The sequence below is a fragment of the Aricia agestis genome, chromosome 17 (assembly GCF_905147365.1).
Source record: "Aricia agestis chromosome 17, ilAriAges1.1, whole genome shotgun sequence".
Lineage (NCBI taxonomy): Eukaryota > Metazoa > Arthropoda > Insecta > Lepidoptera > Lycaenidae > Aricia > Aricia agestis.
Window position 1 is genome coordinate 9,830,342 of NC_056422.1, and position 72,089 is coordinate 9,902,430.

At 36.6% G+C, this 72,089-nt stretch overlaps 3 protein-coding genes across 3 annotated transcripts; 2 read left to right on the forward strand and 1 right to left on the reverse strand.

The window, feature by feature from the left end:
- The first annotated feature begins 7,731 nt into the window (after positions 1-7,731).
- On the forward strand, positions 7,732-41,946 carry LOC121735332 (runt-related transcription factor 2-like). Its single transcript, XM_042126122.1, has 6 exons — positions 7,732-7,767; positions 18,180-18,504; positions 19,025-19,241; positions 31,341-31,538; positions 41,013-41,153; positions 41,425-41,946. Exons 2-6 carry the CDS (start codon positions 18,325-18,327, stop codon positions 41,904-41,906), a joined length of 1,218 nt encoding a protein of 405 aa, XP_041982056.1. The 5' UTR covers positions 7,732-7,767; positions 18,180-18,324; the 3' UTR covers positions 41,907-41,946.
- A 4,839-nt stretch (positions 41,947-46,785) lies between these two features.
- On the reverse strand, positions 46,786-71,767 carry LOC121735680. The gene is made up of 16 exons (XM_042126581.1): positions 71,636-71,767; positions 71,408-71,497; positions 70,827-70,960; positions 70,151-70,311; positions 69,711-69,836; positions 68,741-68,846; positions 67,876-68,022; positions 67,103-67,350; positions 55,873-56,018; positions 54,916-55,098; positions 52,901-53,034; positions 52,335-52,495; positions 51,647-51,769; positions 51,129-51,234; positions 49,584-49,730; positions 46,786-47,083 (listed from the first exon to the last, which is right to left on the reverse strand). The coding sequence occupies exons 1-16, from the start codon at positions 71,727-71,729 to the stop codon at positions 46,814-46,816; spliced, it is 2,376 nt and encodes a 791-aa protein (XP_041982515.1). The 5' UTR covers positions 71,730-71,767; the 3' UTR covers positions 46,786-46,813.
- On the forward strand, positions 59,444-66,851 carry LOC121735476 (carboxypeptidase B-like). Its single transcript, XM_042126309.1, has 8 exons — positions 59,444-59,625; positions 59,924-60,103; positions 61,916-62,049; positions 62,683-62,843; positions 63,846-63,971; positions 64,307-64,409; positions 65,726-65,872; positions 66,517-66,851. The coding sequence occupies exons 2-8, from the start codon at positions 59,956-59,958 to the stop codon at positions 66,787-66,789; spliced, it is 1,092 nt and encodes a 363-aa protein (XP_041982243.1). The 5' UTR covers positions 59,444-59,625; positions 59,924-59,955; the 3' UTR covers positions 66,790-66,851.
- Positions 71,768-72,089: the final 322 nt, after the last annotated feature.

The window sequence follows — 72,089 nt, forward strand, 5'->3', positions numbered from 1 at the left end:
TCGCCCTTGCCCTATTCTTGACATTTTAAATTGTTTATTTACGAACAAGTGTCAAGTGATTTATTCAGCGCGATTTTGTTAAGGTTTAAATGATTTTTGTTCGGAAGGTTTTGTGTGAGAAAAACAATTATTTCAATAGAAGTTTTTCTTATTTCATTCTGAAATTCTTAAAGCAATGTAGAATCCATATTAAGTTGCTTATTATATTATTTATAAAGCGATTATAGATTACCAACTAAAGTATTTGAGATTATATTCAGATATAAGATTTTAAAAGTTGCTTGTGCAGCTAAGCTAGCTGAAAATGTTCATAACATTCAATAAGTAGAATACATAACTTTAATTTGTATTCAAAAACATAAACAACAAAGTTAAAAATGAAAAGTTTATGGGATTTAACATAAGACGTATCTCCAAGTATCACGCTTGCGTATCATGTCAAAGCTCATTCATTTTTAATTTCTGTCTTCGATGTAGAGATTATTGAATTTAAGTTGTCTAAGTTTTCTCAGGCCCATGTGTAATATACCTTATAGAATGTTTTTTAGATGAATTTTTATTAAGCAGAAAAAACATTCTGCCAGTACTGTATGCTTAACAAGTTAATATTCTTCGTTTAGAATTTAAATACAAAAACATTGCATTATCATTGGCTCTAAATATTATACGCATCGAATTCGAATTACTTAGACTACTGGAAATAGGTCAAAATCGTGCTCAAGGATTCCGTTACATACATACAGCCCAAGCTTATAAATGCGTGTTAAAATACAATCGATGTTTAAAATTAATTCCAAAGATTTATAAGAAGATTTTTTATGAGAGATGTTAAAAACATAGTTATTTAATACAGACACTAACAACACTTTATAATATCAACTGTCTCACGTTGAACCAATTCACAAAATCCACAATAGCAAATAAACTTGAGGCGACCTCAAGCCGAACTTATGTGGCCACAGGGTCAGCTATCGCTATAGTGACAACTTGGTTACAGGGTTGCCACTGTTAGAGGCAACTGTGCTTTAATGGCTTCTGTGGATCAGTGGTTGAGACAGGGCTGTAGCTAGAGTCAAATTTGAGGTAGGGCAGCGTCGGTTACAGGTAGGGCGGAAGCAAAAAAAATCGGTCAAGTGCGAGTTGGATTCGTGCACGAAGGGTTTCGTACCGTTATAAATAAAAAATAGGCCAAAATTGTGTTTTTTGTAATTGAGCCCCCTTTAAATATAAATGTTATTTTAATTGTACTTATTATTAATTAATTTAATTATTTATTATTAATTAATTAAGTGATTTCGCAAAAATGTCCAGTGCCTACTGTTGCCATTAATATCAATATGCAGTAAAAAAGGCCAAAAAACACGAATCCTTAAATATTGTTTTTTTTTTTTGTACTTATTTGTTGTTTTGATTTATCTCTAGGTCAATGATGTATTCAATTCATTCAATAGTTATTCTTAGATATTTAAAAAAAAATCTGTTACAAAGCATGATCACTATATCTAAGAACTACATATTATTAAATCCTCAATTACGAAGAACAAGCGAACAATATGGTTAAACTTCTGGATGTAGCGATCCACGTGTGAGTGAGAGTGAGGAAATAATAATTAATTGTTGGGTTGGGTGATACGAGTCAATAGATACGACTAAAATATATTTAGATTATTATTGTTTCTGCAAACTTATTAAAATAATAATTAATAATAAAATTACATAAAATATTTAAAACAGCTGAATTCTACGATTCGCCATATTATTAAAAATGCGAAGAACTTCGTTCAGATCAACTTTTTTTGTTCTTTTTTTTGCAAAGGCCAGAAATACCATACCAGCCATTCTTTCGTGACCCATTGACAGTCTTTGAGGCCTATTAATTGCAGTTAAAGTTGAAAACGTGGACTCGCACACTGCAGTACTACATCTTTTTTTTCATTAAGATTATAATTAAATGGACGCATCGCTTCATGTAATCGTGATTCAAATGCCATCTATACACAGAACAAAGAATTATTATCGACGACTTCTGTGGCCCAATGGTTGGGCGTGTGGCAGCTTAATCCGGGGGACGCGGGTTCGAATCCTGCCAACGGAACAAAAAGTTTTTAAAGGTATAATAAAAATCTCTATATAATGTATAGTTTATATAAGAATAAAGTATATTTCTGTTGTCTAATACCTGTAATGCAAGTCCTTTAGGTCTTCATTTTTAGGGTTCCGTACCCAAAGGGTAAAAACGGGACCCTATTACTGAGACTTCGATGTATGTCCGTCTGTCCGTCTGTTTCCAGGCTGTAACTCAAGAACGGTTATTACCGTAGTTAGTAGCTATTGCTAGAGAAATGAAATTTTCACAGATTATGTATTTCTGTTGCCGCTATAACAACAAATACTAAAAACAAAATAAATTAAATATTTAAGAAGGGCTCCCATACAACAAACGTGATTTTTCTAACATTTTTTGCTTAACTATCAATGATGACAACAGGTTGGCACTTGAAATTTTCACAAAGGCCTTAATAATATATGTAATTTAATAAATAATAATAAAAGTTAAAAAAAAAATTAAGGGTTAGGTAGGTAGGTAGGTCCCATACTATTTTTGCTCTATAACGGTACGTGCGCGGTATAACCCTTCGTGCGCGGGTCCGACTCGCACTTGGCCGATTATTGGTATTTTTAAGGTAGGGCATTGTGATTTTAAGGTAGGGCATTGCCCCACTATGCCCCCCCCCTAGCTACGGCCCTGGGTTGAGAGCGCAGTATTCATGCCATAGGTTACGTGTTTCAATCGCGCCGTCGGTAAAAAATTATAGGTTCTTAGTTGCCCCCACTCTGCAACTCTGACCTGGATAGTTATATTTAGCTATGGACGCTTAAAGTATTAAAAACACTATACACTAACCCCCTTACTAATAAACGCTGTATAAGCTTTCAATAATTATACAGTGTTTTGTCTTCTTCAATCCAATTAAAAATGTCACTTGTGTGACAGGAACAAAACACTGTATAACTATTCAAAGCTTATACAACGTTTATTAGTAAGGGGGTTATAATATGTCTAAGATTTTTAAAGTACTAGATAACGCCCGTAACTCCGTTGCACCAAAATTCGTTTGTCTGTAAAATTTTCCGGGATAAAAAGTATGTTTTGTGCTCTCCCGGGACTCAAAGTATATCAATACAAAATTTCAGAAAAATCGGTTCAGCGCTTTAGGCGTGAAGAGGTAACAGACGGACACTTTCGAATTTACAATATTAGTATAGATACACACATTTAACACACATTCCAATATCGAAAACATTTTATCCCGTCGGAGGTCTTCGAACCCGCGACCTCCTAGCGTCGACGTGCTACCGAGCCACAGCGGCCTCGGCCACAGAGTTGGGGCAACTTATGTGGCCACAGGGTCGGCGCGGGCAACTCGGCCGCAGGTTGGCAACTTATGTGGCCACAGGGTCTGCGGGCTAATCGGTGGTCGCACCCGCTGACAATTTGCAGGTTAGCCGCGACCGACACCGCCGCTGCGGTCCGTCAGGCCTATCTTTGGCCTATCACCCGTCGAAAGTTTATGTAGAGGTACTTCCCTTATTTTGTGTTAACAGTATTTAACGCAAAAATAAAATTGGGAAAAAACATGATGTCTGTAATCAGCTAAGATATAATTATATCAAAAAAATCGTAGCGTAGCGGCTCTTTGTTTCATTTAAATTTCATTGTACTATCGAGGAAGTTGATTCCTAGGCAGACCTACCCAGCCGATAGATCACAATTAATATTAAATTGATAGACCAAAGTTAGGCCTGTCAACTGCCTAGGAATCATTTTCCTCGATAGTACAATTCTCGAATCAAACTCTTGAATCAAAATCACAACATTATGATCTTAAATTTCAAGTATAATATTAAAACATAAAATTATTGGACAACACAGTTTTAATTTCAATAATAATAATCGATAAAGTTATGAAAATATTACATCGACGGGCTACGTTCATTCCGTACTCCGTAGCGTCTCGTAGCAACGCGTCTACGAGGGCGTAGAGGCTACGAAAAATTTCGTAGCTTGAGTTTTTAAGAGAGAGTCTGCTACGCATCTTGTTTTTATCTTTGTTGATATCTTATATTTTACTAAGCCCTCGAAATTCTCTTCTTAAAAGGTATTTGACCGACTTCCAAAAAGGGGGTAATACGTTCGGCTGTATGTATCTTTTTGCAGTCTTATAATAATTAAATTAAAACCTATTTACAGTTTAAACCACACATAAACTGTAAATGTAGGTTTTAATTACTACTAATAAGTAATATTTGTAGAATGAAAAACATTCAAAGGGACAGGTTTTGGGATGGATGCATCCCCTGATCTCAGACGTCTTCCCCGCTCCAGACCTTAGATAGACTGTTAGATTTCGCGCGCTTTTCGCACGCATGCGCGGTGCTACACCTATTTCCATCTCGCTCTGCCAGCTCCGTCTCTCTCTGTCTGCGGGCCGCGGCTAACCTTCGGCGCGAGGTTTGCGGCGGCAAAAATGTGTGTTTCGGTGTGCCGTAGCGGAGCGCCACAGGCCACGCCCAGTAACGCGTCTTGAGCCACTTAGTCGATAAGACGGAGAACATATTGGCAGCGAATTTTCATACTTTCAGAGGTTCTTTCTGATGAATGTCTTTATGATAAGATGTACGAGTACCGTACTGTGGAGGAGTAGAGTATGTTTAATGTGTTATGAATGTTTAATTGTAGGTTCGTAAGGTATAGTTAATGTGTATTGTTATGAATGATGATTATGGGTATAAGCGAGATGTTGAACATTTTTGTCGAGCTATTGTTTTAGTATTGTTAATTCTTTATTGTAATTTTAAATGTAATACGATGAAAGAATAATTTTATAGGTGAGTACAAAAATTATGTTTGTAAGCAATAACTAAAAATGTTTTCTTTGGGATTAAGCTTCGTTTCGTTTAATTCCTGTTTATAGACTTTTCGTCTATAAACAGAAATAGATTGGACAGTCTAAGCACGTAGAAAATTAATTGAAATCGTAAACTTGTTTTATGTGAACGCTTAAAAACTTTAAAAAACTCGACTATAAAGACTTATATAAAAGTAATAAAGGCTGTGAACACCGTCTTAGTTTCCGGCCAGATATGGAGCCACGAGCTGTCAAAATGGAGTGGGAAAAAAGGCGGGAATGTGGCGTCGTTTATGTGGAGCTCGTCATTGGGAGCGAGCGAGAGGGAGCTATTTCCCAACTATGATAGAGCGGGATGGCGAACGCAACGTGGTTTATAAGAAAACCCAAGACGCTGGGCGTGTTTGGTGGGCGTGTGGTTACGATGGTGTGCGCTGCACCTGTGTGCGTAATGTGTACCTGTGTGCATCACGTCTTTTGTCCACTATACGGCGCTATGTTGGCTGTTTATTTATTAATGCGCCTCGAAATTCTAAGATTCCTTTCATCTCTATTTTTAATTTAAGACTATAAGTATTTGGATAAACTACTTTGAGTTCCATCACACGAGTTATTTAAATTATTATTTAATGAAGGCTTTTCAGTATGTAAGTTAATTACATTCGAATAAGACCTTTGGAACCGATATTAAAAATGTATTTTGTTCATTTAAAATCTTCTAAAAAAGTATTTTAAAGTTATAAAAGATTGTAACGACTATGCATAGTATATTCGCAAAAGTTTACTAAAATATATCTTCTGACCTCCATAGTCCACACACGTTCACACAGATTGATTTAACTTTTAAATTTGGCTGATATTAAAAATAGCATTAGTAAGTTATATAATATTTTTCAAGTCCTTAAATCTTATCCACAGATACCCGGTGTAAGACTGGGAATTACGGAATCCAGAACGCTGTAGACAATTTTGGGAACAAAAAATAGAACAAAAAATCGAAACTCACGTTTTGAATAGTTAGTTTTTATAATTGCATATATCTAAAACACAAATATGTTTTTAGTTTAAACAAAAATCACATTTCTTTCTTTATAAAACAGTTAATAATACATTTTATTCGCGTCTTCAGTGGCAATATTTAATTGATCAACAAATGGTCGTAAGTACTTATATCACAAACTTCGACTCATACTTAAAACAATGCGAAACAAACTCTAAAACATTATAATAGAGCACATTTTCCAGTGTCGCGTGAGTTTCTCAAAGAAGGCTGCGGTTACAATGCTGGCGAACCGTGATGATGTGGTGGGAATTAACGCTTACTTCTTTGGTCTATATATTTTGTACTTTGGTTCTCATATTTTGTACTTCGTACGTGTTCTTTTATTAGCAAAGTATTTTTTATTTGCTCATATTAAGGATTATTAGCTTAGCAAGCAAGCAAGCTACGTTGATTTGAGTAGGCATTAAACTACTGGTTTAGTATAAATCTATATCGATTAGCAAAGTTATAGATGGAGAAAAACAAGGCGGTAAAATGTGCGGTAGCTACACGATCTCTTTCAGACACACGAAGTCGAAAGTGGGCAATTTTCTAGAAAATTAAACCTTTTAGGGTATTTTTTATTCAACTACACTGTTAGTCGTAAGAAAGTAATACAATTTCAGTTTTTTTATTGTAAACAGTGCCAAGTTAAAAAGTTGCGACCTTAATTCTAAATATTGTAAAGCAAGACAAGATTCAGAAATAAATTAATAAAATCGATAAATTATGTATTTCCATGCTCGATGTAATCGAGAAATTTTAGTGGCACTCCGCCAAACACAGATTAGTAACTTTTTGGGAGACTTTACCGACATTGGCTAGCCAAATGGATATTAGTAACTACGATAATATTGTATCCAAACGAATTATGTAGTATTTTAAGGCCCGATTCGACCAAACTTGAAGTTACACGAGTATAACTATCATGAGAATAATTTTACTCCTTTAATTTACTCTAGGGTATTATCGTTTGCATTTTACCAAGTTACTCAAAGAGTATGAAATAAATTGTCAATTATAGTTCACAACGACACCGACCGTGACAGTTGAACCCTGTTGTGCAACTATTCTCAGTTTAATATTTACTCCACCAAAATAGCCCGTGTAAATATTTACTCCCGAGGTAATTAACCTCATTCTTGGATTAGAAGTTGGAAAAACGCAAAACCAGCTTACTCTTAGATTATAAGACAGTTATACTCGAGTAAAATTTTACTCCAGTTTGGTCGAATCCACCCTAAGTTACATTTTAATACAGTCATTTTGGTTTGATTGACAAATTCTTAAAGTAACCAAAGCTATGTAAGTTCTACTGCTAACTGTAGATAAGTAATTCCAATATCAATTGTGTTTTAAAAGTTTATTACCTCTATATACCAAATTATTTTAGTTAATTCAATGATTTGGCGAGTTTAGAACACTTTTATATAATTATAATATGTGTATTTTAAGATACGGCTCTTATTTTTTGTATGTATTTTATTGTTATTTATAAACCTGGTCCTACATCTCACGGTATCCAGTATAACCACTTAGCTAAACGTTAAAAGCGTTTAAGGAATTGTAATGTGTCGTCTTCGTCTTCACTATCTACGCACACCGCGGCGTCTCCCCTACACTGCGTCTGTGTGAGTGACTTCTTTCGCCTCGTCGCTGTGTGCGATTTCTTTCGAGACGTAATAAGGGGACCGTTTCTTTCCCGCTAAGGTTTTAATGCCGACCACGTTTCGGTCGCGAGCGCGCGCCTCTAGCGGTTTCTTGGAAACTTTGTGCGGACTTCAGTGTGTGATTGTGAACTTTTTTTATGTGCAAGTAAGTTTTTTTTTTAATTTTCAAAAAATAATATTTATTTTTTTTAATTGAAAGTTTGCGAGCGCTCGGGTTGTAACCGCAGGCTCATTAGGCTGCGCGCACACTATGTTTAAACTTGGGAGATAACGGCACATATTGTGATACGGGAGGCGGCTTTAACTTGTATCTGATTAATTAAAGTTGTGATTACGTTGAGGGCGTGCCTTTTGTTTACAAAGTGTCTACACTTGTTAGTTTGAACATGTTTCAGATCTTATCTTTGTCTTACGTAAAGTGACGGGTGGAGTGAAGATGATCAATGATATTTTGTTGAATGTAAATATATCTTCGTTCAAATTAATAATATTAAAATTTAAATCCCGCATCGATCGACTTATTAAAGAGCGTTTAAATATAATGAAAGCAATGAACAGTAAAAATAATTTTGGTTTTGTACTGTATGTTTACCTGTGAATAATAACGGAATTAAAAATATTTTAATTTGAATATTGATATAAGATAAAAAAAAGTTTACAATAATTCCTTTGTTAATATGGGCTGTTCTACCGACAGACAAAATTTCCCGCCAAATCTTAAGGTTTTTCACAAAATGAAAAAAGATTACAGCGTCCTATATGATTAATTAGTTGTTATATAAAATCTTACCCACCTTAAAAAGCTGTTTTTCATTAGGTTACATCTTCTGTCAAAATAAAAAACAGCTTGTGTTTTATTTATAGTTTATACGCTTTATCGATTATAACCTCTACCTCGTTATACTAAGAAGGAAAGTGTGAATCTATTAAGGAAACAAATTCGTCAAGTACCTGTAATTATTTCCTCCCGAGCGGTAAGGGGCTGTTAAAAAGTAAGTGCGAACTCCCATTAGAAGGGGAGACTCACTGACAATGTGTATTGTTTAAATATACTTCAAGGCGATAATTTAAATGTAGAAATAATGATGATTTAAAATAGATTTTGTTAAAAATGTTTTTATTTGTTTGATCAACATAATATTATAAAGAAATATAAATTTGCGAGCTCAAATCAATGTTTAAATGTCTGCGTTCAGATTTTCTTATTGATTTTATATGACAGCTGTTGACTGTATGTATATTATGTCTAATGGCTATGTTTAAAAAAATAATAAATATGCTGTTATTTATAATAAATAAAAGTAGGACAACTTGGTTGTTGCAATATTTTAAAATAGGTTTTTTGATATGTTAAAAGTAAAGTAACTTTACAACCCTATTAATTTAGTTAAGGGCTGATTTTAATCAAATAAGTGGTGACCAAAACTTTTATCCTAAGATGATTTTGACATGCAAACTACTCAGAGCTTTAAGATAAGGAAAAATTGCTTAGATATAGCAAAAATAAAATCGTGAAATGTTGTTTGTACTTTTGATGTATTCATTTTCTTTTCTTAATTAAAATTTTAGTAACAGATTTTAAATAACGAACCGATGTAAAAAAATTCAGTAATTCTTGGTCCCTTTGCATAGGTTCCGAAACAAAACCCAGTATACTGGCAAGTGCTCAAGACGTCATGTCTCTGAGAAAAGTGTGACGTATTATAATGACATCCCAACAAAGACATATACGTCAATGCACTGGCGTATTTTTTGAAACGAATCAACAGTATGGCGTCGATTCTAGACGTCATATTATGCAGAGTAGACAGAACTAGCTACTCTAACTAGAGTACCTCGACTTCAAACAAACGGACGAATATACGCGAGTTGGGCGCGAGTACCACTTTCGACATGTTTCACAATGCTGAGTAAGGGCCGGGACACAAAAACACGACACGACGTCGTGTCGTACCACGACGCGACGTCCTTTCACGATGCGACGTCGTGTCGTGGGAATCTACGACGCGCGTCGTAAAAAACTACGATACGACATCGTACGACGACGTCGCGTCGTAGAAACTCATCATTGAATTTCTACGTGAGTTTCTACGACGCGACGTCGTACGATGTCGTGTCGTAGTTTTTTACGACACGCCTCGTAGATTCCACGACACGACGTCGTATCGTGTTTTTGTGTCCCGGCTCTAACCCATTAGTACGGCGCGCGCCGGCCGATCTGACATACTACGTCAAACATATAAATTTCGAGATCTCTTCTGAGTCTGCCTACTCGTTAGTTCTATATACTCTGTCTTATGCATTGGCTAGAATACTGGATCACATTTTGGAACATACCCTTCGTGTGGTATTTTAATAAATGACATCACTTGTCGCTGCATTCCAGTTTGATGGTTGATCACTCGTTGTTTACGTCTCAGAGGGTCGGGGCTCGAGGCCAATTTAAATATATTAGACATTTGGATTTTCTATCTAAATATAATCGGTTTTATTAAAAAAAGGTTTTTTAAGTATTTGGGGAAACAATTGTCAGTAGAAATATTATTGTAAAACATAATTTTTTGTCGTGGACGTCGAATGTAGTGGAGTAAATCGAGTTTTCGCATTAAAATAACTTAAAAAAATATTTTAAGTTAGATTAGGACAATGCAGGCTAATCAGATGATTGTTCTACAAGACATGCTTTGGATATGTAAAAAGTTAGTTCTGTTTCTGCTTTCTCGTCGGACGAACTCACCGGATGTATAAGAAGAAGGGAAAAGAGGTTGTTGTGTTGCGTACACATAAAGTTATGTAAATGATTTCGGTATTGGAGCGATCCATCTTAATAGACACTCTCAGATATGCTCATGTATTGCGCACACATTTGGACACTTTAAATGAAACTCACAACATGTCCCATTTCAATATTAGACGCATCTACAATGTGCAGTGCCGAATTCATATTTTTATAAGAGTAGGCCACTATATTTACGCCGCCCCATGTACGTATTCGGGCCTTTATAGACGCTGCCGCCCCTATAGGTCGTAGCCTACAACGGCCTATAAATCCGGAACTGATAATGCCAACACGGCAACATACCGCTTCAGCAACACGTATGTCTGAACCTGCCCAAGATTCGTCCATTAGAATATCCAGGGGTCTGGCGGATATTGCATTAACTAACCCTTGTGTCTCTTCACGCCCAAACCGCTGAACCGATTTTGTTGAAATTTGGTATGAATATACTTTGAGTCCCACAAAAATGTACGGTACCCACACGATACACGAATTTAGGCGCAACAGAGTTGCGGGCGTCATCTAGTAGTAGATAACATTCCACTTCAGTAACACGTACGTCTTAACCTGCCCAAGATTCGTCCATTAGAATATCCAGGGGTCCGGCGGATATTGCATTAGCTAACCTATTTGTAACCGTCGTCGACACGATCATTATCCCCGACCCTTCGACCCTTCTGGGGACAAAGAATACCCAATTGGTAAGTGTAAGTTCGAACCGTCTTATGGGAGAAAGTAAGTTATAGTTTCTATGGTTACAAACATCCAATATTATCAAGGACAAAAAAAAGAAAAAGTTTTTTTTATGAAATAAGGGGGCAAACAAGCTAACGGGTCACCTGATGGAAAACAACTTCCGTCGCCCATGGACACTAGCAGCATTAGAAGAGCTGCAGGTGCGTTGCCGGCCTTTTAAGAGGGAATAGGGTAATATGGGAGGGTAGGGAAGGAAAGGGTATAGGGGAGGGAAGGGAAGGGGAGGGAATAGGGAAGGAAACTCACTCACTCGGCGAAATACAGCGCAAGCGCCGTTTCACGCCGGTTTTCTGTGAGAACGTGGTATTTCTCCGGTCGAGCCAGCCCATTCATGCCGAAGCATGGCTCTCCCACGTAGAGATTGTAAAAGCACCTTAAAAATTACGTAATATACCGTTTTTTGCGGATAAGTGGAAATTGTTTTTCTCAATAAATTATTTTTGAAGGGTTATAAATATCATTTACTTTTAAGTTACGAATTGTAATAATAAAATATATTTTTATAGCAAAATACCAACATACCATTTTAATTATATTAAAAGTGTTGAATTTTGTCATGGAATAGTATTGTGGTTTCATAGCATGCTTCGTAGACCTGCTACGCCGTGCTACGCGGATTACCTAATACGATATTTTTGACTCTTGCGCTTATCATATCAAAATGAAAATATCTTTAACAATATAAAATGTAGATGTTTAAAATGTCAATGTATGTATTTAACATATTTAAGACGTAAAAAACGTAAAAACTTAATTAATAAATGAATCAAGTGATCGAATTTTACCTCTAAATATATTGATTAAATTTTCCACTCTAAAGATAGCACCACACTAGTTTATAGTCAGAAGTGGTAGTAATTGGTAAGTGATTAGGGCTGAGGTGTGCTAACTAAATAACCCGGTGTAATTGTGAGCTGGAATTGGACGCGACTGTCCGGAGATTGATCGGAGATGATTGATGATTGTGACTGTACCAGAGTCATGTACAGTCATCAGGAAAATCAATGACTGGCAGATTTATAATCAAGTACTCACTACTCATGTTATGTTCATGTTTACTGAGCTAAATTTTGTTAAGAGGGCGACTAACCCAAAAAATCAAACATCATCCTTCTCTCTTCACACTCACGCCCGTCTTTCATATGCCAGGTGAAAAAGGATGACGCGGAATCATCGCCAACTTAGTTTTTTCTTAATAACTCGATAAATATAGAACATTTTAAAATCCGCCAGGTCAGTGTCTCAATTATAGAATTTTATACAATATGTAATATTAACTTAGTTCACTTCCTTTCACATATATTCACATATATGAAAAATTCGTGAAAATTAGATGCATCTTTGTGATTTTTTTCTATCGAGAACTTAAGATATCGTGTTTTTGCTCAGATCAACTCCTTGGAAATATAATGTAGTATCTAGGTTTAGCAAAAGAAACAATTCAAGGCTTATTTTCAAGTATAAAAATGAATCATAAAATCGGCAATTTTGGGTGAGTTCCCCCTCCCCCGCGCGGTATATTTTTCCGGGATGAAAACTATACTGCGTATTTTCACGGAGGACTAAGTAACTCTATACCAAATTGCATTAAAATCGGTGTAGAGGCTTTACGCGTGAAGCCCGTACGGAAAGATAGAAACACATAGGTTACAATGGTTTTAACTTGCTGAGTCAAAATATATCGTAAAAAATTTAAAATCATTACAAAGTTATGCCATTCTTAATAAAGGTACTATCAGAGAAGTTGATTCTTAGGCGGATGGCGTAAAACCCATCCGACCGATCACAGCTAACATTGTGACATAAGCCGACCACATGACGTAGTTCCGTCAACTGCCTCGGAATCAATTTTCGATTTTCGATGGTACAACTTGTTATTTTTGTTCAATAGTAAGTTCTTATTTTAGTTATTACTATAAAGACTCGGGTTTCATGTTTTTGTTTTCACAAAGAGGCGGTGCGAATTATAGCCTGTATCTTGTCGTAAAGTAACTGTGGTACAATAATTATAATCACTATCTCGCAATCATTGCTTAAAAAGAAAGGGCATTTCATCATTACTGGATACAAAACCATAGCGGTATCTCTACAACTACAAAGCACAAAGATACAGTGGCCCTTACCCTGTAGGGCGCAGTAACAAGCGCGCCCTTGCGTTTTATTATTTACCGCCTCTGTGTTGGACCTAAGATTTTATTGTTCTGCTATTCATGAGCTAAATCCACTGGAAATGTGAATGCGTGTTTTTAAATGTACTGTGTGACGTTGATATAGCTTTCGGGCCTCAGTGGTAAATATGTATAGTTATGGTTTATACTTGACTAAATTAAAAGAAAGGATATGATTTTCAAGTGTTATTTATTACTAGATGACGCCCGCAACTCCGTTGCGCCAAAATTCGTTTATCGCGCGGGAACCGTACATTTTTTCGGAATAAGAAGTATCCTATGTCCTTCCTCGGGACTCAAAGTATCTCCATACCTTTCAGCTTAATCGGTTCAGCGGTTTGGGCGTGAAGAGGTAACAGATAGACTGACAGACGGACAGACAGACAGACACACTTTCGCATTTATAATATTAGTATAGATAGATGCAATAATACTGAGTAGCTTTGTTTATTTCTGGTAGCATTTAGGGCCCAATCAGAGGACAGCATAAGAATGTCTTCGTTATTGTGACCAATGGAAAATATGGATTCATTTTAATACAGGCTGTAACGAAACAAAGTGATATTACTTTATGGCGTATATGTGTGTTATGCTAAGTACTCACATGCTGTTTTGCTCGATAGTTTTAGATATGATATTGAATGTACTGTCACTTCTTGGTGGAAATTCATCTTCAATTAAATAATTATACACTTTCCTTGCACTTATTCCACTTTATTTTAATATATTTATTACAAAATTGTTAAATACACGACCGGTTTCGAAAAAATCATCATCAGGTGTACTGCAGGTAATTTAAAATTTTTAAAAAATTTGTAAACAGATAATGGGTTGTCAGCATCACAAATTTTTTCTACCATTCAGTAAAATTTTTATACCATAAACAATATTTTCTACCAAAAATCACAAATTAAATTTTGAATGTATACCTATAACATTGATAAACTAAAAACAATAATTACATTAAAAATATCAGAAAATCAATTAAATGTCATATAACGATATATCGATAGTTTTACTCCAAATCGAGTAATAATAATTACTGTGTGGACCGCAAAACTCACAGCTCGAAGGCTCGCATCGAGCCGGCTCGATGGAATTAAATATATCGATTTACAGTAAAACTATCGAGCAATGCTGTATGTGCGGACGAAAGCCCGAGCCGCGGGTTTTGCTCGACGTTATTACTCGATCGAGCAAAACCGTTTGTGAGCATACTTAGCATTATATAGAGTTCATTGTGAAGTAGCAGCACATGAGATACTTTTGACTTCTATGTTTTAAAAATATATTTTCCTATAAGCCTTAACGTATTCATCCCATACAAAAAATTAAAAAAGTTATAATGATATTTTCTTAAGTTTACGCGAGTATCACCCATGATATTATAAGGTTTGAACACTTACGGATTTTGTGCGCGATTGCGATTGTTCCGCGACAAAATCCGTAAGTGTTTGAACCTTATAATATCATGAATTAAAAAAGTTACTATATATTAAATGCAGGCTCTACTTTCATAATGAAATATGTACTATCAGGGAAGTTCATTCCTAGGCAGATGAGGGACGTACGTAGTTTGGTCGCGTTACGCCAAACCTAGTCAACAGATCACAGTTAACATTAAATTGATATAATCCAACCAAGTGATGTTGGTCTGTCAACTACCTAGGAATCAATTTCCTCGATAGTACAAATAATAATAATAATAATACTCCCCACACCGGTTTCGGTGACGGTGACCGCTTTCATTGAAACCAGGCCAGGTACGCAGGAGTAATTTTATAGTGCCCAAGTGTGTGCGCAGTACACAAGAGCACTCTCTATTCCTTTTACTCTCATAACCCAGTGGGACGGAAGACCGACACGACTGGCGAGAGATCAGGCGCAGGACCGACTTTTTACATGCCCATCCGACGCATGGATCATCTTACTTGTCAGACAATCAGGTGATCAGCCTGCATTGTCCTAACCAAACTTGGAAATAACATGTTTCCAACGCGGGATAGTACAAATAACACATACTCGAAGTGTTATTACTTTGTTTTGTTACATGCTTAAATAGAGATTTTCATAGTATCAATATCAGAAAGTACCAACGAGGAAGTTGATTTCTATGCAATTGACAGACCAACGTTATTTGGTCGAATATGTCAATTCAATGTTAATTGTGATCTGTCAGCTGGGTTTGACGTAACGCAACCAAACTACTTAGGTCCCCGATTTGCATAGGAATCAACTTCTCTGATAGTACATTCTCTGTTCCAAAATAAAATCTCTCACAATATGATTTAAAAATTAGATCCCACAACAACCCTATCTTATACCGTATTTCCAAACAGAAATAAACAACCCTACCGTATCTCGGTACAGAATTACACAAAAATTAATATATATATCAGGCTTCTATCAGGAATCAAAGCAAACAACACGAAGGCAGTAAAAGGGGGAGAATTAAGTGTAACATCCCGACATATCGCGTATCGCAAACACCGGCTTACGTCCTGTCAATATTTGATGCGACTGTAATTCGTGTGTTATGCCACCATTGTGAATATGTATAGAGTATATTAACAATAAATTAGTTATTATATACCACAATTATTATTGTGAATAGGTACACTAATATATTTTGTAGAATAAAAAAACAAGGCCTTGCATCCATTGTGGATGAATTATCCAGTATTTTCAGAGCAAAGTAACCACTCTTCAAAGTGTACCACTGTAGTGCCTGGGACAAGATTTTAAATGTCCGTTTGTTTGCCTGAGCACATACGGCATTCTCGCGATATGGTCGGCCTAGTCCAACGGAATGAGCAGGTCAATACGTTTGGGACCGTTTCATCACGATGTTTTCCTTCACCGTACGAATTAACAAATATATATATAGAATAAACGAATAGAAAAATAAACTAAATATAATATAATATAATATAATAATGGTAATGACTAATGAGCGAACTCAATAAACTAACGACAAACCAAATTTATCAAGAAGTTAAAAAATATTTCCACAATTTTTCAAATGTTATTGTTAACTCGTATTGGTGGCTTCTAACTTTTTTTTTTTTATTCCAAGAAACTCCAAATAATAAGTCAAAAGTCAATGTGGAATATTTTTTCGTCCGCCCGACTACACTCCCTTCTCGCTGATTGTGTGACATCCTTTGATGTACCCATTCTACCCATCCGTTTGACAAATCTCTATATTTCGTTATATTTTTTGAGTAAAAAGCCCAATAAACTATTAAAGTCGTCTTTTTCGTTGTTAAATTATCTTCTTTTAATATCAACAAGTATGGCTGTGTTGTTAAAGAACATTTTTGAGAATTATGAAACTTTTAATCGGGACTTAACGCGACTTATTTAAGTAGTAATGCTACTACGAGTACATACTTTTTCTCTTTTTCTAATAATATCCGGCCCGTATCGGTTATTAAGATATGCTTATTATATTACGATTATATTGCGATTGCTCTGTATGTTATCTTAATAACCGATACGGGCCGGATATTATTAGAAAAAGAGAAAAAGTATGTACTCGTAGTAGCATTACTACTTAAATAAGTCGCGTTAAGTCCCGATTAAAAAGTTTCATTATAATGCAACGCGAAAGTTTAAAATGTTATTTTTTAAAATTACCTTCAAGTTCTTTTGTCGTAACTATAGTTGCTCTACTTCCTAAGAATCTTTGCTTTTATAAAGCTTTAAAAGTGTTCATGTACCATAGAAGATATATATATATATACACGTGGGAGAGCCATGCTTCGGCACGAATGGGCCGGCTCGACCGGATAAATACCACGTTCTCACAGAAAACCGGCGTGAAACAGCGCTTGCGCTGTGTTTCGCCGAGTGAGTGAGTTTACCGGAGGCCCAATCCCCTAACCCCTACCCTATTCCCTTCCCTATCCTCAACTATTCCCTTCCCTTCCCTTCCCTACCCTCCCCTATTACCCTATTCCCTCTTAAAAGGCCGGCAACGCACTTGCAGCTCTTCTGATGCTGCGAGTGTCCATGGGCGACGGAAGTTGCTTTCCATCAGGTGACCCGTTTCCTCGTTTGTCCCCTTATTTCATAAAAAAAAGAAGAAATTGATTCATAAATCATAAGCAATGATGATGGCCTTATGTTATTTGGTCGAGCTATGTCAAGTTAATTTTAGTTGTGATTGTCGGCTGGACTTGTCATGACCTAACCTATAGGCCCGTAATTTCTCTAATATTCCATTAATTTTTAAAAGCTTTTATTTAACTTGCTCTGTATGTAAGAATGTTAGATCAGGTGGAATATTTGAACTCAATTTTGTAGTAGATATCTTCAACCGATTGCGCTGAAATTTTGTATACACGCTTGTCTATCTGTCTGGTTGTCTGTTACCTCTTCACGCCCAAACCGTTGAACCGATTTTGCTGAAATTTGGAATGGTAATACTTAGAGTCCCCGAAAAGTACATAGGATACTTTTTATCCTGGAAAAAAGTACGCCTTTGTCGATAAACGAATTTTAACGCAACAGAGTTGCGGGCGTCGTGAATATTTTTAGGGTTCCGTACCCAAAGGGTAAAAACGGGACCCTATTACTAAGACTTCGTTGTCTGTCCGTCTGTCTGTCTATCTGTCTGTCTCCAGGTTGTAACTCAAGAACGGCTATTAAGCTAGAGAGTTGAAATTTTCACAGATTATGTATATCTGTTGCCGCTATAACAGCAAATACTAAAATCAAAATAAAATTAAAATTTAAGGGGGGCTCCCATACAACAAACGTGATTTTTTTGGTCTTGGTCGATTTTTTTTCGTATTATCATAGAGTAATAAATATGTATTATATAGTTTTCAAGACCATCCTCTGTTTCAGGTAACTAAAACGATGGCGCCATATTTCAAGATCACGTTTCTGGGTGAATACGGATTGATGTCGATAATATCGGCGCCGGATCGAGAAGGCATGTGACGGACTGAGTGATGTTCAAGTGTTAAGTTTCGGACTAAAATATCGGACGATGCATCTATCGAGTGAAGTGAGCTCAACTACGAATGGTTTGGGGCACGAGGCCCCGTCGTCCAGCTACGGGAGTCTGCCGAGCCAGCCACTCACGGCGGAGCTGTTGGCCGAGAGGACTCTGGAGGGGTTGCTGGCTGACCACCCCGGGGAGCTGGTTAAGACGGGCAGCCCGCATGTTGTGAGTATTTTCTCTCTCTTTTCTTTATTAATATGAGTCCTGTTTTACATTACAACATAATATTATTACGTCCACAATATTACTATTATTACCAGCGTAAATAAACCTTATTATGCCTATTCTACAAATTATTTACCGACATATACCGATATGTGCTCGTTAGTAATTAGAGCTTTTGTGCTGGACTACTGAATTTAAGCAAAGCATAGGTACTAAATAATTAGTTAAAGTTAGTAAATCATTAGTTTTAACTTTTAACGTTAATTTAAATAACTAATTGGTAAGGTATCAATCTTATTTACTTTTGTAAAGGTTCATTCGAAGCAATGCTTTAAAAATTTTTTTAAACGTAATACATAATCTCCTGTCACAAAGAGTTGTGCACTATAATTTGTGTGACATAAAATTAACACAGGTTGCCACTGCTTCGATCATAATTGCTCTTAAATTATTGTAGTAAACTTCTTCGGCAAGTCGTAACAAAATTTCACATAATAATAAATCTGTTCTCTTGTATCAGGTATGCACAGTCCTACCTCCGCACTGGCGGTCGAACAAGACCCTGCCAGTGGCCTTCAAGGTGGTGGCCCTGGGGGAAGTCGGAGATGGCACCCTGGTGACAGTACGAGCCGGCAACGACGAGAACTGCTCCGCCGAGTTGAGGAACTGTACCGCGGTGATGAAGAACCAGGTCGCCAAGTTCAACGACCTGCGGTTCGTGGGGAGAAGTGGGAGAGGTAAGTTAACTTTCATTAACCATAGAAGATATTGATTCATTGGCAGATGGTGGACCTACGTGATTTGGTTGCGTTACGTTAAGGGGGCGACTAACCCTAAAGTGTCGATTTTATAATTCATTTTTATACTTCAAAATAAGCCCCGAATTGTTTCATTTTCTAAAATTAGATACTACATTATATTTCCGAGAATTCGATCTGAGCAAAAACACGATATCTTAAAATTTTCTGGATAGAAAAAAATCACAAAGATGCATGTAATTTTAACGAATTTTTCATTTATTGCCATAACCGTGCATTGAACTAAGTTAATATTTTAACACATTGTATAAAATTCTATCATTGAGAGATCGACAATCCGCGTCGTCCTTTTTCACCTGGCATATGATAGACGGGCATGAGTGTGAAGAGAGAAGGACCATGTTTGATTTTTTGGGTTAGTCGCCCTCTTAAAGCCCAGCCGACAGGTCACAATTACTAATATTGAATAGACATAATTCGACGAAATGCCGTAGGTTCGTCAATTGGATGTGAATCAATTTCTGCGATGCTACATCGATGACAATTAAGTATTAGTAATTCGTGTTTTAATTTTTAAATATGACACCTGTTTTACGCCTCAATTGACACGAAAGACTCTACGGCTACATAACTCCACATGATGGCAAGTGGTAGGTAGAGAAGTGTCGGAAAATTCTTATAAACAGAAACTATTCTGAGGAATTAACACACGTACAACAAAATTCACCCTTCCTTTAATAAGGTGGATGTGGACGAAGGACCTTTACGGTCTTACCACAAAAGATTAAGATAAAGACTATTCAACAGGTGTTTAAATCTTTCGTAATAAAGACCGTAGTAATACTAAAAAGTTTGTAAACGTCCTTAGATATCACTATTACGTAAATGATGCTCCTTCAAATTGTTTATTGTAGTGCTTTCTCAAAAAAATTATAACCCAACGCTATAAAAATCTAAGCACACCCTCGCAAAAACCATAAAATATTTCATGTTTTTCCCAGACGTAGGGTGACTTTATTGCGAATTGCCCATTTTAAATCAAAGATTTTGAAACGTCGAAACATATTTAATATTTGATGCGTCTATACTGCTGTATATCTGTGTGTTTACGATAATGTACACTCATAAAAACCCCGCCCCGGGGCTCACAAAACAAAGCTCGCCCTACTGCTGAATATTTGAACAGGCTCTCTTGTATTAAGTCAATGGAGGTAATTGATCTGTTAAGATCGGGAATTAGAATATACAGGATACGAAAATGCTACGATGCTAAAGCAATAATAAATATTTACGATGGGTTTCAAAGAGGAAACTCAATAAAATATACTAAGTGATTTAGCAAAGCACTTTTATTTTGAAGTTGTTTTACCTCATTATCCATTTACACCACAAGAAACACACGTTTTCGTAGTTAAGAAAATGTTTTATATTCTTTTCCCGACTCAAACTACTTCCGTACTATAATTTCGTCAAACAAGCTTACACGTAAAGAAGTAACAGACATTCAGACAGACAATTATATCTCTCATAATATGAAGTATCAACTAACAGCTTTTAGTTCGTATATTGTGTAGTATTTAGGTAAAAAAGGTGAAGCAATAGAAACAACATTCTATAAAAAACACCGAAGCTTTAACGTAAATTTAATTCCAGCCATAAAGGATCAATAACATAAAACCGTATCAAGGAATAGTGTTTCTCGCAATTAGAAAGTAATCGTTCGTTTGACTTAATCCTCGGTTAGAGCGGGTTAAACCCTTAAACCGTGTTTAAACCAGTCTAGTGCTTGCGACGCACTTATAGCACTTCGCAATTACGGATCCACTTACCAGCCTGGACACGATATGTCTTCCGATATCTATACAGTATGCCTATAGTATACTTATTTTAGCTCGGTACACATTTTGTTCCATTCCATTCCATGGTGTCGAATTTTAAGAAAAATAGTTGAATAAGTTATAGTGCGTCAAGAAAGTGAAGAAATTAAAAAGTGACAATATCGTAGTGTCATCCCTTTCAAATCAATCTAAGAAAAAAGGGATGACACTACGATGTTGCCACTATTTAATTTCTTCACTTCTTTGACGCACTATAAGTGAGTTTTTGATCTAGTATTTAGCATTTTGTTAAAGATAATGAAATTTTAAACATCTTATAGAAATAGGCAGATACTAGAATCTAGATCATAAAAATATATAATATCAGCTAAGTTTGGTACCAAAAGGAATCTCGTCTCTTGTATATTACCTTCAGTCCAAAAAACAGACACAAAAATTTAAATTATTACAAACTAGACGATTCTTGCACAAAGTTCAAGATGCAGGGAACATCTAGTAATATTTTACAGTGAACAATATAGCATGTAGTTGTATGATTAGAATACAAATCACTAATTTACTGCCACGAGACTCATATCATATCTTATTTACAACATACTATAACAATCCAATTATGAAAAACTTGGCAGCGGACATAACTATAGTGATTTGTTTACATGCGGGGGAAGGGGCTCCCAACTACGAGTATTTCCAGTCGGCATCAAACAAGAACATGTAAAACTTAAATGTTTAGGGTGAAGCAGCGAAGTGTAAAGTCGCCGTGTATTCAAATAGTGGGGGAACTAACGAAGGGGGGAGACAAAATATTAGCGGATTTATAGTGTAGAAATATTAGCGAATTTACAGTTCGCCATTCCGAAAGTTTGCAGAGGATTTAGGAATAAATTCTCGAATGCCAATTTTAATACGACTTTTTCCGGACGTTGTGTACAATCAAACGGGTCTTATGGAGGCTATAAATGCTGCAATTAACACTACATCATGAGATACACTTTTTTGTAGAACAGCTACTTACATCTAGGAAGGATTGTATATTACACATAATGTTAAGGTACCTATCAGAGAAAAATTAACTCACATACAGATGGCAAGCTACATTATTTGGTTAGTTTATAGCAAGTCAACGTGAGTTGTGATTTGTGACCGAAATTTTCATAACTTGACCAAAATATTAAGCAGCTCCGCCATCTGCCTTATAAATCAATTTCACTGATAGTACTATCAGAGAAGTTGATTCCTAGGCAGATATAAATAATAATTTGGTCGCATTAAGTCAAACCCATCCAACCAATCACAATTCACATCTAACATTGAATTATTGACATATGCCAACCTAATGTCGTAGGCCCGTCAACTGCCTAGGAATCAATTTCCTCGATGATACATTAAGTTCTTTTAAACACAACAATCTTCTCACTGAATATATTTAAAAAAACGAAGCCAGAATCGGAAACCGAGTCGTCCGTTTCCCTAATTCCAACTGACCGAGGCCATTAACATTTTCTTAAACAAACAAAGCCCCGGCCATACAAAAACCAATATAGCGACGGGAGAGTGGAAAAGAAGTTAAGAGGTGTCTATTTGTCACGTTCCTTCCTGAATAACGCTCTGCTTTCCAATTAAGGGTAAGCGCTCGCTTTGTTTATCTTAAATTGCGAGAGAATCTCACTCAAATTATCGGGCTAAGGACGAGGGGGGACGCGGCAACTTTTGTTTCGTCCGTAAAAAGTTGCCCGATGTTGACGGACAGGGCGGGGAATTTTTAATAAGCGAAAAATTTAATGAGGGTCCAATTCTCGCCGTTTGTGTGTCAGCTTTAGTTGAAATCACTGACGCACCGATTGCGAACGTAATTGATTTGTTTGGTGGAAGAATTACAATTCATGTTGAAAAACTTGGAAGGTTAAATGTTTTAAGATTACTTAGATAATATAGATTGCTAAGAAAAAATTATATGAAATGATAACACATACAACACAATAGTTATATTTATAATACACATACTTAAATATTTTGTACCAACTTTATAACTTTTAAATTATGTGTATTACACATAATTTAAAAGTTGTAGTCCAAACTTAACAACCTTCATATTATCTATTTGCTGTAATCATTATAATTCCAATCAAATGACACAAGTATCTGCTTAAACGTTTTCAATTGATCAAATATATATCTCATTAAAGAACCAATAAGGGGCCAATTTATCGCATCAGTAGTCAAGAAGCGACATCTGCTAATCGATTGATTGACCCCCACTTTAGACTCGGCGATAAAAAATACCCCTGGGTCGTATGTCCCCCATTCTCCTCGCTCAGTCTTTTAAACATTTCGGCTAAATAATTTTTAAGATGAATCTTGAAAGTATTTTTGTGTATTTCTGGCAATATATTTTTTAAATTGTTGGTTTATGTTTTTGCTGATTAATAAATTTTTGATATGAATAATAATTTTTCGTAATTTTTAACGTTGTTATACAAACTACGGTTTTAATTTATACAAGTTTATTGCGATTGTTATTTCTGAATTATTATAGACTTTGATAATAATCTTCGATAATGATAGTTACCTTCTTTTTTATAAAATAAAGTTTTCATACCAACTTAACTGGATATTAAAATTATTTCTAACATTCTGCTTTAAAAATCCCCAAAAATTTTCAACATTCAACACTAAAAAGTCCACACACGCACTTTTCGGCTAATAAGGCTAGGCTTGTTACTCACAGCTGGTAACACGATACAAAAGGGCCCGGTCTCCCCTCGCAGGTGGAAAATTATTTCTATAAGATTCACAGTGAAAAACATCTCCGTCTTTTATTATTAACTCCCTTTGATGCAGTGCCTTGGCATAAAATCTAATGGTTTTAAATTATACTTGTTACTTAGAATTCTTTTCGTGGGTTTAATATATCCAAAGGGTTACAATATTACATATTTTAATATTACTCAGGATGTAATTTTCGTTCTTTTGTGTCTAGAAAGACTACTTAAGGTTTCCCTTTGAAGGTGCATCGAGTGAACATTTTTACCAAGATTAATGTTTTTCTCATTTACATCAGACATATTTTATTCAAAGTATCATAAAACAGTTATAACGCAAATAAGATGCAAAATTTTAAGGCGGTTAAGATATTATGCACTAAAGATCAACGCAAATAATATCAAAATTATTACTGTGGTGGTTTGGTTGTTCAGTGTTGTTCAGATGTATTTCTTTTTAAAACATTTCTTTATGTTTATTCGATATGTCTGCAGCTTTGAAATTACCCTATTTAAAAATTTACCGGCGCTTAAACATAGTATAAGCAACCTTAATAATAACCATTAGTGTCCGTAGATAGCTCTCAGAATAAATTTTAAGTGGCCATCCGACGCCGAATATAATAGGTATAATATCTTTGATAAAAAACCCGGCGAAGTAGCGTTAACATTAATTTTTATTAATTTAAACGAGCCGAGGTGTATTCATTAGAGGGCGTCTTTTGCGAGTCTTTTCCGTTTTTAATTATTGAACCACTCATTCCTAATTATTGTTATTAGGGGAGTGGTGAAAATTGAGGGACTTTGTACGGTATGTTCGGGAATATTTTACCTCGGAGTGTTTTAGATTCAACCTTATATTTTTGACATAAAGGTTAGATTGGACGTAGAATTATTCTGGACACCGTAACATTGACCTGAGGTGCGTCTCTCGGGAGATTTTTAATTGTGCATGCCTTTGACTTTTGTTCTTTTAAGACTTCAATAAACTTGAGTTTCGCGTCTTCGGTTTTATTACTTTGGATATTAAATTTTACGTCATTATATTTTGCGTTATGTTTTGGGTGTTTGCGGGCTTATGTTTTTAGCGGGGTGGGTCAAAATTAGCGTGTCGTGAATGTGCTCAGACTCGATGTATCAGCTCAGCTTGGAAATTATTGTGATATGATATGATGTTCACATCTATAGTCCTGCACACTTTTCCAACATGTCACGTTAATTTAGTCATCTTATGTAGGTACTGAATTTCTAGTACTCCAGCTTATTTTAATAACGTTTATTAGTTGCACGCAACAAAATGACGAACACAATATTATGTAAACGGTAAAAATGCCCTCAGAACAACGAGGCTGCAAGCGATAATAGATACCCAAATACCATACGAATTTCTAAAGCAATACAGTAATTCCACAATATAGTCAATTGGCTAATGTCCCACCGCTAGGTATATCCCAATTGGCGACTAAGCCGAATAAGCCGAAAAGCCGCCGTAAGCCGCACAACCGAGATCAAACGCGCTACTATGCGGCTCATTTTTTATTTAGCCCCGCAACTCTTATCTTAACGCCCCCTTCTTTATGAGGTTATAAAGCTGATTTTTAATCTGAATCCGAATGGGACGCCATTTCTGTCTAACGGCGAAGTGTACGAATAATTTGATTCCGCTGTTTGGGGAAAAACGAGCTCGTAATTATTTTTCTTTGGCGTTTGGGTGATGACAAAAAACGCTTAAGATAGTCAGCATCTTTCGGCGTGATTATGCAGCTAAAAGAGCACGATTTCTTTCTTTTTCTATGGAAATGACATATCTAATATATAAAAATAAGTCGGGTTTTCCTTCCTGACGCTATAACTCCAGAACGCATGAACCGATTTCCACGGTTTCGCATTCGTTGGAAAGGCTCTGTAAGGTCAATAGAAAAAAAAATCAGAAAAAACTTCAAGAGAAAAGCAGGAAAACAGGAAAAATCATTTTATGACGTTTGCCAGGACAGCTAGTCATGCATAAAAATCGACGTTTTCCGTATACTACTATAATGGCTGAGCTGTATATAGACATAGATATCCTATCTAGTACATCATAAATAGCATACAAATGATAATGTAACCGCTTTAAATAGCTTCTAGCGTTAAGGTATGTTTATTGTACAAAAGATTTTATCTGTAACCTTTTGTCCTCGTCAGTTGAAGCTCGCCTAATTGCTCCTTGAAAGCCTAATCGTCTTTAAGGCTTAGAGTAAGGGAGACACAGGAAAGTCTGGGGAAGGTTTTATCCGAGCTATTTACTATTTTGTGACTTTTACAAAAATAAAGCAAATAAACTCCATCGTTAACTACATTACTAGCTATTTGACCGAGCTTTGCTCGATATTCGATAAAACACGAATAAAATGTCATTTTCTAACAATTATTTCTAGCTAGATTGCTTTATTGTTGAGTATATTTTTTCTTAGAACACAATATTTTCTCGAAGACAATATTACCAAGCTTTGACAAAAAGGAACTATAATATTAACATGGTAATATTAGATCACCCTATATCGGGGACGGTGTTATGCGATGCAAACATTTTGCTCCCCTCCCCACCCTACCCCACCGCGCGGGAAAGGGGGGGCCACTTATGAAGTGCGGCACGTGCAGCCTGCAATATGTGAGACGAAAGTCTTTTTATGAATAACTTCAATGATTTATGAAGTTTACGCGATCCGGTATTGGTTTGCGAGATTCAGAATTCTGATGTTCTTGTAGATTTAAGTTGTATTACTATTGTATATGTTTGTTAATAGATTGTTAATATTTTAACAACATAATATCAGTCGTTCAAAATTGTTTAAATCTTTTGTCGTCGCTAAAATATTTAGTTTCGTGTGTGCTCAGGTTGTGCGATATACTTACTAGGACTCGCTTCGCTCACCCTGATTATACAACTACTACTAGCATAGCCTATGAATAATAAAGTTTTTATTATTCGTAGAGTATATTATAATTTATAGCTAAAGCCAAGCTTTGTGAGGGCTCGCATCGTTAGACCTTGACTGACTGATGATAACACATCTACATATTATAAAAATTCTTGACTGACTGACGCTAACACATCTACATATAAATAAAAATTACATATAAAAATATAAAAATTAAAGCACAAATCAATAGGCCTGATAGTTTTTCCGTAAAGTGTACAGTTTACCACAAAATGTACAGGTTGTGGGATATATTAGGGCTCGCTATGCTCGCCCTGACTAAAACATTATACCACAAAATACCAGCAGTTCTATGCATCTACTACACAACATTACCACTACCATAAAACGTCTCAAGCCTATACCTTGAAATAGCCACACTGGGGTATTGTTTCCCTGGCCGTCTTTTGGCGAGACGCCAGTAGGAGCCGTTATGTTGGCCGACCGACGGCGTTGGAAGTAATTGTGAAGATTAGGCTCTTTGCACGTGTGTTAAATTACTTATATGGACCTTCAGGTCGTTTTAACGAGCAAAAAGTGACGACAAATTCAAATGCATGATATTCGGTCTTGAAAAGACGCTCATTAAAATATGTATAGACCGGTCATTGAAAATGCTGAAATTCGGTCATGGACCTGTCGCTACTTCTTTCTTTTATACATACGCAAACCATTGACTGTACTGCGCTTTTTACATTAAAATCTAACGGTCTTACCACAAAAGATTAAACATCTGTTGAACAGTTGTTTTGAGGCCATTTTGTACTGAATTTTTCTCGAATCAATTGTTCAACGGGTGTTTAAATCTTTTTTAGTAAGACCGTATGTGTTTGTGCGCTTTATAAGACATACCTATTAAGCGGTGGCTATTAATTATAAAATTGCTCATTGTTTCGTGGCTACTCTGTAGTGCCTAATCTAATACTACTCTTCTTTAAAATAATCTTATAATGAATGTTGTGTTCCATCCATTTTTCGCATGACTTAAATAATACCAACGACTAAGATATACATATATTTTATAACACCTAATTTTTATGACAATTACTGGTGTAGTTGGTACTAATGTGAAAGTTTCACGTATTCTAAAGCACACCACACACACAGACACACAGATGGTCCTTATGGCAATTTGCCAAAATAGCAGGTCCTCTGTCTTACGACTAAGAACATGTACGGAATACTGGACCGTTGGAAATACATTCTAAATAATTGATAATTGACCATTTACGATGTAGAAACTTAACTAACAGCACTAATAGTCTGACCAAAATAAATAGTATAAAATCTCTACTTAATATGAATGAAAAATTGTGTCTGTTATCATTTCAAGCTATTAACCCCTGACTTATATTTTGTTTCCTGGTAAAAGACATCTAGGATACTTTTTAGCTACACAATTAATACGTGAGCCAAAAACTTTGTAACCCTTTTTACGAAAAATGGGGAAACGCAAGTGCATGAAATTTTGCACAGTTATAGTTTATATGGTGAAGGAGTGCATCGAGCTAATATTATTTTGAAATTATGCTTTTATCATACATTTTTTTAACAAATAAAACATTACACACACTACAACACACACACATGAGAAATGACAGATTTTTGAATGACAAGCCACATACGAATTATACTCTTTTATTTATGGTTGAAGTCTGTTGACAACAAGTTGACAAATTGAAAATGGATTATAGTTTTTTTATTGAACCTAAGATACTATTAGACAATGCTTACACGGCCTGTCTGAGATCAGCTAAGTCTCAGAGACAAGAGTTGAAAAAAAAAAAGATAAAGTCAATATTTTTTACAAAATATAGGTAATAGTCCTAATGTCGTTGAAACTAACTAGAGATCGCCCAATGGTCGAATTTCGACCATTAGGCGATCTCTAGTTATACGAAATACTTCTACTTTATAGAAGTTGCTTAAGTAATTTAGTATGTAAAATACTTTCTCTGTCCTATGTATTCATTTAAATTGTGATTTTAGTCATTCTATATCCATATCCATTAGCCATACTAATATTATAAATGCGAAAGGTGTCTGTCTGTCTGTCTGTTACGTCTTCACGCCCAAATCGCTGGACCGATTTTGCTGAAATTTGGCATGGAGATACTTTGAGTCCCGGGAAAGGACATAGGATACTTTTTATCCCGAAAAAATGTACGGTCCCACGCGATAAACGAGTTTTGGCGCAACGGAGTTGCGGGCGTCATCTAGTTGTTAAATAAAAGAGAAACATAGGTTATAGTTAAGTAACTTGATATGTTTTTACCAACTACGATGATTAACAGGCAGTATCACTTATCTGACTAAATGTAGTATTGGCTCATGTCAATATCTGAGCGATTATTCCAACGTTTAGCGACGTATATGCGGCTGCATTGTGGTTGATATGTTACGAAGGCAATCCCACCGCATCATCGATATTCTACATAATTACCTAAATATCGCGGTCATATTCCGCCTGTGCTATCCATTGGTGATTTTATATGAAGTAGGAATGTTAGGTGTGAGCGTAAATGGCAATGGAAAAGCTGCGTTTGGATTGAATCGCTGTTCTAACGGTAATTGTTCGGTGAAAATACTTGTTAAGTCAGCTTCCGTTATCCATCGGTGGTTTCATTTGAGGTGGCAACGACAGGCGTGAATGTAATAGACAATGGAGATGTTGCTTTTTGATTGAATCGCAGCTCTTACGTTAATTGTTCGGTCTAAACACTTGTTAAGTGATCGTTGATGGTGGTTTTGTGTTTTATGGATGGGTCGCGTGTCGGACATGACTTGAGCAAATAATTTATGGTTTTATATCGTAACCGGTTGCGACCGTAGGTTTGCCAAATTATTAACTCGAGGATTTCGTCATTTGTACGTTTATGCTACGAGAGGTTTTGGTTATTCGTATTCTAAACGAGATACAACAATTGTAACAGTCATTATGATATTGGAAATGAATCATGATGGTCTAGGATAATATTGGCCCATGATCGTCCAATACAAGCAATTACAAACGTGTAGAGGGCATATTCGTCTATGATTGTCCATGATTCATGACTGACGTTGATAGGCCAAATATATGTAAAACACAAAACACACCCCAAGCCCATCTTGCCCTATCTACTCTATATTAAAAAGTGAATCATGATGGTCTAGGATAATATTGGCCCATGATCGTCCAATACAAGCAATTACAAACGTGTAGAGGGCATATTCGTCTATGATTGTCCATGATTCATGACTGACGTTGATAGGCCAAATATATGAAAAACACAAAACACACCCCAAGCCCATCTTGCCCTATCTACTCTATATTAAAAAGTAATTTTTCACTTAATTGGTTACTAGTCTTTTTAAAGATTATATTCATACGAGCTTTTGCCCGTAGCTTCGCTCGCGTTAAGAAGTATTATTATATACAAACTTTCATCCTCTTATTTAACCCCTTGGAGGTAGAATTGATCAAAATCCTTTCTTAGCGGATGCCTACGTCATAACATCTACCTGCATGCCAAATTTCAGCCCGATCGGTCCAGTGGTTTGGGCTGTGCGTTGATAGATCACCATGTCAGTCAGTCACCTTTGAGTTTTATATATATATAGATGTAACGTGTTAGAAAACTATTTAAAGACACAATCTAAGCTTTACCGTAATCCTTTTCGAGGAACAGACCAGAATGTGACGCGACGTGACGGTATGGCGCGCCGCATCGGCATTCCGTCGCGTCTCCCCCCGCCGCGCCGCCTGAGATGTCGAACGCTCCAGAATGTTCGAATTCATTAAATATTAGCTTATTTAGATGACTAATACAGTATTTAATTAAAGGGATTCGGTGTTAATGTAAAGGTGAAGAAATCAGTTAGGGATTCATAAAAAAGTAGAGAAGATTTGAAAATCTTGATCCTCGTATGAAAATAAGTAAATATTTATACATATCGTCATGGGCGTAGCCACACTGGGGCAAGCTGGGGCGCTTGTCCCACCCTGGCTCTAACCTATAAGGTGCCTAACTAAACAAAAAAAAATTTTTCCAACTAACTACAATCATATTAACCGTACAGTTCGACAAGGCTTTAAATGAACGTGGCGAAAAAAGAGGAACTAACGCTGCCATCACACAAAAACGTCATTTTTCACAGTTCTCCTTTATCAGCAGCGCTCCCGCCGCTTTGGTAGGTTGGAGGTTTGGTAGGTGGCCCCACCCTGAGCCCAAGCCTGGCTACGCCCATGCATATCTTAATCATTTGTTTGAATTCAATAGGCCTCAAAACTACTACTGATTAGATTGTCATGAAACTTACAGAATATAATACAGAAGGGTAGAGTCAAAAATATGTAGCATAGACCACTGGACAAGATTTAAGGCTACTTAATATTCATGTAAACTGTGCAGTGCTATAATTCTTTCAATCTCTCAATACAACATAAAGAAAGTGAGCCCTAAAGATATTATGAGGTAGAGTTAAAACTCTACCTTATAATCTTTAGAATTTTAACTAAACTCCTTCACCTTTTCGCAGGCAAATCGTTCAGTCTGACGATAATGCTCGCGACATCACCTCCTCAAGTGGCGACGTACCAGAAGGCGATCAAGGTGACGGTGGACGGACCACGGGAGCCGCGCTCCAAGACCAGGCACCACGGCTTCCATCCCTTCCACTTCGGACCACGATTCGCGCCGGATCCGCTTATGGGATCGCTACCTTTTAAGTTGTCAGGTAAGGAATGTAAGAAGTTTAGTAAAGGTGATCGCACATTTATCTGCACACACGCGCTGAATGCGCCGCATTTTAGAATTCGTTGTATGAAATTATGTGAAACCTTGCACGTTTGTCCGCAACATACGCATCCCGTTTCGTGTACCATGTGGTGCTGAAAAATGTGCGGTCAGCTTAAAGCGTTAATTATTTTTTTGGATCTTGAAATAATTATGTAGAGGTACCAAATATTAGAGAAGCCGTTGCCATGCCGTTGCCGTTACGTTGTGTTCAAGTATTAAGATTTAAGAGAATGAAAAAGTCCTATTATTGGGTTGTTTTAGTAGCTTATCATATTAGCACTCGAAATCTATAGTTATGCTAATACGTACGTACGGTTTTGCTCGATCGAGCAATAACGTCGAGCAAAACTGGCGGCTCGGGCTTTCTTCCACACATTCAGCATTGCTCGATAGTTTAATTCTAAATCGATATATTTAATTCCATCAAGCCGGCGAGCCCTCGAGCTGTCAGTTTTGCGGCCTACACAGTAATTATAACTCGATTCGGATTAAAACTATCGAGCCAAACCGCATGTGAGTACTTAGCATTAGTGAGTGAAAAAACACTGTACAGTACAGTAAAAGCGCTTGATTCATATAATATCATTGCGCTATTTTCATTCATACATCCGGAAAATACCTGACATTTTACCCAAAAAAACAAAGGCAAAATACAAATCGTAGTCAAGCGTCTCAGGCAGAATATTAAATTGTCACCAGCCGCGCCGCCATGATGGGGGATTTAATTTGGTCGAAAAGTTCTCCGCTACAATTAATTACCAATTCCCCTGACCCTCGCTGACACCTGTAAGAAACAGGTCAACTATAGCTATATTTACTGGTTTTGGTTTTATACGCATTGGCATAGCATATTATTATCTGACAAGAGTTTTGCAGTTTAACGGGATAAAAATTACTTTAAGGTTTATACTACTGTCATAGTAAATATTTTTACTAAAATTCATTGAGTATTTCTTGGGTAAAAATATTAGAAACATAGGATTAATGTATCAAACTTAACAAACATGAAGGATTAAGAACTGGTAGATTGGGTAAAAGTAAATTAAACATAACTTGAAGAATTACTGTTTTAACGTGATTATCTTCGCATGTAACTTATTAAAACTTTATCCCCTTCATATTTCTACCTGTAGTCTGCTACTAAGCAATTGTAAAAAATGATCATGATCAATTTTTTAGCTGTGCCAATCAAAACAACATGTGTAACACAATATCCCATGCCTTCATCGAATCCGACAAGTGTGACGTCATCAAACACAATCATCAGCGCAGTAACGCGTCTTGCAAACAATAATTACGTCGGTGTATTGTAGTGTACGGTGTACGACAGGGGAGTACGCAAGTGCCGGCCAAACCTAGTTACGTGGGTGTCAAAGGCCCCTAACTGGATTACACACCTCGCTCAAGACACCCGGTTGCATCTTAATTAGTAATGGGATGAGAAGGGCATGGTATTAGGTTATCAGGGAATAAGATGTTTCAGTAGAATAATAAATAGGAACGGATTTAAAACAGAAAAGTTTTCCGACATATGAGTCAGTAATTATATAGCGGTTGTAGACTTTCCTTAATTTTTTTAGAGGTATAGTAAGAACGATCTTTTATCGAAATCCAATTAGCAAAGATTGTTACAGACAAAACAAAAGTTAGGGTTAGCAAAATTTTAAAGCATTCTAGTTCTTTTCCAGAATCGCCATTGGTTATGCTTCGAATTAGGTTATAACGGCATAATCCAAAATCTAAAAGCCCACCCTTATCAAGTACTGGCATCAAAATTTTAGGTAAAGACTAGCTGTCCCGGCAAACGTTTCTTTGCCATATAAAGTATTTCGCCCGTATTATTTTATTGAAGTCACTAAATAAGTATGTCACCATGGCAACGTCCATCGCTATCCCGTCGCACAAACAATGGTCGCCGTCAGTCTCGAGTTGTAATAATTTACTATTATATTTTATTCAACAAATGCTTTTATCAATATAAAAAGTACCCAGTAGCCGATTCTCAGACCCACTGAATAAGCATATAAAATTTGGTTAAAATCAGTAAAGCCGTTTCGGAGGAGTACGCGGCCTAACATTGTGTCACGAGAATTTTATATATAAGACTAGATGACGCCCGCAACTCCGTTGCGCCAAAACTCGTTTATCGCGCAAGAACCGTACATTTTTCCGGGATCAAAAGTATCATATGGACTTTCCCGGGACTCAAAGTATCTCCATGCCAAATTTCAGCAAAATCGGTTCAGCGGTTTGGGCGTGAAGAGGTAACAGACAGACAGACACACTTTCGCATTTATAATATTAGTATGAATGGATTTAAATAAAAAATTTCGATTAGTAAATTTATTAAATACCTGAAAGTGATCGTTCTTATGTTACTGCTTGAAGGTATAGATTTTTTTTAAACTGAAATAAGGGGGCAAACGAGCAAACGGGTCACCTGATGGAAAGCAACATCCGTCGCCCATGGACACTCGCAGCATCAGAAGAGCTGCAGGTGCGTTGCCGGCCTTTTAAGAGCGAATAGGGTAATAGGGGAGGGTAGGGATGGGAAGGGAAGGGAATTGGGGATGATAGGGAAGGGAATTGGGCCTCCGGTAAACTCACTCACTCGGCGAAACACAGCGCAAGCGCTGTTTCACGCCGGTTTTCTGTGAGAACGTGGTATTTCTCCGGTCGAGCCGGCCCCATCGTGCCGAAGCATGGCTCTCCCACGTATAGATGCCGTATACGCGGTGATAAAGTGAAGGTATTACACGCTCATCGAAGCCAAAGGAAACTAATTAGCGAAGTAGCGAAATGTGTCTTTGTTTAAAACGATTTGCCGTCGAATATGCAAACGAGATCCGCCGTCATGCGTCTCTGCCCTAACCCTTCTACAATCATGATAAATTATCAACACTCACGTTCACGCCTCTAACTTTCTTGGTGTGATCGACAAATTTTGGATGTGACACCGAGCCGGGCGGTGAATTTTGAGTTGTTACGATGAGGTATTTAGCCTTTAGGGCGCATTTTCCCGATACATAGCGAGCTAGTTAGGGACTCTATTGAGCCTATACACTTGGGATGTAGAGTCTATTTTATGAATTAAGCTGTTATGTGTAATTCGTATTTGATAGGCGCAAAAGAGTTGTGATCATATTCAAGTATGCGTGTTATTTATTAATTATTATATTGATAACAATGGTATAATAAGGCACAAAATATTATTATATTTTTGGTAACAACTGTGCCATTATTTTGCTCTATAATATTTGTAACATAATTTTTGTGATAGAAACACATCTATATATAAAACTTAAAGGTGACTGACTGACATGGTGATCTATCAACGCACAGCCCAAACCACTGGACCGACCGAGCTGAAATTTGGCATGCACGTAGATATTATGACGTAGGCATCCGCCAAGAAAGGATTTTGATCAATTCCACCTCCAAGGGGTTAAAATAGGGGATGAAAGTTTGTATATAATAATACTTCTTAACGCGAGCGAAGCTGCGGGCACAAGCTCGTTTTTGTAATAAATGCTTAATATCTTACAACTAATCACTTGCAACACCTAAACCCGGCGAATGTATTATTAAACTCACTATATTATTCACTTTCAAAGTTTACGATACATTCTCCTCATCCCTGTGTCTTCGTGTGAGCGCCACTTAAAGTCGCAGCTCTCGCATTATTAATGAGGGAGCCTTAGAGAAAATTAAATATAGCATTAGGCCCGGAAGCCGGGGGGAGGGGGAGAGGGGTGGGCTAAGGAGGGGGAAGTAACCCTTCCGCCGCACGACAATGCGGGTGCATAATTACGCATTTGTAAATTTTAAATGTTCCACCCATACAGCCTTTTGTACGTGATTCGCGCTTTTAACACTTTAAACGCCCAAATGAATTCGCATGACGCGATTAACGCTAAATGTGCAATTTCGACATAAAACGTCATTATACATCATTGTATAATTCGTCAATTTGCGCTGATTTTCTTTTGTCGATGTGATTGATTATTTCGTGGTTCACAAAACAATGTTTACTGTAATTAGTTTTTGATTTGACTGCAGATATACATGAAAATGTTTACCTAGTTTTTTTTTCACTTTTGTATGGGAAAACTCGAGACGTTCAGGCGCTTGCCCATACAAAAGTGAAAAAAAATTTTAGTCTTTCAGCACTGCAACTTTCACAGTGAACTCTCTATAAGGAACACATACACACCCTAAAGTATTATCACTTATTTTTGTTACACCCTGTATATAATCCATCGTTAATTCTCGATTTTTTTTGTTGTTTATAATATAAAGTTGTCTAGACAAAATTAAATGAATAGAAGAAAATGTCGCATACTCTGTGTATACGACAAAAACTGAAACTACGTGCATATCAAAATAGATTCAACCATACTTAAGTTTTTTGTGACTTATTATTTTAAGTCACATAAAACTCCTTGAGCCACTAACCATGAGCCATTTTGACAGTAAACTACTCGTAATCTATTGGCTTTCAATTCGGAAGGATAATGTGATTTCCCTCAGCATTATCGCAGCGCCACCGACGCGGAATTCTGAAATTAGTTTTGTCCTGGGGCCCTAACGACCCGCGCCCTTTAATGAGAGTGTGTTATTTTGACGTTTATACGTTACTTTAAATGCACGTTAAATTGTCGCTGTTTTCCCATAAAGTGTTGGATTGAAATGTGAGGCATGTTTTCGGTTTTAATGGATGGGATGTGAAAATTTTGGTTTTTATAGAAGACTGATTGTAACAAAAAAGTTATAGTCTTATGCCTCCTCTTATGTCTTCTAAGTCTTAACGTCCAAGGAGAACGTTAAAGTCTATTATTATAATTTGTAAGATAAAACATAGTAACTTCCAAATTGCTTAGAAACTTTATGCGGTAAACGTATTATTTTGTAGTCGCGTAAAATGCTACGACGGCCTTTTAGCGCTAACGACATTAACGAACTTCCAATCTCTTATTTGTCTAAGGTACCAAAGGTTAATTAAGCTAAACAAAAAGGGGTTAAACAAAATCAATAGACGCGAAATCATTAAGTGTTAAGCAGATTGAAAACCAAGATGGCGTCCAACATGGCGCCTGTTAAGCGTTGACAAAGAGCCATCGTTAGTTCGGGAGCCCTGTTATTAACCTTATGATGTACGGGCGGCATCCATCTTTTGTTAGAGGGGGTGTCAATTGATATTTATAATATCAATTAATATTTGGCAAATTGATCCAATATTTCAGAGAAACGGGTTGAAATGGTTTAAAGTTTAAACTATCCGTTATAGACTATATTATAGTGCTTGTTTGAAGAAATACTCTAATGCACAATGGAAAAATAATTATTATATTTGAAAAATTTAATATTTAAGCGTATACTATATTAATTGCTGGTTATTTTAAGAATTTGATAGTGAGAGTTATTGAAATAAATAAAATTAAAAAAGTTCTAGTTTTATGGTCCGCATTTTAACATCTGAGCTAGCTTAAATAAAAAAAGACTATACCGAAAACTGAGGATTAGTATAATATTATCTTCATAACCTTTATTTAAATAAATAGTCTCAAGATCAAAAGTAATGCCAAGTTAAGCCAGGCCTCCAATTCGGTCCGCAAGGAATTGAATACAACTTTTTATTTGTACAAGTTTGACCCAGATTGTGTCATTTTGATACAGAGATGTTGAAACATAATGTCTATTTACCCGACTACTAAAAATTTGTTCTGTTAACACCATTAGAATCATATATAGCAGCTCTATAATAGCAAGTTAGCGTGATATAAGAAACAGTAGGAAACTTATTAAAAAAAGTAAATGGTAATATTTTCCCGCAGTAAAAAGTATTCTATGCGTTATTCCAGTGCATCGACTAACTTCATATTAAATTTTATTAAAATCGCTCTAGCCGTTTAGACGTGAAGAAGTAACAAACATACAAACTGACAAACTTCCGCCTTTACACTTTAGAGCAGCGATCGGCAACACGCGGCCCGCGAACGTCTTATTTGCGGCCCGTGAATGTGTTATGAATAAGTTATGACGTATCAAAAACAGTGTTCTCTAATATTGATAGTAGTAATTGCCTCTTAAGAACGTAGCTATTTGTGTCATTTTATAACAAACACTAAACTTATTTCCCTTCATTATGTGTAGGTACACTTAGCTTCTAGGTTTAATTACAGTATGCTGTATGAGGCCTGCGCATTTGGTTTGTTTTGCCACCTTGTGGCCCTTGCCTGCCAAAAGGTTGCCGACCGCTGCTTTAGAGCATGGATTATAATAACTCTTTAGTCATACCACGCCTGAAAAGAAAAACAAGCTTTTAAACAAATCAATCCATTGTAACAGATTACTTCTTTAGGTGATTAACGCTAATGTTTTCGGAGACATTTCCCCATTCCATGACGACTTCTCAGAAAGGGTTAAAAGAATCCCCAACACAGAAGTGAATACTTTCATCCAATAATCCCCGGTTCCTCGCGGATTAGCGGGATGAAGGCAGGAAAAATGCAAGACGCAATCTAGCAAATGGCATTAAAATGTTTCGGTTCAACCCTCTCGCGGCGAAGCTATTTTTCAAACGCAAAAAAATCTCCCGGAACTTGGAAGCAATGTAGCGGACGGCACGTCTTGTGCTCGTGTTTACTGCGCCCGAACTGTTTAGATACTTTACCTAATTGCGAATATTTTCTTTGATTCTTTTTCTATTGAATTATATTTTACGCGAACTGGTTTTGAAATTTTTTGTGAGTCGACAAGTCTGTTTTATAATAACTAGATCCGATTAAGAAAAATGTTTACCTGATTTAAAGAAATGTGTCAATAGATTTGCGAACTTAATTTTTGATAAACGCCATTTTACATTATGAGCATTCATTTAACAATCAATATCAACATAATATTCAAATGTCTAGCCAATGATCCCAATTATAACCTCAAAAAAAATATCTTGTAAAAAATGAAAGTAACAGTATTTTTCAAGCAAACTAGTTCAGGGCTGAAAGTGCGTCGCCGTACACAACTACACAACACAAAGAATCCCAGCATTTTTAACGAATGCAAATGGTCTGAACCCCTTTCTTCTGAACAAGGAAACGAAACAAAGCGTTTTGTTTTCACATCACTGATTGTATGTGATAATTGCAAATAGTTCGCAAGCGGATTTTTTGCGTAAGTAGATGTTCTTGTGAGGGTTAAATTGTTGGAATAGTTTAAAAGATTATGCCGTAGTTTAAATTTAAAAAATGGCGTATTTCATGAATGAGATTAAAATATCTTGCAGTTTAAATTCAGTGTTATTCAGAAGAATAAGAATCCCATTATTTAATAACGGTAAATGTATGATTTATTGTTGTAATTTCCTGTGAGGGGAAAGGTTCAAATAATGTTAGTAACTGAAAAGGACGAAACAGGACATTACGATTTTCGGCTTTTTTATAAAGATTTTCAACTTTTTAACTAAGAAACTATCGTAATTTTGATGTAAAAAAAATAGGCAACATCACTAACAAAATAAATTCATTAATGTGAATCCGATAACACTTTTACAAATCATAAAATAATAATCTTAATCTGAGCTATAAGCGAGTTTATGACTGATATTATGAGCAGTAAAGCAGATGGCGCTTAATCCTAAAAAGCGGCTTTCGTCTAATTGCCGCACTACACCTATAAAGGCTAAGCGACGGGATTCGGTATAATGTGTTTTACATTTTCGCAGTGACGGTATCAGCGGCATAAAACGCCCTGTAATTTATTCTATTGCTGAAAGGGTCGGGTGGGGTGGGAATTACCCAAGGTGGGTGCTAAAGGGTTAAGCCAAATATACGGGGTCGCGGCCGACAAACTTTGTTAATTTATGCGCTTAAAAATGTCAACTGGAAATTATGACACCATAACACGTTTCCTATCATTAATAGCTTATGGGATTGTGATGAGGAGCGGGGGAAAATGAGCTGTATTGAAATGAGATAGGTGTTATAATTCTGAGTCTAGCCCTAGGCAATACTTTTTAAACAATTATAGTTTGCCCAAGCATTTAAAATAAAGTGCGTTGTCTGCGTGGTAATCTAGCGCTTATTTCAACACACATTTTATTGTTTAATATCAATTTATTTAACACAAGCTTAAATTTTAACACATTTCTGTTGTTTCTAAGAAAATACACATTATTTTTACTCAAAACTGAAACATTCAACTGTGGCTATATTTAGACAATGATACCATACAATTAAAGTGATTACGGGCTAAAATTTTCCACTGGCAACCCTGGCTGAACGAGGAGTGCCGCGGACGAGATAAGGCGCGAATTGAAACAACCTTTGTGGGGGAGAGACTCATTATTTAAATATTGTGATCTGTCGTAAGTGGAGCGTGTCTTCAGATAATTCTTAGCGTTATTGTTCTGTTGATTGCGATAGGCCAGATACTCTTAAACTTTGAGAGCTTACTCAGAGGTTATGTTTTGTTTTCTAAAAATTTGTCATATAATTTCATTTAATCTCGTAATTAACTGCAGAAGGGGATGAAATACATTCAAAACTTATCAGCATGATAATTGATAAGAAGTTTAGGCAATTTTTTTCTAATGTCCAAAGAAAAGAAGGTTGGTCCAAACCAAAATAAGAAAAACACACACAGCATTACTGCATTACTGCATACACTAATTTAAAACAAAGTACACATTATAATGTTAATGCTTACTTTATAATAAACGCAATATACTTAACAAGTATTATTTCGTAGTACACGCCTCTACGCCGTAGAGGCATCACAGTTTGAGAAACCCATCGCTAAGCTAACGAGTTCGTTAAAATCATTTAAGGCTTTATTTAAGCTTTTGATGTGATTGTGACAGTCTATTTTCCCTTAAGTTCAATTCTATTCGGCTTATATTCTGATGCGATTGGTGTTCAAAATAGCCAATAGGCCTAAACTTACTGATATTATAAGGAACTAGGTGCAAGAACTGCTTCTAGGCCTATTCTAGCCTCAATGTTTTACCAGAAGTTATATTATAATATACAATTTTTCATGAGAGTGTTTAATTCACATACGTCTAGTCGCACGTACACAAGCACCGTGCCGAACTGAAACAATGATAGACGATGCCCGGCAACGCCCGCACCGCTGTGCCGGTCGGCGTGGTTTATTTTCATCACGGAATTTCTTGATTCGGTCGCCGCGCTCAATACGCGATAAAAGCTATGCAATAGCCTAAAACTAACAACAATTTCCTAGACTTTGGGGGGAGAGGTCATGTATTTGGTTACGACATAGTGCATTGGACATCCTATTGTCTATTACACGTTAGGGCGTGTTTGGACAAAAAGTTTTACAACTTTCTGTTTTACAACTGGATAGTTTTCTTCAACTACCTCTAAATTATTACAATATGTTCTCTTTGCTCCAGGTATAGCGCACCAGCTGGCCGGCTTACCTGGGGGGGAGTGGGGTGCGCTGCGCTACCCACCACCGCTATTGCCGTCTCACTCGCACTTCACGCCACACGTGCTGCCCCCCGCGCCGCCCCCGCCGCCGCAGCCCGACACAGGTATTGCCTTGGAAATATCTAGAACGAAAGATTCAGGAAGTTCTCGGGTCTAATAAAAAAATTTAACAGCCTAATATTATAATTACACTTAGAATTATTATGCTCGTCCGTCAGTTCATGACGCAAAGCTTTCCGACGAGGATACTCATTGCTCATACAAGCTGTGACACGACGGACGGTCCGTGATCACATTTGCATTGCACTGAAATCGAACATATGACAGAAAAACAACGATACCCAGCAAAAACAATAATCAACTTTTTGTCGACAGAAGTGACGTCAGAGAACACGACGACGATGCGCGCGCACAGCACGACGAGCCCGGCGACGTCGCGGCCGTCCTCCCCCCAGGACGACGACATATCCGTCACCGCCTCCGACTCCCCTCCGCCCGACGACCGCCCTGGGGCATTCACATCCGTCAGACGAAAGTCCTTAAATCCCCTACCTCCCCCCTCCTCGTTATTCCACAGCGCGCTAGCAGCGCAACTCTTCCTAAACTCCCCTCTACTCCCTACTCCCCCCGCATGGCTCTACTCTCAACTCTACGGCGGCTACGACTGGTGGCTCAGACCCCCTCCCATCAAAGAGGACTCCAACTCCAGTCCAGATAGAGAGGAGGAGACCGGCTCGACCAGCTCGGCCAAGAAGAGACCAGCCTCGCCGGAATGGACCAATCAGGGTGTGAGGACCAGAAGCAAGTCTTTGATCACGTCCGAACGAAGACCAGTTGACGTCTGGCGTCCTTATTGAATTTATTTAACGAAAAAATTGTTGTGAATAATGTCGTAAGAGAAAAATTCTATGTGGTGAAAAAAGTAAAATAAGAATTCAATCAAATGTCCAATAAAAATCATTGGACACTTGGTAGCAACTTGGACAACCAATTTTAAACCTCGAAGTTCGTCGCAAAGTTTGATTTGAATGCTTCTATATTCAAATAATTTGGTGTGGTTGCAAAATATGGAGAATTCTTAAAGATTTTTCTCCACATATATAAAAACAAACCAACAATTACTATTATTTACATTCTTTTCTGAAAAAAATTATGTACCTTTGTCTCTTTAAAGTGAAATTCGCAATTTGAAGTTCTACAGTAATAATTATTGTCTTCTTAGATACTTACTATAATTTTACTATGTATTTTTGATTATATAGGATAAGTATAATTTTTTTTTCAGTTATTTTAGTCTATCCAGACGTATTTCGCAGAAAAACACCAGTTGGTAGCTAATAAAAAGAATTTATTGTATTAAAGTTTAGTTGACTTAATGTAAAAAATATTTATAATATTTGTAAATTATTTCCAGCTACCTAGTTATTTTAATATACTGAAATAATTGAAATATTATTGGAGAAATAAGTACCTATTATTTTGGGTATTTTAAAAATGTATATAAAAGGTTAAAAAATGCTCAAAAACTAAATTTTCTTAACAGATTAAAAAAACCCTTGATCTTTATTTATTTACTTAACGTAATTTATCATTTCATTTCAAATTCTCTTCAGCGTATACTAAATTGTAGTCCGAGAACAAAACAACTTCGTGTAGTTTCAAAATTATTTTAACAGTCCTTAATCAGCTGTCTAATTTTTATCTTGAGCCCACTTGCACCAGTAAGGATCAATTTATACTAGCGCAGAGTCGAAGCGAAGCGAAGCGAATTCCCAAAAACTGAACACAGAAAATTCAACTTTAACTCCAGAGCATAACGCATACATTACTTCTGCGAGGCCAATCATCGTTGGTCGGGCGCATCGACGCGATTTCGCGCGGATGCGCGCGCCTTTTTAATTTGTCAGAAGTAATAAAGTGCGTTAACGCTTTGGAGTTAAGGTTGAATTTGTTATATTCAGTTTTAATAATTCACTTCGATGCGCTTCGACTCTGCGCTAGTATAAATTGACACTAAGAGTTAAAGTTGATCATGGATCAAATACCGATATATCTCTCTTTTTTCGTATTTTTGAAACAGAAGATAATTTGACAAACGACAGCCCAAACTGGCGCAAAAAGGCTTTAGTAGTCAATTTAACAACAAAAAAACAAAACATAGCATTTTCGTAACAAAAAAAAAAACAAAGAAAACGTTGCATTGTCGTGAAAAAACATGACATACTTAGCATCGTTTTAACGAGGAAATTATCGCGAGCTGTAAATTAACGGCATTAAAACGTAGAACAATAAGCATTGATACGAATTCGATTAGTGATGTCGATAGATGTTTATACGTTAGATAAATAAATGTGTATTTGAATTTGTTTTAAAATATTTGTTGATTGTAAAATGGAGTTATGCTAGGATGTAAATAAAGTTATCGGAAATTTTTAGACTGTTTATTTTTTGCCCTTTTAAATTATAATATTATTATTATCTATACACAATATTATAAAACAAAGTCACTTTTTTCCCTCATGTTCCTTTGTTCCCTTTAATATTTAAAACTTCGCAATGGATTTTGATGCGGTTTTCTTTAATAGATTGAAGACGAAGGTTATAGGTATAATAACATTCATTAAATAGTAGAGAAATACTGTTATTGTTGGGGATTCTAATGTGATATCGTAAATAATTAATTTTTTTCCGCTTACACTGCAAACGCAGGCTGAACCCTATAAGATTTATCAAAATAATGTAGAGTGTACATCCTGAGGATGCTCCGGTGTTGGGGCGAAACGCGCGTCTAGGTTTCCAACCTGCATGGTGGTGAGGGGCCTTGCATGGATTTGCCAGCATTATTGCTTGTGTGGTGGTGATGTTTGCAGGTTCTTGCATGCGAGTGTACGCATAGGCAGTGTGGGAGGAGGGAGGTGCTGTACGCATGCCTATGCGTACACTCACTCATTTACTTAAAGGTGGAAGTTTATTTCGCGGAATATTGCTAAAAATAATAACAAACTAAAATTGTAAGCTATGGATTTCCGCAAAGTATATTATGTGATATTATTATTTCAGTTAAACAGATAAGCCTACTAATAATTAAAATGAAACTTGGCAAGTGTGTGTATAAAACAATAAACCAGTGTATTGGCGCCGGTGGTGTGGGCTCACATTTTTGGATTGCATCCATATTACACTCATACATATTACATACATACCATTCACACTTATTTTACCCCTAAAATGATACCGAACTGAATCTTATAGCATCGGTATAGAGGTCATGTTAAAGGCAAAATTACTCCAAACAGTCTGCATGTACTAGCGACCGCAAGCCTTCATTACCAAACTGTTTTTATACTTTACGTGTTTCGACGCTACAAATAGATAAAATATTTTCAATAGATAGCATTATTTGTCGCTAAAAATGATTGTCGGTTCCATTTGATAATTAAAAGTTGATTGAACAAAACATACAATGAATAATTACTTGAAATAAATATTGAGTTTCGAATTAATAGTATTCTATGATTGAATGTTTTTGGTTCATGTCATGAAATATTATGTGCCTATGTGGGATTTTATTCATGGTATAAATAGCCTATTTGTTAATCTGGAACTTAACTCCCATAACAAATAATCTCATCAAATACGTAGAGTAATTACTGCATAAAAAAGAAACGAATAAACACATTTAAATATAAGAAATTAATAAAAGTCTAAAGACCCTAGATTATTAACTATTACATAACTTAAGTTTAATGAAGATTATGACAAAAAACACGTTGAGTTGTAGGTTGAGTTATTATCTCGGAATCGGCTTCAACGATTTTCATGAAATTTAGTATATAGGGGGTTTGGGGGGCGATAAATCGATCTAGCTAGGTATCATTTTTAGAAAATGACATTTTATTCGTGTTTTATCGAATACCGAGCAAAGCTCGGTCAAATAGCTAGTCTTCATTAATTAATGTATTTGAGTGCTGCAGTAAAAGTTAAATTCTAGCTATATAGGATCGTATCCAGGTTCATTGTTAATCAAATATATTTTGACACGCCTAATCCTTGTTTATGCTAAGTATTCTCTGTCCAGGGATAACAATTACTGCTCTGAGCTAGCTATAGATTGATTTAGACTATAGGCTTTAGATTAAAGATTTTAATGGATTTCTTTGTCTTTATTAATTGATCTTTAATCTTCTTAGCGTTTGAGATTATTAAAATGTTAGTTGTACACTTTTAGGTTTAAAGACCGAAGAGAAGAAAAATGTAGAATATTTGTATCTACTAGAGATCGCCCAATGGTCGAAATTCGACCTTCGTTTCAACGACATTAGGACTACTACCTATATTTTGAAAAAAAAAATTGACTTTATTATATTTTTTTCAACTCTTGTCTCTAGGACTCAGCAGCTGATCTCAGACTGGCCGTGTAAGCATTGTATATCTAAGATTCAACAAAAAAAAAACTATAATTTATTTTCAATTTGTCACCTTGTTGTCAACAGACTTAAACCGTAAATAAAAGAGTATGATTCGTGTATAGGCTTGTCACTCAAAAATCTGTCATTTTTCCTAGTGTGTGTGTGTGTTGTAGTGAGTGTAATGTTTTATTTGTTAAAAAAATGTATGATAAAAGCATAATTTCAAAATAATATTAGCTCGATGCACTCCTTCAGCATATAAACTATAACTGTGCAAAATTTTATTCACCTACGTTTCCCCATTTTTCGTCAAAAGGGATACAAAGTTTTTGGCTCACGTATTAATATATAGATAATCTATATATTAATACGCTCACGTATTAATATATAGATAATCTATATATTATTATTATTTTAACTAATATAACATTACACACACTACAACACACACACTAGGAGAGTGCAACAAAACAATGAACGCTGTCAGTTTTTTTACTAGTTTATTCTGAATATTTAGTTAAGTAAGCGCTCTTACAGACGAACGGCACGTGTCGGCGGAAGTCGACGGCAGCCGACGGCAGTCGTTGACAGTTTATGACGCTTGCAGAGGGCCTACCACGACCTTTCCTAAAACGATCATGTTTCCAGAACACTTTGTTGCAAGATTACAATAACATTACCGTACTCACTTTTTAAATATAATTTTACTAAAAAACAGTAAAAAATGCAAAACATTGTTAAATCCGCTGTGAAATATCAACTTTTTTAAGATCGCTAGCTTGACGTTAAAGTTATTGCTTATCTGTCAAACGGTGTCGCTTAGTAGAGGTGGTGGTAGGCCCCCAGTTGTGACGTACCGCCTAAAGGTAAGCGGCCACAGGTCGGTATCATACGCAACGGACGTCTCGCATCAAACGGATATTTTTTTTAGAGTACGTCCGCTAAATCGGCAGCGTACGGATTACCGACTAGCCTAAATGAATACTCAAAAGGAGGTGTGGATGGAATAGTCGAAATCAGAAATTTTGACTTAGGAACTTTGTTTGGACTAATTTGAAGATAAACATACTGGCTAGTCGGTAATCCGTATTCTGCCGATACAATGGACGTACTGTAAAAATATTATCTGTTTGATGCGAGACATCCGTTGCGTACGATACCGACCTGTGGACGCTTACCTTTACGCGCTACGTCACAACTGCAAGCGTGATAAACTGTCGACGGCTGCCGTCGACTGCCGCCGACTGCCGCCGACACGTGCCGTCGGCTGCCGTCGACTGCCGCCGACACATGCCGTCGTCTGCCGTCGTCTGCCGTCGTCTGCCGCCGACACGTGCCGTTCGTCTGTAAGCGCTCTAAGAGTAACATAGCGAACACTCCGAACTGCTGCGCGCGTCAATGTAGTCTAGGAGTCGAAAAACACCGTTCATACTCTCCTCTGCTGTTGGCAGTATTTGTTCCTTGGGTAGAAGGAATTTGTACTTCTTACTCCTCAGCTCTATCATGTAAGAGTAGAGGATGTTGGCATCACCGTAGCTCCAGTCGACGCTGGTACCGGCAGAATAGTACATCAGATCCTTTGTAGATCCCACCTTGTATGTGTAACCGTTGGTAGCGAATATACCCTGAAATGAAGCGTTTATTTTAGACTAGATGACAACTCCGTTTCGCCAAAACTTATTTATCGCGCCGGAACCGTACATTTTTCGTGGGATGAAAGTATCATATGTCCGTTAATGGGACTTAAAGTATATCTACATGCCCGGCAAAATCGGTTCAGCGGTTTGGGTGAAGAGGTAAAAGAAAGACAGACAGACAGACTTTTTCATTTATATTATTTGTGTGTGTGTACCGCCACAGTGTGGATATAAGATGTTAGACAATAGTTATAAATCTCTAACTCCTTACAAATAAAATCATTTACAAGTAGGTAATCTACGGTGTGTTGTAGACTTGTTGTAGCCTGGGAAAATTAAGGATTTCAAACCAAATAATTCATGTAGTTTTAACAAAGACTTCTATTAATGTTTTAAATGTTGGTACAGTTGTTCCTAAAGGTGTCTAGATGAATATACTAAAATTCCGAGGGAGGGATACGAGCTGGCGATGGGGAAAGGTCTCTTTTTCTAAGGTTTTTGCTTGTGACTCGAAAATTATTTACAATATCTCTTTAGTGACTTCTATATTAATTATCTACATTAAATCTATACTAATATTATATATGCGTAAGTTTGTCTGTCTGTCTGTTAACTCTTCACGTCAAAACTGCTAAACCGATTTTGCTGAAATTTGGTATGTACTTTGAGTCCTGGGAAAGGACATAGGATACTTTTTATCCCGCAAAAATGTACGGTTCCCGTGCGATAAACGAGTTTAAAAGTGAAGAAATAAAAAAGTGGCAACATCGTAGTGTCGACAAGGGATGACACTACGATGTTGCCACTTTTTAATTTCTTCACTTTCTTGACAGACTATACTTTAGGAAGTAAAGAGTATTAAAGATGATAAAAATAAGAAGCTTAATCGTTTTACAGAAAGCATGTGACATTTTAGTATGAAGCTTGGTATACGGTATACCTACAAATTTGCGATTAAAAAAAAGTCATTTTGGCGGCAAAAGATGAAACATGTGCCAATCGATAGTAAATTAAAATTTAAATTTCGGAATAAATAAAAGTTAAAAAATATATTATTTTATGCAGCATTTTTTTAACTCTTATTTATTTCGAAACCGTATCAGTTACGACATTTTACCAAAGAGTATTTCCTATTTGTATTTTGATGTACTATCGATTGACACAATAATAATATGTTTCATCTCTTGCCGCCAAAATGAGTTTTTTTCCAAATGTAGAAAATTAATATAGAAGTCACTAAAGAGATATTATAAATAATTTTCGAGTCACAAGCAAAAGCCTCCCCCACCGCCGGCTCGTTTCCTCCCCTCGGGGACTTTTAGTATATTCATCTGGACACCTTTAGGAATAACTGTACCAACTTTCAAAACTACATGAATTATTTGGTCTGATCGATGATTTTGAAACTAATTTTATTAGACTATTGATACTGTCATATGAATTTCCAAAAATATCTTATATTAGTCATCTGCATTATTTTTATCACTGGAGGGGAGTTAGATTTATTATAAAGCAAAATACAATATCTGTTCATATTTATAAAGCAAACGCAAATATATTTTGATATTATTTACGAGATAATAAAATCGCTGTGATTAGGATTGAACGGCAAGTAAGTATTAATTTTATATTCAATTAAAACTTACTTGCCGTTAAATGTATCTAACATTAATTAGTTTGCAGTTAAAATTTTCAACTTTGAAACACAATATTTGTCATATTGTATTATACTACACTAGGGGTCACCAAATGGCGGACCGCGGTCCGCATCCAGACCGCCGACCCATTGTGTGCGGACCAAGCATGTTCGAAGATGATCTTCGTTCATCTTAGGACTTCAACATCTCCAGGATTTAATGTGTTTATATCTATAGCTTGCACCAATATTTCGGTCCAAACTTCAGAGAGATAATTGGCTACAAAAATGGTCACTTTTCTCATTGATATCTAAATAAATAGGTACTTACTTATTTCCGTAATTACCTTTGGGCTTTGTTTAATATTTTTTTTATATAAAATGTATGGACCGCGAAGATCATTTCATGTCTTAAAACGGACCCCGAGCGAAACTAATTGGTGACCCCTGTACTACACTATACTTTTATATAGTTAGAATAAACGAATTAGGAAAACTATGATTTTTTATTTCACAGTTTCAACCTTAAAAGTTAATATACCTAGCGGAATAGAGAAACAATCCCGAGCTGTCAAACGAAACCAAAATTGAATTACATCTGTATGTAAAAATCTGTTTACGTGAGCGTGAAAATGATGTTCCTACATACATTTTTCTTTTAAGCTCTAGCTTAAATTGTCAACGTGCCGATAAGTGCAGACTGACTGTCAAAACAGATGAAAGAAATGGTTCTGCCACTTCAAATCACGCATCTCTTTCTACCACGCAATGTTACTGATAGTGACACCTCGCTTGCTCTTTGTTTTTCTATTCCGCTAGGTATATTAACCTTATGGTTTCAACAGAATTTACCTTGGCTAAAGCAGCACCGCCTTCAAGCAGCTCGACATAGTCAGGACAGGCGTCTTCCGTGTAGCCCCACGGGAATATTATCGCCTCCCCATAACTGTGGAACGATACGAACACCTTGAATGACGTGTCCGAACCGAGAATGAAGTCCTGCGAACAAAATATGCAGTTTGATGAACATTTAACAAGCTATATAGCATTATGATTGAAATCACGAAGTTACAGCGCTCCCAAAGTGATAATGCGCATAGAAATTTTCGTAATTTTTCGGCAACAGTCGTATTTCCCGAGCGTCGGAAGACGTCGCTGCAAGCGCTGTTTTAAACTTAAATTTAAGAAAACAGCGCTTTGCAGCGACGTAGAGGCGCCGTTGCTTGGACGTTACCATGGTAACGCCGCGATGGCTTCCCGGTGAGCTTTTGGCACCGGCTATATGATATTTACTTCTATTTCCTTTGAACAAGGTGCAAAATGCAAGTTTCATAGATTCGGGTGTTTTCGTGATTACGACAATTAGCGAAGATTTCCGTGCGCATTATTATAGTAGAGGAGGGGAGGGTGCTATTTTTATAGTCACTCGAGCGTCATGGAGACTTAGTAGGTTTTGTACATTAGATAAAACTGATTAAAAAATAATAAGAGCGTTTTTTTATTTTAGTGGTGGGTTCAGAAACTGCAGCCATTTTAAAGTTTTGAAAAAGAAAATATATTCAGAAAATTGCTTATTTAAGTCAGTTATAAATATATTTTAGACAGCAAGGACTAAATCATTTAGTTTAGTGCAAAATAAAATATCTGCGAAGCTTAGTTAGGAAAATATGAATCTTTACTTTTTTATATTTTAAAATGTACCTACAGACTTACCAAACCTTTGGATCCTTCGTCAGTGCTTTATATGGAAGCTTCTTTGGGGTATACTAAACATTTAGTATCTTAATCTAACAGATCCGATGGCATTTCAATGTAAAAAAAAAAAAAAAACCCACCACATGAGAAATCTGATTTCTATACCATGATAACTAGACACATGTCGGAAGCCTATATAAACTTAATCTGACACGCTGGAGCTACTCCTGAAATCCCCTCTTGCCCTCCCCAACTATTAATTTGGGAGTACTGTACAAGACTTTACATATTCTTTGTCTCGTGGTTTGGACTGTAGACAAAATCTTCGTTTGTTATGGACATGACAGCTGATGTGTGAAAAATTACGAATGTTGAAGACTATTGGAACTTAAAAGTGTTGCTAATATAAAATAAGCTAAAAAGAATATATTATTATATATGGTCGAATTGAGAAACCTCGTCCTTTTTGGAAGTTGGTTAAAATAACAAGAAATAAATTAATGACTACAACGCTGTATATGTATAAGTACAGAAATTTCTATAATAAAAGTAACAGTTATTAATTATTTTCGCAGTAACGATAATAAATCTATCCAATCTTTTCAACATCTGTAATTCATAATGGAATCATTTTTTGACGTAATTTGCTAACGAAGATAACACAAACATAAGGATAACATAATTAACTGAACTGGCACTTACTCTAACTGCTCTGGTTTCCGGTTCTGAGAAGGGTTCCGGTCCTCTGTAGAAGATACTTCCGGGGTCATCCGACGAACCGTCTTCGCCCTTCTCACCCCAACCGTGACTAAAAAAAAAGAACTTATTTTACACGCTGTAAAATACTTTTCTTGAAGTACAGCAAATGAGCAGACTGATTGTCACAAGGAACATAAAACCGTAGGATATATTATGAGTTATCATAATATTATGACTAAACCTTTGCCCACATATTTTAGATAACTGTTTTAATTAAGCTTGTGTTACGTGTAATTTCTTGTAATTGTGAGCAATAAAGTGTTTTGTTAATATTATTATTATTAAACAAGAAATATTTCTTACTACGAATGAATCTAAGACAACCTAAAGATTGACAAAAGAAATGTACCACTTGGATTAACAATCTGTTAGTATTTTTATCTTTATTCAACTGCACGTAATCGAAAGTGGAAGAACTATGTTCCCATTAATCAAACCTAAATCAAGATTTTAGTATTTACCCGAAATTCCTGTTCAAATCTACACCAACGCACTCGCCATATTTCGCTCTGTTTTTGCGCCACATTCGGTCATGGGTGTATGTATATTCGTAGCCATCTGGGTTTAGTACAGGAAGAAAATACCTGGAAAATATATTCACAGTTTTATGTTGTGCTGATATACTAAACTTTAACAGACAGAACCTTTTGCATTTATATGATTAACATGGATATAATATTTCATCCTATTAATTCCTATCCAGAATTGTTTGAATAGGCCAATAATGATGATGATGATGTTGAATACTGAAAAATGATCCTGACTTCACAGGAGTTACAATGTTGGTAGAGTCTAGCTAATGCCTGTAAAAAAATTAAACACAATTTAGCAAGTCTTTAGGCTCTACATTATACCACTCTCTTTATCTCTCTCACTCACTAATCTCCCACATCTTTCTTTCTCACTCACCAGTCTTTGCAGGTAACGCTGTCATTCAGCCTGTGGAATTTCCTCACGAGCTGGTCTGCAATATACGCGACGACCACCACGCTGATCCACTCACGCGCGTGGTTGGATTCAACTATCCCTCTGTAATAGCATCTGACTCTGTCACTCACCAGTCTCTACACGTGGAGCATCTTTGGGCACTATTCCACTCTCTTCATCTCTTTCACTCACTAATCTCTTACATCTTTCTATCTTACTCACCAGTCTCTACAGGTAACGCTGTCACTCAGCCTGTGGAAGTTCCTCACGAGCTGGTCTACAATGTACGTGACCACCGCCACGCTGATCCACTCCCGCGCGTGGATGGAGCCATCTATCCATACTCCTTCATTGCTACTGTTGCCGTTGGAGACTTTTAGGACCTACGAAGTAAAGAAATAAGAAATACCTTTACTCTTTACTCTTTACCCGCTTTACTCTTTAGGTGACGATGGCCAGCTTTATAGAAGTAATTTTATGACGCCCAACTTTTATGCTTTTGTATAGTGCATACATTACAAGACCACTTTCGTCGTCTTTCTTTAATTTCGTAATGTCTGCTTGATCTATCTTGTCAGAGGTTAAAGTTGCTTCAGGTTACTTCAACCTATGATAAGATAGACATTAATACAACAAACCCACTACCTATCACACCTAAGACAGAACTCAGAGCTATGCTATAAACAATTGAAACACGGAGGTGTTGATCAGTACAATGCCACAAGTGTTAATTAGTTTGAGTTTTCAATAAAATATATTATATAATTATTGGTTTCGTAAAAACTTACCCGTAAATCTCTGCCTTCAACGGACTTGCCAATGCTACTGACCGAACATAAGTACGGGTACTGCGCTGCCAAGTCGTCAATAAAACTATTTATCGTCTCAAGACTGTGGTAACTCGTCCAATCCATTCTACTCTCTACAAACAAACTCACGAATTAATCATTTTATATTATTCGTATGCGGAAAATTACAATACATTTTCACAATATTAATGACTCTGTTTCTTAAATTCGTAGTTTATATCGCAAATTGTGAAAGATATTGATAAAATTGATAATAATACACACAATTTTGTTAATAAAATGGCAGTTATTGCAACAAAAATTCTCACTACACTAACGCTATCTGTTACATTCGAAGGTTTATTGGTAACTAATCGTTGTTAGTAATTTATTTAATTACCTTATTACTTAAGTAGTAATTTAGTAAACTAGTTCTATCGTTATTATTATAATATTTAATGATTTTAAACTTTTACATTGATAGTATTAGATGACGTCATTTCCTAGACCCCAGTGCATCTGAATCACTGACCTCCATTTTACGATATATGATACCCTTTGAAATGTCAGCTATTTTTTGTGCCTATTAGAAGCGGAATCAGCGACCCCAATGCGGGGGAAGAGAACTAAATCTGACGTAAAAATGTCGTTTGAAAGTCACCATATTAAGAGGATACAACAGGGGCTAGAGAAATGAAAAAAACGTACGTGTAATATCTATAGCTGTCTCCCTTACCTCAAGCCTATACCGCAGAACGCGATAGAGACAACTGCAGAAAATCCAGAAAATCAATGATTCGTTGTCCCCTGATTCCTTCTCCAAAACTTAAACGATTTAAGTACTTTTTTCATTAAAGATTAAAAAAAGGCTTGAGCTGTGTTCCTATGTTTTGCTTTTTTTGTATAATCTAGCCAAATCTGTTTTCTGGACGTTTGAACACAGCGGAAAATCTGGCCATTTTTTTGGGTTTTTGAACGTTCATATCTTATTTTATAATTAAATTATGAAAAAAAAGAAAACATAGGGACATTGTATTAGTGGCCGTAGATATTCAGGAAAAAAATTATAACTCTACTAGCTTTATCCAGGGAGGAAACAGGGGACAACGTTTGTATGGAAAAAAGGGCGGTGTGGAATCCTCTTAACGCTGATAGCAGTAGTGGGAGTACTTGGAACTAATACTAGTTTCTACAACCAATAGCGATTGAAGCGGCCATTTGCAAGTTACGTCAGATAGGCACAAAAACAGTTGGGTATCATAAGTCCAGCGTACTTGGATAATGGAGGTCAGTGATCAGAATACATTTGTAAGTTTCAAAAGCGCCGTTAGATGTCAAAAATGTATGGGATTTGACTCTCGGAATCGGCTCCAACGATTTTCATGAAATTTAGTATATAGGGGGTTTTGGGGGCGATAAATCGATCTAGGAATCATTTTTAGAAAATGTCATTTTATTCGTGTTTTATCGAATACCGAGCAAAGCCCGATCAAACAGCTAGTATAAGGATTAAGGGCGGTATCGTATTTGCATACACTTGATGTGAACTGAGTATGAAGTACATCACTTCGAACTCATAAATAGTTGGATATTATCATACTGCTACATAGATTTTTTACCTAATTTTGTTTTTTAATGGTACGGAACCCTTCGTGCTCGAGTCCAACTCGCACTTGGCCGATTTTTATATTTTAAAACTAGCTGTCCCGGCAAATATATTATTTTATTGAAGTGACTCAATAAGAATGGCTCCATGGCAACGTCCATCGCTATCCCGTCGCACAAACAATGGTTGCCGTCAGTCTCGTGTTGTAATAATTTACTATTATTTGTTCAACAAATGAACTTATCAATATAAAATGTAGATGTTGTCTGATTCTCAACCCTAGCCGATATGCTCGCTAAGATATACGAAAATCGGTCGAGCCGATTCAGAGGAGTTCAAATACGCACACCATGACACGAGAATTTAATATATTAGATAATATTATACGTAGATGAATTATTGTACTTACTTGAAGTAGTCTTCTTAGTAGTTTTATTATAGCTCTGTTCTCGCCGTTTGACATTATTCAAGTCGTTGATGGCCACAACATAAGGTATGTTCCTCTCGATGAACATAGCTTCTAGTATTTGACTTCGTTCTCCGTCTATCATCACATCCATACCACTTTGGTCCTCCTTCCAAATATTTATTGCTGTATTTCATGGTATATTTATTGATTGGTCAGTCAAGAGTAAAAAGGTGTTGATTGTTACTAAGTAACTACTCGTTTGGTAAGTATATAATATCTCTATTGAAAAAGAAAGCTTTTATTTAAAGTAACATTTTGAAATCGACAATTCTGCACGCAAAGATTAAAAAAATTGCCTTCGCATGCCTCAAGATGCCTCGACTATAGACAGGGCCCCCGCTACCATATGTGCAATGTGTGCAATGCACACGGGCGCCATCCTCTAGGGGCGCCAAATCGCCATCTTTTAGGGGCGCCAAAACTAAAGTCCCAAGGACTCGCACTTGCCCGATTTTTGTTTGCTTTATTTCTCCTACCTACCATAAAAAATAAATTAAAAAAACTTGCCTTAAGGGGCGCCAAAATATTTTTTGCACACAGGCGCCGGTAGCCCTTACGGCGGCCCTGACCTTAGACATAGTTAAACTACATAATATTGTTATCATTATCAGTTAGTATATCCCACAACCTTTACATTTTGTGATACACTTTACGAAAATACTACCACGCCTATTGATTTGTGCTTTAACATAGTAGGTAATTTTTATTTATTGTACAATATGTGTTATCACCAGTCAGCCAAGGTGTGACGACGCGAGCCCTCATGTCCTCAGCCTTTATATGCGAGTATGTATTCGTGAATCGTGTGACCGATTTAACGGTACTGTTACAATATGTTTTTCATCACAGATCAAGATATTACATCACAGAACAACAGAACAATGTTGATATACAAACCTCCTTCAGTATCCAGTTGTTTCAAGAAGTGCCTCTGTGTTTCCTTGCTCACTTTTATTTCCCATACTTGTGATTTTTTTGGCAGAACCATTATAGTTAAACGTTGCCTTTTTAGATGACGAAATACCAAGAAAATACTGTTTATACTTCACACAAAATTTTGATTTGTTTAGGATCTCCAAGGATGTCAGAAAAACAGAAAACTTTTTTTTAATTCATAATTATATTATTACGTTGCAATGGCTATAGCTTGTAGTACGGGTTCTGTAATCAACAAAACTTGGTTGACTACTGAACCCTAAAACGGAACCCTAACAAGCTGATTTTTTGTATATTGATAGGTTAATAGTTATATATTTTAAGAGTAAAATTGTCCTACAATATAGAACAATCCATATTTTAGGACCATCAAGTCAAAGTATGAAATCCTTTCTATCTCTGTTAGCTACCACTTTCGAGATTTTTCGCAAATAAAAATGTTGTTCGTTTTATCAAAATGAAGCTACCCACAAAAAATTTGCTTGATAGTAATAAAAAAAATGTTCTAGGGCTTCCGTACTATTCTGAGAAGATTAGATTTCTTTAAATTTTTATGAATATCTCTAAAAATATTCTAATAAATAAACTAATCATAAAACACGAATCAATCACCATCGTTCTTAATATAATAAGTAATAATATAATTTATCTTAGTTTACCGTCTACCTTGAGAAGTTCATAAGGAGGTTACAGTATGCTAAATCCACATTCTTATTATGTACTAGATGACGCCCGTAACTCCGTTGCGCCAAAATTAGTTTATCGCGCAGGAACCGTACATTTTCCGGGATACAAAGTATCCCATGTCATTTCCTGGGACTCTCAGTATCTTCATACCAAATTTCAGCAATATCGGTTCAATGGTTTGGGCGTGAAGAGGTAACAGACAGACAGATAAGAGATGCCGCTACTCATTAGCATCATAGGTTCACTGTTTTCGCATCTTTGAGTACATTAATTGAATGCACAAAACCGGCGCAGCGAAATTGATTTACGCGAGCTGTTTGTGCCGTAATCCCGCGCGGGGCGGCGGCGACACGCGCCTACATTACACGGATTACATTTACCTGGATATTATATCTGGCGATTTGGAAGTAAACAGTGATGAGACCTTTAGGCTGGGTCATGATCAAAGTTTCGGTGACGGTGGTTTCATTGAGAGCAAGCTATGCAGGAGTGATTTTTTAGAGACTGTTTGCGCAGTGCTTATGGAGCACTCTGTCTTCCTTTACTCTCATAGCTCAGTGGGACTGATCACCGACACGAATGGCGACAGCACAAGTGATGCTAATCAAGGTCAACTAAAGAGAAATATGGCTATGGGAGAAACAGCAATAGATCTTCACTATCACCGCTTAATCGCTAATCGCTTAACGCGAAAATGAGCGATAATACGAAAGTATATTGTATTACATAATTATCTTACTACAGCCTTTTTTGTGGTTCGCAACCTCACATTTGATGGCTTTACTTAGATCTTTTTTAAAGTCTGCACCAGAGCTCTCAGGAATTACCAAACTCCGCTAATAATGTAGGCTATCAATACAAATATATTGACACACTATTAAATAAAATCCAATCAGTAGACTGAGCGCTACGGTTAAATAGCATAAAATATAATATAAATAAATATAACTTGGATAAAACACAGTCGAAAAAGTGCAAGTTCTACACAACAAAAACATTTCTGACGAAATCTCATCCACAAAACTTTCACTCGGCCAATTCCAATCACTATAATAAATAAGAGGACGCCGATAAATCTAACAAGCGAGTAACAAGCAGTAGGGGGCGCAATTAAAAAGATAAACGCGTGTAAGACGAAATCGAGGCGACATTTGGGTGGCGGGCGCTGGGGTAGCCGTCTGGTTAGCGGGTTACCATGAGAGCGGCCCTACTATGAGTTGTCGTTGCCATTACATTCTCGATTTACAATGTTATTTTTTAGAATGTTAGGTTCTTAATGGAGATTCAAAAACAGATATGATAAACGGATAGCCTAAAAGGAATTATTATTAATGTCGCTAATTATGGACACACTCTTTAATTTATGGAATAAATTTTAGCCACTGCTAAAAGATACCTTTATATTAAAACGAGCTTTTTCCCGCGGCTTCGCTCGCGTTAAGAAGTATTATTATATACAAACTTTCATCCCCTATTTTAATCCCTTGGAGGTGGAATTGATCAAATCCTTTCTTAGCAGATGCCTACGTCATAATATCTACCTGCATGCCAAATTTCAGCCCGATCGGTCCAGTGGTTTGGGCTGTGCGTTGATAGATCACCATATCACCTTTGAGTTTTATATATATAGATATATTTGATTATTATATTATATTTGATTTGTTTATAGTAAGAAGTTCATAAAAATAATTATTATAAGGTTTTAGGAAAAATGAAATAGTCGATTTGGGCTGACTAATAACTTTTTGACTTTATGTAATACTTGATGGCGCTCGCAGTTTTATTGCACTAACATCCGTATATACCGTGAAAAAGGTAAATTTTCCGTTATAAAAAGTATCCTGTGTACTTTCCCGGAACTTCAAATTTCATCGGAATCGGTTTGGCGGTTTAACCATGAAGAGGTAACAGCGAGACAGCCACACAAATAGACAGACAAACAAATACATTTACAATAATATGGATTAGTATCTAATTAAAACTGAGAACTAATAATCCATACTTATAACTAATTAGTGTGGATTATCAGTTATCAATTTTATGAGTATAACTCTTCAATCAGAAATACTGGTAAGGATGTGTAGGATGATAAATATCATTTGTTAAAAGTTATTATTCATAATATGGGCTGCTGATGCAGATCAGTCCTAACTCCTAAGTAACATGATTGAATTTGAACGTGTTAAACAAACAATAAAAATCACGATGATCTATTAATCCGACGATGCCAATACCGAAAGAAAAATCATGCATTGTTTTCACAATCAGATACAATTTAAAATTAGACTCTCTAAGAAAATTATAGTTATACATTTTTCCTGACGCATTTAGCATTATGACTACCACGATTTTTGTTAAAGCTAATATGACGACGTAGCTTCGAACTACGAAAGCTAAGTCGAAAGATGTACTCACGAAAACGTTTCGAGAACGACAAATCGAGATCGAGAACTCGTAGTAGCGCTATTTCATTAAAGGGGAGTGCATGCGAGGGTGGCGGGTTTACTGAAAATATCTGATTACATCTAATTATCGAGCGCCGCGACGCTTAGCGCCTTGCCGGCTCCTTCGTTACGAGACCTTTGTTTGTCTTCTTTATATCTATTAGAAATATTTATGGGTGATATAAAAGTAAAGGGATAAGGTGTTTGGGGGTAGTACAAAATAAATTCCTATTAAATTGGTTTTAAAATAAGAAAATCAAACATGCGCAAAATAACTTTATTTCGAAGCAATTGTATACCGAAATTTTAAAAAGTATGCCGTAGTTAAAACGTCATGAAAATTTCGTTGGCAATACCTTGACACCACAATGACACTATTACGCGCTTTCGAAAAACACACTCAAAATTTTTCGTATAAAATATTTTTCGTATTTAAAGTTAATTCCAAAATCAAATGTGAACATAAATAATAATAATTAATCATTCAACGTGGCGCACTCCCAAATTCGTTTTCAGACATGGAAAATCACGAGTTTAAAAGACGGCCAGAAAAGTTTTCTAAAGAACCTAAATACAAAAGGAGGTAAGGGATCTTGTAAACCTCTGTTTCATGCTAAATACAAGGGATTGATAGGTTTGTAAGTCACATAAAAGAATACGTGAATACTAAATAGTAATCACAATTTCGTCATAATCTTGTGTATTTCGGTGAAACAGGAAGTCGGATGGATATTTGTTAAAAAGTTTGTTATTAAAATAACAATTTCGCCAAGCGCTTATATTTTTTTTAAGTAGGCAAGAAATACCTTGGTATAGACTGCTGCAAAGCAGTTCTTTGTCGTCGAGTACCTGTATGGTCCTGAAAAGTCGTTTACTTACAGCCATACACATCAACAAGGAGAGCTCCTCATCCATGGACGTGAGCATCCCGGGCGAGAGGATCACCAATATCGACAAGCTGCTCAGGGATAGAGACATTAATTACCAAGTGACTGGTGAGCAGAGCAAAAAAGTACGATGTCCTACGCCAGTGCTTCGTCCCACCAATGTGTTTAGTTCTAGTAAGTAGATTTTTATACGAGAAAGAGAGGTAGAGTGTGAGAGAGATAGAACGTCGATAAACAGCTCCAAAAAATTAAAACTTTTTAAGGACTTATGAATTTTTAATCATGTTATAATTGCAATAACTTTAACCCGGCGTCATGGGGGCAGAAAAGTGTTACACGGACGTTGGAGTGGGTCTCACATACCCGTGTGTTAGATATCAAAATTAGTCCAACCTTTTATAATAATCAATTTATTTTATATGTCTATATTAAATTCAATGTGTATTTATATGACTTAATGAAACATAAATATATTATATTATTATTAACCATATTTAATAGAGCTTTAAAAAAAGAACGACAAAAGTCAACAAAATATTTCTCATCTACTTAAATGTTAGTCTATTACCAATTAACAATCAGTTTTAATTTTTTAATGGCACTTATTTAAAGAATACTAAAATATTTTTATAAAAAATTGACAAATAATCACATCTAATCATTATCTTTGGTGCAATCAGCACAGAAAGGTACAACATGTTCTAAGCAAATGTGTTTGGTGCAAGTTGCAACTTTCGCAAATGAAATAATTCGTTTTACGGTCTTTTTTGGCTGAACAGTCTTGGCATCTTTTGCGAATATTCGGCTTCTTTGCCGAAGGTTCCCCTGAAGATTCACAAAGAAATTTTTCAATAGGCGTCTTGTACCAAATTGTACCGTCTTTGCCACGAACTTGCCGATTCAGCTACAGTACAATGCTCTTCCGACAATCGATTTCTATCTGCACGCGAAGACAGTGGAATGTCTTCATCGCCAGAGATATCTTGCTCTGCGTCACTAGGATTACTACGTTTACTCAAGAGATCTTCTTCTTTGCATATTTCCTGGTCTGACGAGGTAGAATCAGAGTCCGAGTTCCGATTCTTGTAAAATTGAAAGAATGGGTTGTCGTTCTTCTTCTTCACAATCCATTTTGAGATCCATAAGATCACCGGTGATCGCAACAACAATAGAATAACAACAAATTTCCAAGAATCCACGATCGAAAAATTAAAGTACTTCAAAGTACTTACCTACAAAAAACGCAAAGTAATTAAGTAAGTACCTACAAAAAATAAAATACATTTTACAATAAATCATCTAATTTTATTGTATAACACAACAAAAATACAAAAAGAAATGTTAAAAACACTGATAATCTTTAAAATAATGTCTGTGTAAGATGTCCCGAAATTGTAACACTGACTGCGGGGATGGGTCTCACATACCTTATGCAACTTTGGGCCCCTGTTACTACCGCTGCGGCCGTCGCAGGACTAACGCGTTACCTGTGACTCATAAACCAACTCAACAGCTCCAGCTATTGAGAAATTTGGCAACGCTGAACGCATGGTAACTGAATTACAAGTGAAATAAAAAGTGATGGGTCTCACAGACCCAACCCCCATGACGCCGGGTTAATATTGTTACTACTTGCAGTTTTTGTTATCACGTATCTTGCGAGAGCAATGCGATAGCAATTATTGCGCGATTATTGCTCCGAAATCGCAATTTCGTATCTCGTATCAGCCAAAACAATACGATTGCAATCGATCACTATACATTCACACCATTGTTTGTGACATTCATGACACCCAGCAATTGCTCGTGCGATTATTGCTAGTGGATTTTTGATCGCTATTTTTACGTGATAACCCTTATATAATATTATATTAATTCGTTACCATGTCGTGATACCATGTTATTTTTAAACAAATGCTCTAACAATGATAATATAATATTATGTTTATTTTACTTCTGAAATAAAAATAGTTTTTTATCTTTTAGACCGAGCTATGGACTGGAAAGACTTCCATTCACTGACCGTGATATACAATGCCATGGAAACTTTGGAGGCGAAGTACCCGTCCATTTGCACGGTGTCGAATATCGGCAAGAGCGTCGAAGGTAGAGATATAAAGGTAGATGGGAATATTACTATCGTGTTAGTACTTGATTAACGTAAGCGGGCCCCTAGACCTACAATAATATTGAACAATATTCTATGAACAACTTATTTGTTAATAAGATTAAAAGGCGGGTACGTTCAATATTAACCCTGGATGGTTAATAATATTGCACAATACATGAATTACACAATAAAATTGATCGTCTTACATGAGATGTTAGTTACACGCAATATTAGTTTCATTATTATGTCGCCCTCTCTTAAACTTGTAAGGCTGGCCCGAGAAATGTGAGAAAATACGTAGAAAACCTTAAAGAAAATCTAAAACAGCTCAGATACACTTTATTAAAATCGCTTACTATTAACAAGACATTGAAATAAATCGATAATATTATCCTGGATGCATTTGCAAATAAATGATGATTATGATTATGATGACTACGGATATCTTTTTTTTACATCACACATTTTTATTGAGTTTATTTTGTAAGACGAAGTAACTATTCTCTTTCTATCTAACGTGCGGAAAAAAGTATGCCTGATTAAGCCTGATTAGTTATTTTTTGATCACTTCTCATGTCACTCCCGGAGTACAGTTTACAACTCATCTTTTCCAGATGTTGAGGATCATCTGTTGTATTTCCAGATGTTACGGATAACTAACAGTGACACTCGGAACAAAGCGGTGTGGCTGGACGGCGGTATCCACGCTCGGGAGTGGATCGCGGTGTCAGTGGTCGCGTACATCGCACATCAGTTCGCCACCAACTATAGTGCGCTGCCGGAGTATGTTACTAACAAGGACTGGTAGGTTATGTAGTTAATAACTGTGTTATAGTTTGCTTTTTAAGCGCCTCCGTAGTCTAGTGGTACAGAGCTGTTACACATGTTATTTTTCAAGTTTGGTTAGGACAATGCAGACCGATCACTTGATTGACAAGTAAGATGATCCATGCGTCGGATGGACATGTAAAAAGTCAGTCCTGCGCCTGATCTCTCGCCGGTCGTGTCGGTCTTCCGTCCCACTGGGTTATGGGAGTAAAGGAATAGAGAGTGCTCTTGTGTACTGCGCACACACTTGGGCACTAAAAATTACTCCTGTATAGCTGGCCTGGTTTCAATCAAACCGCCCACCGTCACCGAAACCGGTGTGGGAGCTATTATTATTATTATTATGTTGTAAACAATTCGAGTCTCGGCTATTAGCCGGATAAAAGATTCAGGTACGGGCTAATGCCAAGTAACCTGATTCTTAAGCACAGTTATAATTGTGATGAGGTGAAAGATGACGACGGGTTAAGAAATCGACGAACTATAGAGCATGTATCAATGACAATGGCTTTTTGCATTGGTATGTATGAATTTTTATGTAAATCTATTGTTTTCAGGGCAGAATGTAGAGTTTTAGGGATGACGCCGGTTGAGGATATGATAACAGGTACAATTTTAACAGTATTTTGACGCCACATTTGCTTAATCTCGTCTGCGAGGGGAATGTATTTATTATTATTATTATTGTTATTATTATTATTACTATAGTTTGCTTTGAAAAAATATTTAAAAAACTACCCAGGCACGACTAGTAAAAGATCAAGCGCAGGATCGAATTCTATCGCCGCCGTCGCCGGACCGTCACCGACCGTCACGACAAATATTCAAATAAAATGCCACTTTATGACTAAGGCTAGTTTTCATTTTCTATCGACATTTGTCTAGCGATGCATGCCAGTGCAGGTTAGTAGTGGCGTAGTGCAAAATGAAACCTATGAAAAGAAACATAATATCAAAACTTTCCTTAATTACTTATAGGTACTTTGTCCCCGTGGTGAACCCGGACGGCTACCATTACACGCACACCAGCGACCGGCTGTGGCGGAAGAACAGGGCAAGAGTAGAGAATACTCCGTGTGGGGTAGACCTTAATAGGAATTTTGGGTAAAGATCTTTCCTGGGAGTAGAAATTCTTACAGTACTGGACCTTGTGGTAATCAACCTTGACGTAATTGAGTAAGACGTTTTTCTTTTAAGGAGAAGAAAATATTACGATACTGGATCTTGGAGTTGCCTAGAGAGTGGGCTATGCTTTTTGATGACGAAATACAACACATATAAATCTTGTTCACGCACACATACGTTTAAATACATCGTTTGACCTAGTCTGTAGATTTTGATTTTTTGTACAAGTTTTAAGAAAGGAAGGTACGTTTTCAATATCATATAGCGCAATATAACTCCGTTACGACATTTTAATTTTTTTAATTTTTTTATAGATACGGTTGGGGTAAGACGAAGAACGACGCGTACGAAGATCCGAACCATATAAACTATCAAGGCAGTGAAGCTTTCTCAGAACCGGAGACAAAGGCTATAAGGGTAAGGTTCTTTTCACAACGTGTACTATAATTTTGTGGGTAGGTATTACTGTGTAAAGAATTTCACCTTACATGATATTTAAATTCCAATTTTCGAATCAAGAACTTTTCGTTTCGGAAGATTGTATTAAATCTTAAAATGCCATATTGCATGTGAAAACAATATAGTATTTAGCGACAAAACGGTTCGGTGGCATAACTATGGACCACGAACATGATATTCTAGTGCAGCTTATCACACGAGACCGCACGCCGCAAAAACAGGCTCTAGTCGGGGCTTAGCGGTCGGCGAGTCAATTATTTGTCCGCAACCGTTCATGATGACGATTTCATTTACAATGTACGTGCAAAGTGGTTGCGCTCGCGAATTTGATACGACTAATGCCAGGTCAACCGCTATTGTTTCCACCGTCCGCGAGATCTGACACGGCAATTTTGTAATGAAGCACTGTGCCTTTATGGTTTTTACTTATAACTTTGGGTGTATGTGGGTACAATTTAGACCAGTGATTCCCAAAGTGGTCCAGGTGGACCCCCGGGGGTCCACGTGAGACTAAACGGGGGTCTACGTTAGCCCTGACAAAAAATGGGGGTCCACAATTGTAGGCGAGGGTCCATATAAATTAATTTGGTTAACAGTGAGGACCTTTGGTGTGGGCTTGATTTCTCTTATTAGAAAGCATAGGCCAGGGATGGCGAACGCTGCCTTATCAACGTGCTACTTTTTTGAATAATCTAGTAATATGTCATAGACGTGCCATCAAGTAATATTTTTATCTTTGTAATCCTGACGCACATATTTAAAAATATAATGCTCCTAGCCTAACTTGGCGCTTTTGTAATTTTGTAGAATAATCACTAATAATTTTGTGATCAGTAGCGTGCTCAAAATTTTATGTTGTGTGCCAATGGTTAGCGCCATCGCTGGCATAGGCGGGGATAATTTGTAATTTGTTGAGAATCACAGCTTCAGGGGGTCCGTAGTATGCACCAGCACCTTAAAAGTGGGCCACGAAAGAAACGAGTTTGGGAACCTATGATTAAACCTTGGAACAGCCCATGGTGTACGAAATCAATTTGGACATTGGGACAGCACGTCATGTTTTATTTTATATGCGCAGGAAACGAATTGATTTGGAAATATTTCCCAGTCGATAGATCATGACTTATATTGACTTGACATAACGCGATCAAATTACGTAGGTCCCCCATCTACCTAGGACTCAACTTCTCTGATAGTACTTCCTTTTTAACCAACTTCCAAAAAAGGAGAAGGTTTGTAAATTCAACCCTATATATTATGTTCTTTTTTTTCAGGAAGTGATCCTCAACTCGAACATTCGCTTCAAGATATTCTTAACGTTCCACGCGTACAGCGAGGTTATATCGTTCCCGTGGTGCAACTCCACCGAGCCCTGCCCAGACTACGTCGATCTTTTGGAGGGCGCTACTGTTATGGCCAAAGTATCTTTTCATATCTAGAGAATATACCAGCGGTCCGCAACCTTTTTGATATTGCGACCCAAAAATTAAAAAAGAATAATGAGCAAACAAAGGTTGGTTCAGGCACAGAATACATATTAGTAGGTAACGAAGTTAGCTGTTTTTATTTCGTAAATTATTTATGTTGAAGAGTTTATTTATTTTGGATTTATAATGAAATTACGGGACCTTGTTGACTTTTTTGGCGACCCTATAAATATCTTTCGCGACCCCACACGGGGTCGTGACTCCAGGGTTGCGGACCGCTGGACTATACCACAGTGTAAACACCAAACGGTATAATAACTGAACCATGTCCTAGAATAAAAACTATACCGCATTCAAATCAAATTATCTGAAATCGTGCTTACGTGTGCGTACGACAAATTTTATGCAAAATGTAGTATTAAATGGTCTGCCCTTTAACCGTAAAAATATGGCCCATTTTAATTTGCAATGGTGTCGTATATGGAGAAATATGGAAGATCTACACTTCGAAACGAATGAGTCTGTATCGTTTACCATCTTATATAATTTAATATTTCCTTTATATGCCATGTGTGTAACACAAAACACATCATATAAATATTGTATTCCATATAAATAAATGTATTACGTCTTTCCAGGCTGTCTACGATACACACAAGCGAGTATACAAAGTCGGTAACTTCAGGAACATAATGTATTACGCGACAGGCACCAGCATAGACTGGAGCTACGGGTCCGCTAAGATTCCCTTCTCCTACCTGTTCGAGTTGAGGAGCAAACACCACAAGTTCCTCCTGTCCAAGGAGGAGATACTTCCCTGCTGCGAGGAAGCCCTGAGTGGGGTGAAAGCCCTGGCCAAATTTGTAGAGCAGAAGAAGCAGTATTTCAGCCATAGTCGTTTGAAAATGTAGTTATAATAAAAAAAATCAATTGATGATCTTTTTTATGGTAAACAAAATACGTGCCAGAATGTAATAAGAGAAATTGTGATGATTGTGATGATATGACATGGCGATTTGAAAAACTATATCTATAAATAAAGAAATGAATGTCGTTTTCGTATTTTCATTATATTTTATACACATTTTCATAGGAGCGAAACAAGTAAAAAAGTTACAGACCGTTACAAAAGTATCGATTTATAAAAAAAACATTACACCGAACGCAAGCGTAAGGGAAATTACAGTTTTTACACTTTCATAGACAAAAAATAAACAGTATCACTTTTCATCTTTATTCTTGTCGACAAAATTCATGAGACTTTTCACGGCATTCCATATCTCCTTACAGTTATCTTCTATTTGATCGTTGGGTAGTTTGAACCGGTGCTTCTTGCTGCGGAGCTCTATCATGTAGGAGTAAGGTATCTTGGCCATGGCGTAACTCCAGTCGATGCTGGTCCCGCAGGCCTCATAGGTCAAGTCCTTGGTGGTCCCCACTTTGTATATCATCCCGGTGGTCTCGTATATTGCCTGGAAATTGGTACGTTGGTGGTTTTATGGTGTGGCAGGGTAACATTAATAAGTTACTTATATCGTGTTTATCCATTTTGGGTAAGTATACCATATTATAATATGTATTATGAGTTATATGACGTATAGACTATTATATAAATAAAATGAATAAAATAAAAATGTTTATTTCAGACTGGAGTCCATAAGTTGTTGGTAAATATTATAATTATTTTATTACAAACTATGTTAGTACTCAGGATATTAGGAGGATTATATGGTATGGCCAAAATTCTTGCTGGAAGTTGTCTATTGCTTTACGCGCAAAACAGACACAACGCGCAATCCTCATGTCTTATCAAAACTGCCCACGTGGTTTGGTATCCTACTCGGAAAATATTTGTAGAATTGACACATAAGAATGAGAATTCACTTGCATTTAAAACATTACTTTTACGGTTTAAACTTCTTGGCAAGCAAAAGTTGCATATGGCTGACGTCCATTTTACACAACTACTACAAAACCTGGGAAGCTTACGTGGTTACCCTGGCCATGACCGCTCCCCCCTCTAGCAGGCGTAGGTAGTGGGGGCAGGGCTCCCGGCGGTAGCCCCAGGGGAAGAGAATCAGCTCGTAGTAGCTGTGGAAGGAGAGGAACACCTGGAACCGGGCTTGGGAGAGGAAGATCGCATCCTGAAAAAAATTAAATCACAAGTCTGGCTAGCAAGGAAGAAATCACTTGATCGTTAAATCTTAACGCTAACCATAGGTGGTTAAAGCTCAGCTCAGCGATTCTATAGGTTCCCAAAAACACATTCCTTGCATTGTAACTCAAGTGGAGACGCTAAACAGTAAACATATTTCCTTCAAGAGCGGTGCGGCCGTGTGGCGGCCGTGATGCAGTGGTGAATGACGTCACTAGAATGTTGTCTATGTGGGCGGTATGGCGCGGTTTCCTAGAAAACGGTGTCAATTACCGTACTCTAAGAAACCGCGCCATATTGCTTACATGGACAACGAGTGACGTCATTCACCGCTGTATTGCGGCCCCTGCATGACGGCGCCGCTTTTGGAGGAAACCAGAGCTTAACACTTATGGTTAGCGTCTCCACTTGAGTTACATTGCAAGGAATGTGTTTTTGGGAACCTATAGAATCGTTTCATTTGTCTGACTTCGCTAAGCGCAAAAGTCGTAAAAGAAGTAGAGGCTTTTAAAAGAATTTCTCGAATGGAATGTCTAAGTTATATTTACGTATTTTTTTTAACATTTTAATGCACTCGCTAAAGTCTCTGGCAAATGCCCGGAGTTAGTACTTAGTACAAACAGATAAAAAGTGTCACAGAAAACGTATTTCCTAAAATTAATTTGCTTTTTACTTATAGCGAATAGATCGAAATATAGTTTCCTTACTCTTACTGCATTCGACTCTGGCTCGGAGAAAGCCGCCGGTCCTCTGTAGAACACGCTGTGAGGGCTCTCCGAAGATCCTTCCTCACCGTTGTTGCCCCAAGCAAAACTACGAGAAAATGGCTTTTACTCATTAATTTCGCCCCGAAGACAAAATTCAGCAAATATAGGTCTACGAGAATCACATGGCAAATTTGTATGGGAGATTTTCAAAAATATCCTTAATCATTGGATATTTTTTTACATTTGCACGTATCACACACATAATCAGGAAAAAGAGTATCAAACGTTTTGCTCCAATTTCCCCAGTATTGGTACCGTCAATATATTTTTTCAATTTTTTTGCCATCAGATTCTGGTAGACCTATACATCATTTTAAAAAATTAAAAAAAAATATTACCGAAGTAATTTCAAGGTTAAATCATCTGACGAACAAGCGAAAGCTTTCAGCATTTGTCTGGTAATGATATGTACCTCGTTTAGAAGTCATGACTCATGAGGGAACAGATGAACTTCATAGCCACATATTACAACCTAACCCTAATTTAGTTTCAGCGTAGTCGAGTAAAAGCCCTACTATAATAATAGCTCCCACACCGGTTTCGGTAACGGTGGCCAGTTTCATTGAAACCAGGGCAGGTGTGCGCAGTACACGAGAGCACTCTCTTTCTTCCTTTCACTCTCATAACCCAGTGGGACGGAAGACCGACACGACTGGCGAGAGATCAGGCGCAGGATCGACTTTTTACATGCATCCGACGCATGGATCATCTTACTTGTCAGACAAGCAGGTGATCAGCCTACATTGTCCTAACCAAACTTGGAAATAACATGTTTCCAACGCGGGATTCGAACCCACGACCTCTTAAACTTCATAGGCACATATTACAACTTAACCCTAATTTTGTTTCACCGTAGTCGAGTAAAAGCCCTAGTATAAAAGTAATCTAGTAAATTGATTAAATGACGAACCTAAAGTTTCTATTCAAATCCACGCCAACTCGATGTCCGTCGTGTCTGGCTCGATTCTTCCTCCACATGCGATCTTTCCTGTGCGAGTGTTCGTAGCCGTCCGGATTTAGTACAGGCACTATGTACCTAAAATTATGAGTTAATCCATTTATATATATTCCTCCCAGTAATTCTTAATTAAAACTAATTACTCGGAGGGTCAATTATTTATAATCATTTTGATCCTTAACAAAATATAAACTAGCGAATTAGTTTCTTAGAATATAGACACCACCAATATAAAGTTTATGCTAACTTGTTTTTTCTCATCCTTACTAATATTAGAAATGAAAAAGTGCCTGTCTGTATGTCTATTTGTTACGAATTTCGGCGCTACGGCGTTGCGGGTTAGTCATCAATTTTCTCATAAAATTATTTTGCGTTCGTTGTCATCTACTAACCAGTCCTTATTAGTCATGGAGGACGGCAGTATGCTGAAGTTCCTGGCCATAGCATCAGCAAGATACGTGACCACCGCAGTACTGATCCATTCCCGCGCGTGTATACCGCCGTCCAGCCATACACCAGAATTAGTTGTGTCGCTGTTTGATATCTTTAACATCTGTAATATTAAAAGTTACTGAATCTGGCTAAGAAGTAAAAACAGTAATTTAAAAAATTATTTAAATTGAAAGACATGGCTGAATTTCAATATGTCCAGTCCAGTATTATCCTCAAATTAAACACAAATGTAACGACACCTCTCAAGCAGATATAAGTCAAGCCACACAGCGTGCCAAACAATATTTCTTCAAGCCCCATAAGAGCACCGGTGATCGCGACAACTATAGAATACAAAAACATTTCCTGGAATCTGCGATCGGAGTAATATTATACCTCTACAGCTCTACAATCTACATAATGTTATATATAGACAAAAAGTAAAGCTTATTTAGTTTCCGGAAAAAACATTCACCCCATTACAAATTAAAATATATAAGCATCTTAATTATTATTTAAGATCTTAGGACTTAGATCTACTTGTCTTTATTCACAATATTGGAGAAGTCGTAGCTATAACACTGCGTAAATACTTTAATAGCAAGTGAGTTAAAATACCTTCTTTTTAAAGAGTACCTTTATATCTCTGCCGTCTACAGATTTACCGATGCTGTAAACGGAGCATAAAGATGGAAAATCTCTCTCCAGGTTGTCCATGAAAGAATAGATCACGTGCAGCTTATGGAACCTCTTCCAGTTCATCAAGGTAACTGTGGAATATACTAATTATATAAAAAAAAATCACTACAAAGCCGACAAATTATATTGAATTTCAGAAGCCTTCTATATGGAACTAATGTTTGCAAAACCAGAGGGCTAGTTATATCATTGAAATTATTGAAGATTTTGATCCATCTTTTGATTTGGACAATAGCTCTAGAGCAGGGGTCGGCAAGTACTTTTAGGTAGAGTCCGGATACTGTAGGAATTTTTTTACAGAAAAAAACACACTTGTCATAGGTAGCTTAAAAATATTATTGTAATTATTAATAAAGGTGTGCGTGTACGTTATCTATGTATAATTGGTACTTGGTTTAAAATACATTACAATATTTCGCGGTCCGAGATTCGACCTTTCGCGGTCCGCCTGTTGCCTACCGCTGGTCTAGACTATGGTTTTTTTAATGAAATACAGAAAAAAACGAATAACAACTCACTTTTTCTTTTATGTACCTTTGGCTTTGGAATAATAACTTTTAAATATTTTGTATCTGCATAACTTTGCCGTGTAGTATCATCAATTTTACCTGAAAACAATATTTTTAGATGCTGTAGGAACCATAAAGTTAATATACCTTAACTTTGTGGTAGGAACCCAGCCACCCAACCCAACCCACAACCCACTTTGTGGTATTTTATAAGAACTAATCGAGATTTTGCGATACCTTTTTTGGTAGACTTCTTCTTTTGTGTCTGAGAAGAGTCACCTATTAGAACTGATGTACTCATTTTGATCATGTTCTGTACACTTTCAGTCATTATTTTATCAATTAGTAAAATGATTTATGTAATTTTAAACAAAAATTTAACACGTATTTTTACACAAACATGTTTTCGAAATTGACACAAAAGTCAAATGACTGACACGTGCGATACTTCATTTTTTTATGTTAACATTTAATAGCACATGACATCTTAAACGTTTTCCAAGTATCACGTTCGAACCGTTGAACCCATTTTGCTACGTATGGTATGACCATAAAGTTAATATACCTAGCGGAATAGAGCACCAATCTCGAGCTATCAAACGTAACCGAAATTGGTTTTCATCTGTTTGAAAAATATGTGTACGTATACACTTACACAAGCATGATTGAACATGAATTCTATGAGATTAAA

Excerpts from the sequence above, each read along its gene's own strand:
- LOC121735680 (XM_042126581.1), bottom strand. The coding sequence starts at position 71,729 with ATGACTGAAAGTGTACAGAACATGATCAAAATGAGTACATCAGTTCTA. Across the intron at positions 71,498-71,635 it reads GAAGAAGTCTACCAAAAAAG|GTAAAATTGATGATACTACA; the intron begins GTATCGCAAAAT and ends TATTGTTTTCAG. Across the intron at positions 51,770-52,334 it reads AGCGTTACCTGTAGAGACTG|GTATTTTCTTCCTGTACTAA; the intron begins GTGAGTAAGATA and ends TATATTTTCCAG.
- LOC121735476 (XM_042126309.1), top strand. The coding sequence starts at position 59,956 with ATGGACGTGAGCATCCCGGGCGAGAGGATCACCAATATCGACAAGCTG. Across the intron at positions 60,104-61,915 it reads CACCAATGTGTTTAGTTCTA|ACCGAGCTATGGACTGGAAA; the intron begins GTAAGTAGATTT and ends TTTATCTTTTAG. Across the intron at positions 64,410-65,725 it reads CGGAGACAAAGGCTATAAGG|GAAGTGATCCTCAACTCGAA; the intron begins GTAAGGTTCTTT and ends CTTTTTTTTCAG.
- LOC121735332 (XM_042126122.1), top strand. The coding sequence starts at position 18,325 with ATGCATCTATCGAGTGAAGTGAGCTCAACTACGAATGGTTTGGGGCAC. Across the intron at positions 18,505-19,024 it reads AGACGGGCAGCCCGCATGTT|GTATGCACAGTCCTACCTCC; the intron begins GTGAGTATTTTC and ends CTCTTGTATCAG. Across the intron at positions 31,539-41,012 it reads GCTACCTTTTAAGTTGTCAG|GTATAGCGCACCAGCTGGCC; the intron begins GTAAGGAATGTA and ends TCTTTGCTCCAG.